At 42.2% G+C, this 72,089-nt stretch overlaps 1 protein-coding gene and 1 long non-coding RNA gene across 4 annotated transcripts in view; both read left to right on the top strand.

Annotated features, from left to right (window-relative positions):
• LOC127907575 (uncharacterized) overlaps positions 1 to 3,270 on the top strand; it is a 93,173-nt gene extending 89,903 nt beyond the window's left edge. Inside the window, exon 3 of the long non-coding RNA XR_008064969.1 lies at positions 3,205 to 3,270. This is a non-coding gene — a long non-coding RNA (uncharacterized LOC127907575). The remainder of the gene's footprint in view (positions 1 to 3,204) is intronic.
• Positions 3,271 to 18,909: 15,639 nt separating this feature from the next.
• Positions 18,910 to 70,065, top strand: LOC118395084 (RNA-binding Raly-like protein). Of its 3 annotated transcripts, none has more exons than XM_052463379.1 (8): positions 18,910 to 19,285; positions 63,085 to 63,163; positions 63,550 to 63,597; positions 63,720 to 63,928; positions 65,838 to 65,951; positions 66,066 to 66,199; positions 66,614 to 66,651; positions 68,923 to 70,065. In XM_052463379.1, the coding sequence occupies exons 1-7, from the start codon at positions 19,030 to 19,032 to the stop codon at positions 66,644 to 66,646; spliced, it is 873 nt and encodes a 290-aa protein (XP_052319339.1). In that variant the 5' UTR covers positions 18,910 to 19,029; the 3' UTR covers positions 66,647 to 66,651; positions 68,923 to 70,065. The 3 variants fall into 3 exon arrangements, with proteins under 3 accessions (XP_052319339.1, XP_052319337.1, XP_052319338.1); XM_052463377.1 differs by having other exon boundaries at positions 66,063 to 66,199; XM_052463378.1 differs by having other exon boundaries at positions 66,063 to 66,199; positions 66,614 to 66,667.
• The last annotated feature ends 2,024 nt before the right edge of the window (positions 70,066 to 72,089 follow it).

Here is a 72,089-nt window from a genome sequence, read left to right as displayed (position 1 = left end):
CAGTCCAGGTTGTTTTACTCCAATGTTTGTAAACAAAATGAATTTAAAACAAACACCGTACAGCCTTAAAACATGGTTAGAACTACAATTGTGATATCATGAGAGTGGTTACATTTCGACCAGACCCATCCCATAGCTTTTTAGTGAAACAGGGACGGGGAGTTATTGTTTCAACTGCTGATTGGCGCTTTAATGATGGTTACTTACCTCAGGGCCCCTAATGACTGTAATGAAGTGTCGCTGGAGAGATTAGCTCTCTCCTACAGTAGCTAGCCCAGTTCAGTGAACAGACAGACAGCTCTGAGACAGCTCTCATCTCCTCCCATTAGAACCACTTATGACAGGACCCCTGGATGGTTGATTAGTCAGCTAATGGACTCACCACTGTAAACCTCAGACTGGAACTGTGACATGCCCAACAGAGTTAGTAGGTTTCGATCTAATGCACTCTACAGGTCACACCTACTCATCATCTGCAATGTTCTATAGAGCAGGGGTCACCAGCCAATCAAGGTTAGGTTCATTACCCTGGTCACAGATTAGTTTGTCTGTTTTTCTGTCTTGCCATTCTTTATATTCTGTGGCTGTGAAAAGCAGGATAACATTGCCGTGTGTGACAGCTGAGGAGAGACTTGGCTGTTGAGAGAAATGGAGTGAAAAGGGAGGATGGGATGGTGAGAATTGTGTGGAAAGATAATGTCTTAGAGAGAGGAGATTAATTGTTGATAGGGTTCTCAGGCAGACTCTTCTTTGAGTGTGTGTGTGTTTGTGCTTGTGTGTGTGAGCTGGACTAGCCCCAGACTCACAGCTCATGTTCTGCCTGCCACTCTAGTGGAATCAGCTGTTGTTACCAACAGTTATCACTGCAGTGCTGTGAAAGGTTGTGAAAGGTGTCTGCTGAGAGACCACATTCCAATCAGAAGTAGGCACAAATAGTTGAGATGCGCTTTATTTGGCTTTCACCGTCCTGTGGAGTAGTCCTAAAGACGCAAGCTCCATGTGAAATCAGACAGACCTCAGGGTGTTTTCACGTCTTGTCCTCTTAAAAAGAACCAATCTCAGTCGTCATTGAAGTGAACTCAGTTCTCTTTGTGTTCACAATGCCCTTGCCTTTGAATGAGGACTCAACTCTTTTGCCAGGTCACTTCACCTATTTTGTGGTCCGAGGCCTCTTTGCATTCACATTGCTATGTTTAGAATGGAACCAAGTTCTTCTTCCAAACATTCACTCAATGAATGCAATGTGGATTTTTACAAAGTGCAGGAATGGCCATACCATCAGATCGTGTTATCGGATAGCTAGATGTCATTTTGGAAGCAAATAGATTTCATTTAGTTAAAAGATGAGACATGGGATAATTCCGGTTTAGCAGGTGAATGGAGAAGAAGCTCGTGGACGAGGCTCCTACGCATTAGTTAATTTTGCCAAATTTGTACTTTGCATTCCACTTTCTTACATATCATATATTTATTTGATTGATGAGTTCGTAAGTTACCTTTTTGATTCAAATGTCACATGACCTGAGTGGCCCGAAGACCTGTAAACTAACGTTTCAAACGCGATGGCAAACGTGAATGGTAATAATGGAGCCGACTCCAGTCCAATTGTTACAGAGCCTCATGCGGTCACACTCATGTCAGAATTCTGCAGATGTGCTGGGTCCGGCCATCGTTCCATCACCCCCAAAGCTGGACAGAGCCCACTGCATGCGGCAAAGACGACAACTCCAAGCCTAGAGTGTTTATCGGTGACAAGGAGCGCATCCTCCAGAGGCTGAGGTCTTTCCTGACAACAGCGAATGTCGCCAAGAAAATAGTTAAATTCCTTGATGTGAAATGCAAGCTTCATGAGAAGAAAGGGAAATTCTCACTCTGCTTCCCTGCTCGTCTGCACATTGAACATGCCGGGGGGAAGCCACATTTCGAGTCCCATGAGGATGCCCAGCACTGGTTCGACAGTCACTTCTGAGCCGTATCCTGGATCGATGACCTAGTATTTTGACAGGTAGCATGCATAGCCTAGCCTTTAAGTCAAAGGTATGTTTGACTTTTACGGCAGGGCATTTTTTAGTCTCTCCTGTTGCTATATTCCTTTTCTACTCTGCAGAAACACTAACATTATTGAACTCTGATAGAAAAATGACTAACACTGTCTTGTGTGGTTACATTTTTGGGAGGTCCTTTTTATTTGGCTAGATGGCTAACGTAGTAATGCATAGCTACAATTACAGGCTTTCGCAGAGCTTCCCTCGGTTATTCTTTCTTTTCGTCTAAATACTTACTGAAGGACTTTCCACCACTTTACGCCATATTGATCATTCATACATGTACGGACACTCAGCCCATTTTCTTTTTTGTTACAGGGTAACATACTGTGGGATACTTATTTGGCCATCCTGAAGACACATTGTATACATATTGCACTGATTGAAGACTCCCTGAGTCAGGGAGAGTTCCGTTACACCGTAATGCGCTGTTTTTGGTTGGCCTACAGTGGTACCAAAAGTTGAGAATTACACAAATATTAATTTCCACAAAGTTTGTAGCTTCGGTGTCTTTAAATATTTTTTGTCAGATGTTACTATGGAATACTGAAGTATAATTACAAGCATTTCATAAGTGTCAAAGGCTTTTATTGACAATTAGATGAAGTTGATTCAGAATCAATATTTGCAGTGTTGACCCTTCTTTTTCAAGACCTCTGCAATCTGCCCTGGCATGTTGTCAATTAACTTTTGGGCCACATCCAGACCGATGGCAGCCCTTTCTTGCATAATCCATGATTGGAGGTTGTCAGAATTTGTGGGTTTTGTTTGTCTTGCAACCCCACACAACCCCGGCGCCGACAGAGATGGCCGCCTCGCTTCGCGTTCCTAGGAAACTATGCAGTTTTTTGTTTTTTTTTATGTGTTATTTCTTACATTAGTACCCCAGGTCATCTTAGGTTTCATTACATACAGTCGAGAAGAACTACTGAATATAAGATCAGCGTCAACTCACCATCAGTACGACCAAGAATATGCAACGACCCCAAAAAACGACTTCGTAAAAGAGGGAAACGTAGCGGTCTTATGGTCAGACTCCGGAGACGGGCACATCGTGCACCACTCCCTAGCATTCTTCTTGCCAATGTCCAGTGTCTTGACAACAAGGTTGATGAAATCCGAGCATGGGTAGCATTCCAGAGGGACATCTGAGACTAAGGTTCTCTGCTTCACGGAAACATGGCTCACTGGAGAGACGCTATCCGGGGCGGTGCAGCCAACGGGTTTCTCCACGCATCTCGCCGACAGAAACAAACATCTTTCTGGTAAGAATAGTGGCGGGGGCGTATGCCTCATGACTAACGAGACATGGTGTGATGAAAGAAACATACAGGAACTCAAATCCTTCTGTTCACCTGATTTAGAATTCCTCACAATCAAATGTAGACCGCATTATCTACCAAGAGAATTCTCTTCGATTATAATCACAGCCGTATATATCCCCCCCCCAAGCAGACACATCGATGGCTCTGAACGAACTTTATTTAACTCTTTGCAAACTGGAAACCATTTATCCGGAGGCTGCATTCATTGTTGCTGGGGATTTTAACAAGGCTAATCTGAAAACAAGACTCCCTAAATTTTAGCAGCATATCGATTGCGCAAACAGGGGTGGAAAAACCTTGGATCATTGTTACTCTAACTTCCGTGACGCATATAAGGCCCTGCCCCGCCCCCCTCGGAAAAGCTGACCACGACTCCATTTTGTTGATCCCTGCCTACAGACAGAAACTTAAACAAGAGGCTCCCACGCTGAGGTCTGTCCAACGCTGGTCCGACCAAGCTGACTCCACACTCCAAGACTGCTTCCATCACGTGGACTGGGACATGTTTCGTATTGTGTCAGATAAAAATATTGCCGAATACGCTGTTTCGGTGTGCGAGTTCATTAGAACGTGCGTTGAAGATGTCGTTCCCATAGCAACGATAAGAAAATTCCCTAACCAGAAACCGTGGATTGATGGCAGCATTCGCGTGAAACTGAAAGCGCGAACCACTGCTTTTAATCAGGGCAAGGTGTCTGGTAACATGACCGAATACAAACAGTGCAGCTTATCCCTCCGCAAGGCTATCAAACAAGCTAAGCGTCAGTACAGAGACAAAGTAGAATCTCAATTCAACGGCTCAGACACAAGAGGCATGTGGCAGGGTCTACAGTCTATCACGGACTACAAGAAGAAACCCAGCCCAGTCACGGACCAGGATGTCTTGCTCCCAGGCAGACTAAATAACTTTTTTGCCCGCTTTGAGGACAATACAGTGCCACTGACACGGCCTGCAACGAAAACATGCGGTCTCTCCTTCACTGCAGCCGAGGTGAACGTGTTAACCCTCGCAAGGCTGCAGGCCCAGACGGCATCTCCAGCCGCGCCCTCAGAGCATGCGCAGACCAACTGGCCGGTGTGTTTACGGACATATTCAATCAATCCCTATACCAGTCTGCTGTTCCCACATGCTTCAAGAATGGGCCACCATTGTTCCTGTTCCCAAGAAAGCTAAGGTAACTGAGCTAAACGACTACCGCCCCGTAGCACTCACTTCCGTCATCATGAAGTGCTTTGAGAGACTAGTCAAGGACCATATCACCTCCACCCTACCTGACACCCTAGACCCACTCCAATTTGCTTACCACCCAAATAGGTCCACAGACGATGCAATCTCAACCACACTGCACACTGCCCTAACCCATCTGGACAAGAGGAATACCTATGTGAGAATGCTGTTCATCGACTACAGCTCGGCATTCAACACCATAGTACCCTCCAAGCTCGTCATCAAGCTCGAGACCCTGGGTCTCGACCCCGCCCTGTGCAACTGGGTACTGGACTTCCTGACGGGCCGCCCCAGGTGGTGAGGGTAGGCAACAACATCTCCTCCCCGCTGATCCTCAACACGGGGCCCCACAAGGGTGCGTTCTGAGCCCTCTCCTGTACTCCCTGTTCACCCACGACTGTGTGGCCACGCACGCCTCCAACTCAATCATCAAGTTTGCGGACGACACAACAGTGGTAGGCTTGATTACCAACAACGACGAGACGGCCTACAGGGAGGAGGTGAGGGCCCTCGGAGTGTGGTGTCAGGAAAATAACCTCACACTCAACGTCAACAAAACTAAGGAGATGATTGTGGACTTCAGGAAGCGCAGCAGAGGGAACACCCCCCCTATCCACATCGATGGAACAGTAGTGGAGAGGGTAGTAAGTTAAGTTCCTCGGCATACACATCACAGACAAACTGAATTGGTCCACTCACACAAGACAGCATCGTGAAGAAGGCGCAGCAGCGCCTCTTCAACTTCAGGAGGCTGAAGAACTTCGGCTTGTCACCAAAAGCACTCACAAACTTCTACAGATGCACAATCGAGAGCATCCTGGCGGGCTGTATCACCGCCTGGTACGGCAACTGCTCCGCCCACAACCGTAAGGCTCTCCAGAGGGTAGTGAGGTCTGCACAACGCATCACTCGGGGCAAACTACCTGCCCTCCAGGACACCTACACCACCCGATGTTACAGGAAGGCCATAAAGATCATCAAGGACATCAACCACCGAGCCACTGCCTGTTCACCCCGCTATCATCCAGAAGGCGAGGTCAGTACAGGTGCATCAAAGCTGGGACCGAGAGACTGAAAAACAGCTTCTATCCCAAGGCCATCAGACTGTTAAACAGCCACCACTAACATTGAGTGGCTGCTGCCAACACACTGACATTGACACTGACCCAACTCCAGCCACTTTAATAATGGGAATTGATGGGAAATTATGTAAATATATCACTAGCCACTTTAAACAATGCTACCTTATATAATGTTACTTACCCTACATTATTCATCTCATATGCATACGTATATACTGTACTCTATATCATCGACTGCATCCTTATATAATACATGTATCACTAGCCACTTTAACTATGCCACTTTGTCTACATACTCATCTCATATGTATATACTGTACTCGATACCATCTACTGTATGCTGCCCTGTACCATCACTCATTCATATATCCTTATGTACATATTCTTTATCCCCTTACACTGTGTATAAGACAGTAGTTTTGGAATTGTTAGTTAGATTACTTGTTGGTTATTACTGCATTGTCGGAACTAGAAGCACAAGCATTTCGCTACACTCGCATTAACACCTGCTAACCATGTGTATGTGACAAATAAAATTTGATTTGATTTGATTTGACAAATATCAGGATGCTTTACTGTTGGCATGACACAGGACTGATGGTAGCACTCACCTCGTCTTCTCCGGACATTCTTTTTTCTGGATGCCCCAAACAATCGGAAAGGAGATTCATCAGAGAAAATGACTTTACCCCAGTCATCAGCAGTCCAATCCCTGTACCTTTTGCAGAATATCAGTCTGTCCATGATGTTTTTCCTGGAGAGAAGTGGCTTCTTTGCTGTCCTTCTTGACACCAGGCCATCCTCCAAAAGTCTTTGCCTCACTGTGCGTGCAGATGCACTCACACCTGCCTGCTGCCATTCCTGAGCAAGCTCTGTACTGGTGGTGCCCCGATCCCGCAGCTGAATCAACTTTAGGAGACGGTCCTGGCGCTTGCTGGACTTTCTTGGGTGCCTTGAAGCCTTCTTCATAACAATTGAACCACTCTCCTTGAAGTTCTTGATGATCCGACTCTTTTCTCTGTGTATATCAATGATGTTGCTCTTGCTGCGGGCGATTCCCTGGTCCACCTCTACGCAGACGACACCATTCTATATACTTTCGGCCCGTCATTGGACATTGTGCTATCTAACCTCCAAACGAGCTTCAATGCCATACAACACTCCCTTCGTGGCCTCCAACTGCTCTTAAACGCTAGTAAAACCAAATGCATGCTTTTCAACCGATCGCTGCCTGCACCCGCATGCCCGACTAGCATCACCACCCTGGATGGTTCCGACCTTGAATATGTGGACATCTATAAGTACCTAGGTGTCTGGCTCGACTGCAAACTCTCCTTCCAGACTCATATCAAACATCTCCAATCGAAAATCAAATCAAGAGTCGGCTTTCTATTCCGCAACAAAGCCTCCTTCACTCACGCCGCCAAGCTTACCCTAGTAAAACTGACTATCCTACCGATCCTCGACTTCGGCGATGTCATCTACAAAATGGCTTCCAACACTCTACTCAGCAAACTGGATGCAGTCTATCACAGTGCCATCCGTTTTGTCACTAAAGCACCTTATACCACCCACCACTGCGACTTGTATGCTCTAGTCGGCTGGCCCTCGCTACATATTCGTCGCCAGACCCACTGGCTCCAGGTCATCTACAAATCCATGCTTGGTAAAGCTCCGCCTTATCTCAGTTCACTGGTCACGATGGCAACACCCATCCGTAGCACGCGCTCCAGCAGGTGTATCTCTCTGATCATCCCTAAAGCCAACACCTAATTTGGCCGCCTTTCATTCCAGTACTCTGCTGCCTGTGACTGGAACGAATTGCAAAAATCGCTGAAGTTGGAGACTTTTATCTCCCTCACCAACTTCAAACATCAGCTATCTGAGCAGCTAACCGATCGCTGCTGCTGTACATAGTCTATTGGTAAATAGCCCACCCATTTTCACCTACCTCATTCCCATACTGTTTTTATACTGCTTTTATTTATTTACTTTTCTGCTATTTTGCACACCAATATCTCTACCAGTACATGACGATCTGATCATTTATCACTCCAGTGCTAATCTGCAAAATTGTAATTATTCGCCTACCTCATGCCTTTTGCACACATTGTATATAGACTCCCCCCTTTTTTCTACTGTGTTATTGACTTGTTAATTGTTTACTCCAGGTGTAACTCTGTGTTGTTGTCTGTTCATACTGCTATGCTTTATCTTGGCCAGGTCGCAGTTGCAAATGAGAACTTGTTCTCAACTAGCCTACCTATAAAAGGTGAAATATATATATTTTTTTTAAATAAAAAAATCAATGGTTGATTTAGACACAATCTTACTGGCAGCAATATCCTTGCCTGTGAAGCCCTTTTTGTGCAAAGTGTTTGACAGAGGAAGAAGAATGATTCCAAGCACCACCCTCCTTTTGAAGCTTGAAGTCTGTTATTCGAACTCAATCAGCATGACAGAGTGATCTCCAGCCTTGTCCTCGTCAACACTCACACCTGTGTTAACGAGAGAATCACTGACATGTCAGCTGGTCCTTCTGTGGCAGGGCTGAAATGCAGTGAAAATGTTTTTGTGGATTCAGTTCATTTGCATGGCAAAGAGGGACATTGCAATTAATTGCAATTCATCTGATCACTCTTCATTACATTCTGGAGTATATGCAAATTGCCACCATACAAACTGAGGCAGCAGACTTTGTGAAAATTAATATTTGTGTCATTCTCAAAACCTTTGGGCACGACTGTACTTTACCGTTTTGTGAATTGTAAGGGTTTTCCTGTGGTGAAGGAGAAGCAGACCAAAATGCAGCGTGGTGGTTATTCATGTTCTTTAATAAAGGAAGTAGACATGAAATAACTAACAAAACAATAAATGTACGAAAACCAAAATCAGTCCTATCTGGTGCAAACACAGAGACAGGAACAACCCAGGCTACCTAAATATGGTTCCCAATCAGAGACAATGACTAACACCTGCCTCTGATTGAGAACCATATCAGGCCAGACATAGAAACAGACAAACAAGACATCCAACATAGAATGCCCACTCAGATCACACCCTGACCAACCAAAACATAGGGTGTGACATGAATGCCTTTTCAAATGTATTTCACGACTGGTGCTATGGAGCCTCTCTGCATTAGGATAGGAAGGTTTTCTGTTTATATGCACCGAAGCTGCATAAACTTCAACCTGCTGTCTCCATTCGCTGGGGAAGGAGACTTTGGGTTTGGGTGGGAGAGGGAGTGACCTTTTTCGGTCCTATTTTTGTATTAATTTGTATTTTTTGCTTTGCTTTTTTCATCAGTGTTCTCTGTTGTCTTTGCAAATGCTTGGTCAGTTTTCACAGCTTTTTCATTTCAATATTTTAGATGGCTAACAACGCTAAAAATGTTTTATCTTGGAATACTAAGGCAATGAACAATCCTGTCAAGAGGTCTAGGGTCTTCTCTCATTTGAAAAAGCTAAAAACAGATGTGGTATTTTTACAAGAGACCCATTTACGCATTAAAGATCATTCAAGGCTACAAAATTCCAGGTTTAGTCAGGTTTTCCATTCAGACTAACTCCAAAGCCAGAGGGGTTGCAATTTTGGTTAGTAAAATAATACATTTCTCTACTACTAATGTTATTTCAGACAGTAATGGGAGATATTTAATCATAACTGGCACCATTTGGCACACACCTGTAGTATTGGTCAATGTATATGCTCCCAATTTTGATGATGTTGAATTTGATGTGGTACTTACTATGAACATGGCGACATGGCAAGTCATCTGCTCGCACACCAATTAGAACGCAGTGCTGCTACCCGTCTGATTCCCCAAATTAAAGATTCCACTCATAGCTTGATTTCTGACCCTACGGGGATCAATGACACCTTCAAATCTTGAAGTCGGAAGTTTACATACACCTTAACCAAATACATTTAAACTCAGTTTTTCACAATTCCTGACATTTTATACCAGTAAAAATTCCCTGTCTTAGGTCAATTAGGATCACCACTTTATTTTTAGAATGTGACATGTTCGAATAATAGGAGAGAGAATGATTTATTTAAGCTTTTATTTCTTTCATCACATTCCCAGTGTGTCATAAGTTTACATACACTGAATTAGCATTAGGTAGCATTGCCTTTAAATTGTCTGACTTGGGTCAAATGTTTTGGGTAGCCTTCCACAAGCTTCCACAATAAGTCTGGTGAATTTTGTCCCATTCCTCCTAACAGAGCTGGTGTAACTGAGTCAGGTTTGTAGGCCTCCTTGCTCGCACACACTTTTTCAGTTATGCCCACAAATGTTCTATGGGATTGAGGTCAGGGCTTTGTGATGGCCACTCCATTACCTTGACTTTGTTGTCCTTAAGCCATTTTGCCACAACTTTGGAAGTATGCTTGGGGTCATTGTCCATTTTGAACCAAGCTTTTAACTTCCTGACTGATGTCTTGGGGTGTTGCTTCAATATATCCACATTATTTCATCCCTCATGACGCCATCTATTTTGTGAAGTGCACCAGTTCCTCTTGCAGCAAAGCACCCCCACAACATGATGCTGCCACCCCCACAACATGATGCTGCCACCCCCATGCTTCACGGTTGGGATGTTTTGTTTCTTCAGACAGGAGGAAATTTCTCCTAAATGTACGATCTTTGTCCCCATGTGCAGTTGCAAACTGGCTTTTTTATGGCGGTTTTGGAGCAGTGGCTTCTTCCTTGCTGAGCAGACATTCAGGTTATGTTGATATAGGACTTGTTTTACTGTGGATATAGATACTTTTCTACCTGTTTCCTCCAGCATCTTCACAAGGTCATTTGCTGTGGTTCTGGGATTGATTTGCACTTTTCGCACAAAAGTACGTTCATCTCTAGGAGTCTCTTTCCTGAGTGGTATGACAGCCATGGTGTTTATACTTGCATACTATTGTTTGTAGAGTTTGGACATTTCGCCCAAGGATGAACCAGACTTGTGGAGCTCTAAAATTGTTTTTCTGAGGTCTTGGCTGATTTCTTTTGATTTTCCCATGATGTCAAGCAACGAGGCACTGAGTTTGAAGGTAGGCCTTGAAATACATCCACAGGTACACCTTCAATTGACTCAAATTATGTCAATTAGACTATCAGAAGCTTCTAAAGCCATGACAATTTTCTGGTATTTTCCAAGATGTTTAAAGGCATAGTCAACTTAGTGTGTGTAAACTTCTGACCCACTGGAATTGTGATACAGTGAATTATAAGTGAAATAATCTGTCTGTAAACAATTGTTGGAAGAATTATTGCACAAAGTAGATGTCCTAACCGACTTGCCAAAACTATAGTTTGTTAACATGAAACTTGTGGAGTGGTTGAAAAACGAGTTTTAATGACTCCTACCTAAGTGAATGTAAACCTCCGACTTCAACTGTACGTCTGAATTTCCATCAGATACTGGCAATATGACTAAATTTCTGGGTGAACTGGAGGCTCTCACAGTTGATTCTGATAATGCAGATGACCTTGATTCTCCTCTCAGCCTTGAAGAAGTTATTCAGTCTATCAAGTCAATGCAGAGCAGTAAGGCTCCAGGGCCTGGTGGGTTTCCAACTTTAAGAAATTATATACCAAGTTGGCCCCTTTACTTGTATCTATGTATAATGAATCAGTTGAACGTGGCTCGTTGCCATCTACCCTAACACAGGCTTCAATGGCTTTTCTCCTTGAGAAGGGGAAAGACCCCACTTCATGTTCTTCATTTAGGCCCCTAAGCCTCCTTATTGTGGATGTAAAGGTGCTGGCGAAGGTGATAGCGATGCGCCTGGAAGTTGTCTTACCAGGACTCACAGGAACAAACCGGCTTTGTAAAGGACAGATATTCATTTTTTTTAACATTCGTATTCTGTTCAACATTTTTTATTCTAAACAATTCTGCAACTACCCTGAGGTGGTAATCAAATCAAATCAAATTTATTTGTCACATTCACATGGTTAGCAAATGTTAATGCGACTGTAGTGAAAGGCTTGTGCTTCTAGTTCCGACAATGCAGTAATAACCAACAAGTAATCTAGCTAACAATTCCAAAACGAGTTCCTTATACACACAAGTGTAAAGGGATAAAGAATATGTACATAAAGATATATGAATGAGTGATGGTACAGAACGGCATAGGCAAGAAGGAGTAGATGATATAGAGTACAGTATATACAGTGGGGCAACAAAGTAGTTAGTAAGCCACCAATTGTGCAAGTTCTCCCACTTAAAAAGATAAGAGAGGCCTATAATTTTCATCATAGGTACACTTAAACTATGACAGACGAAATGAGGAGAAAAAAAAATCCCAAAAATCACATTGTAGGATTTTTTATGAATTTATTTGCAAATTATGGTGGAAAATAAGTATTTGGTCACGTACAAAAAAGCAAGATTTCTGGCTCTCACAGACCTGTAACTTCTTCTTTAAGAGGCTCCTCTGTCCTCCACTCGTTACAGTCACAATCCAAACTTCACTATGGCCAAGACCAAAGAGCTGTCAAAGGACACCAGAAACAAAATTGTAGACATGCACCAGGCTGGGAAGACTGAATCTGCAATAGTTAAGCTGCTTGGTTTGAAGAAATCAACTGTGGGAGCAATTATTAGGAAATGGAAGACATACAAGACCACTGATAATCTCCCTCGATCTGGTGCTCCACGCAAGATCTCACCCCGTGGGGTCAAAATGATCACAAGAACGGTGAGCAAAAATCCCAGAATCACATGGGGGGACCTAGTGAATGACCTGCAGAGAGCTGGGACCAAAGTAACAAAGCCTACCATCAGTAACACACTACGCCGCCAGTGCCAGACGTGTCCCTCTGCTTAAGCCAGTACATGTCCAGGCCCATCTGAAGTTTGCTAGAGAGCATTTGAATGATCCAGAAGAGGATTGGGAGAATGTCATATGGTCAGATGAAACCAAAATATAACTTTTTGGTAAAAACTCAACTCGTCGTGTTTGGAGGACAAAGAATGCTGAGTTGCATCCAAAGAACACCATACCTACTGTGAAGCATGGGCGTGGAAACATCATGCTTTGGGGCTGTTTTTCTGCAAAGGGACCAGGATGACTGATCCGTGTAAAGGAAAGAATTAATGGGGCCATGTATCGTGAGATTTTGAGTGAAAACCTCCTTCCATCAGCAAGGGCATTGAAGATTAAACGTGGCTGGGTCTTTCAGAATGACAATGATCCCAAACCTACCGCCCGGGCAACGAAGGAGTGGCTTCGTAAGAAGCATTTCAAGGTCCTGGAGTGGCCTAGCCAGTCTCCAGATCTCAACCCCATAGAAAATCTTTGGAAGGATTTGAAAGTCTGTGTTGCCCAAAAACAGCCCCAAAACATCACTGCTCTAGAGGAGATCTGCATGGAGGAATGGGCCAAAATACCAGCAACAGTGTGTGAAAACCTTGTGAAGACTTACAGAAAACGTTTGATCTCTGTCATTTCCAACAAAGGGTATATAACAAAGTATTGAGATAAACTTTTGTTATTGACCAAATACTTATTTTCCACCATAATTTGCAAATAAATTCATAAAAAATCCTACAATGTGATTTTCTGGATTTCTTTTCTCATTTTGTCTGTCATAGTTGAAGTGTACCTATGGTGAAAATTCCAGGCCTCTCTTATCTTTTTAAGTGGGAGAACTTGCACAATTGGTGGATGACTAAATACATTTTTGCCCCACTGTACATATGAGATGAGTAATGTAGGGTATGAAACATTATATTAAGTAGCTTTGTTTAAAGTGGCTAGTGATATATTTTTTCAGCAATTTCCATCAATTTCCATTATTAAAGTGGCTGGAGTTGAGTCAGTGTGTTGGCAGCAGCCACTCAATGTTAGTGGTGGCTGTTTAACAGTCTGGTGGCCTTGAGATAGAAGCTGTTTTTCAGTCTCTCGGTTCCTGCTTTGATGCACCTGTACTGACCTCGCCTTCTGGATGATAGTGGGGTGAACAGGCAGTGGCTCGGGTGGTTGATGTCCTTGATGATCTTTATGGCCTTCCTGTGACATCGGGTGGTGTAGGTATCCTGGAGGGCAGGTAGTTTACCCCCGGTGATGCGTTGTGCAGACCTCACTACCCTCTGGAGAGCCTTACGGTTGTGGCCGGAGCAGTTACCGTACCAGGCGGTGATACAGCCCGACAGGATGCTCTCCATTGTGCATCTGTAGAAGTTTGTGATTGCTTTTGGTGACAAGCCAAATTTCTTCAGCCTCCTGAGGTTGAGGAGGCGCTGCTGCGCCTTCTTCACGACGCTGCCTGTGTGGGTGGACCAATTCAGTTTGTCCGTGATGTGTACGCCGAGGAACTTAAAACTTACTTCCCTCTCAACTACTGTCCCGTCAATGTGGATAGGGGGGTGCTCCCTCTGCTGCTTCCTGAAGTCCACAATCATCTCCTCTGTTTTGTTGACGTTGAGTGTGAGGTTATTTTCCACACTTCGAGGGCCCTCGCCTCCTGCCTGTAGGCCGTCTCGTCGTTGTTGGTAATCAAGCCCACCACTGTACTGTCGTCGGCAAACTTGATGATTGAGTTGGAGGCGTGCATGGCCACGCAGTCGTGGGTGAACAGGGAGCACAGGAGAGGGCTCAGAACACACCCTTGTGGGGCCCCAGTGTTGAGGTTCAGCGGGGTGGAGATGTTGTTACCTACCCTTACCACCTGGGGGCGGCCCGTCAGGAAGTCCAGTACCCAGTTGCACAGGGCGGGGTCGAGACCCAGGGTCTCGAGCTTAATGACGATTTGGAGGGTACTATGGTGTTGAATGCTGAGCTGTAGTCGATGAACAGCATTCTCACGTAGGTATTCCTCTTGGCTTTTTTGTCAACCCCTCAGACTCGGTGGCTGTCATCACTGCCAATGTTTTCAGCATCCCCTTACGTCCAGCACACAGAGGTGAGAGGGTACGCACGCAGCATGCCCACCAGCCCTGGACAACTAACACCTCGGTATTATTCAATGAGAAAATGAGCCATTGACCATTACTGCATCTCATCTTGTCTCAAGAAATAACAAACTAGTGGACACTGTAAGGTTTACATGTACAGAATGATCATAAACCGTAATCATGTAAGATCACCAAAAAAAACTAAATGACTATATCCCCATTGCGTAGTGTGGCCAGAGCGATAGAGATTGAACTCTACGAGACCCCCACGGGGTGGTAGTTCTTTGGCAACCTGATGGATGCAGGCAAATGGAGAAGAGAGTTTTGGCACAGGTAGCTCATCAGTAACTCCACAGGGCGAGGTCGAGACCCAGGGTCTCGAGCTTGATGACGAGTTTGGAGGGTACTATGGTGTTAAATGCTGAGCTGTAGTCGATGAACAGTATTCTCACATAGGTATTCCTCTTGTCCAGATGGGTTAGGGCAGCGTGCAGTGTGGTTGCAATTGCGTCGTCTGTGGACCTATTTGGGCGGTAAGCAAATTGGAGTGGGTCTAGGGTTTCAGGTAGGGTGGAGGTGATTATGGTCCTTGACTAGTCTCTCAAAGCACTTCATGATGACGGAAGTGGGTGCTACGGGGCGGTAGTCATTTAGCTCAGTTACCTTAGCTTTCTTGGGACCAGGGACAATGGTGGCACTCTAAGGATTGATTGAATATGTCCGTAAACACACCGACCAGCTGGTCTGCGAATGCCCTGAGGACGCGGCCGGGGATGCCGCCTGGGCCTGCAGCCTTGCGAGGGTTAACACGTTTAAATGTTTTACTCGGCTGCAGTGAAGGAGAGTCCACAGGTTTTGGTAGCGGGCCGTGTCAGTGGCACTGTATTGTCCTCAAAGCGGGCAAAAAAGTTATTCAGTCTGTCTGGGTGCAGGACATCCTAGTATGCGACGGGGCTGGTTTTCTTTTTGTAATCCGTGATTGACTGTAGACCCTGCCACATACCTCTTGTGTCTGAGCCGTTGAATTGCGACTCTACTTTGTCTCTATACTGACGCATAGATTGTTTGATTGCCTTACGGAGGGAATAGCTACACTGTTTGTATTCGGTCATGTTTCTGGTCACCTTGCCCTGGTTAAAAGCAGTCGTTCGCGATTTCAGTTTCATGCGAATGCTGCCATCAATCCACGGTTTCTGGTTTGGGAATGACATGCTATGGGTATGATGACATCGTCAATGCACTTTCTAATGAACTCGCTCACCGAATCAGCGTATTCGTCAATATTGTTGTTGGACGTAATGCGGAACATATCCCAATCCATGTGATCGAAGCAGTCTTGAAGCGTGGATTCAGATTGGTCGGACCAGCGTTGAACAAAACTGTTTGTATTCGGTCATGTATCCGGTCACCTTGCCCTGATTGAAAGCAGTGGTTCACGCTTTCAGTTTTGCGCCAATCCAATTGGTCAGACAAGCGTTGAACAGACCTGAGCGCGGGTGTTTCCTGTTTTAGTTTCTGTCTATAGGCAGGGAGCAACAAAATGGAGCCGTGGTCAGCTTTTCCGAAAGGAGGGCGGGGGAGGGCCTTATATGCGTTGCGGAAGTTAGAATAACAATGATCTAGGGTTTTACCAGCCCTGGTTGCGCAATCAATATGCTGATACAATTTAGGGAGGCTTGTTTTCAGATTAGCCTTGTTAAAATCCCCAGCTACAATGAATGCAGCCTCAGGATATGTGGTTTCCAGTTTGCATAGAGTCAAATAAAGTTCATTCAGGGCCATCGATGTGTCTGCTTGGGGGTGAATATATACTGCTGTGATTATAATTGAAGAGAATTCCGTTGGTAGATAATGCGGTCGACATTTGATTGTGAGGAATTCTAAGTCAGGTGAACAGAAGGACTTGACTTCATTATATGCAAATGATTTGTTACTCTATGTAAATAACCCTGTAAAATGTTTACCTTCTATTCTGGAGAACTTTGGCTCCTTCTCCGGTTACAAGATGAATCTCCAGAAAAGTGAGTGCTTCCCAATCGATCCAGCAGCGCTACAGCTCCAGCAGACAGACCTGCCCTTTCAGCTTAGCCACTGTGGTTTCATATACCTCGGAGTGAATGTAACTCGTTCATTACATGCTCTTTTTTCTGCAAACTCTACTCCCCTTCTTGTGCAAATGAAAACTGATTTTCCGAAATGGGGTAAGCTTACCACTATCACTATCACGTACTACCACGTATAATGTTATAAAAATGAACAGTTAACCCAAATTCCTTTATCTATTTCAATCTATGTTTTCACCAAAGTATTCTTAAGCCCGTCAGGCTGTTTCTACCTTTTATTAACTAGGCAAGTGAGTTAAGAACAAATTCTTAATTTCAATGATGACCTAGGAACAGTGGGTTCAGGGGCAGAACAATAGATTTGTACCTTGTCAGCTCGGGGATTTGAACTTTCAACCTTTCATTTACTAGTCCTACACTCTAACCACTAGGCTACCTTGCTGCCTGTTGCCACATATATATGGGGAGGAAAGGTACCCAGAGTCAGTAGATCTTTACTTCTGAGATACAAGTTTAGTGGAGGGCTGGCACTGCCCAATTTTTTATACTATTACTGGGCAGCCAACTTTCAGAAATTGCCATTCTGGTTACATGCTCCAGATACCCCATGGTGCCACCTAGAGGCACATGTTTGTATTAGGGAGGGAGGAAACCGAGATGGGTGGACTGAGGTAGAGCGGAGAGGTAGGGAAGGGACTAGGGGGGTTGGATGGATGTGTTGTATGGAGGGAGGGTGATTGGTTGGGATATAGTAACATCTTTGTACTTACATTGATGTGCATTTTGTAAAACTTAAATAAAAATATATTTAAAATAAGATGAGGCATGGGCCTCCTGAGTGGTGCAGCGGTCTAAGGCACAGCATCATAGTACTAGAGGTGTCACTACAGACCCTGGTATGTTCCCGGGCTGTATCACAGCCGGTTGTGATACATAGGGTGGAGCACAATTGGCCCAGTGTCGTCCGGGTTTGGCCGGGAGGGGCGTTACTTGGCTCATCGCACTCTAACTCCTTGTGGCGGCCGGGCGCCTTCAGGGTGACCTCGGTTGTCAGTTGAACGGAAAGTTGGTGCGGCTGGCTTCCGGGTTAAGCTGGCGGGTGTTATGGACGCATGACTCGACTTTCCCCTCCTGAGCATGTTGGGGAGTTGCAGCGATGAGACTGAAAAGGAAGAATTTTTTTAATTTCATTTTATTTTTAATTGGACAATTATAACCAGAAGATAATATTTATATGTAAATATTATTGGTAAGAGAATAATACTGCAGATTAAATAATGCTGTAATTGAAAATTGTACACTGAATGTAGGATACTACCCCTTCAAGAGCTAGGCTTGATTTTGTGGGAAATGCTATCCAGGTGCCTTAGGACGTCCCTACCCTAAATCCTAACCCCTACCCTAGCTTTAACCTTAACCCGTACATTAACCATTTTAAACTTCAAATGGGGTAACATCAGAGGTGGGAGGTCCCAAAGATCTCGGATAGCAAAGACCTTGATTTATTAATCTAGTTGTGATTCTATCAAAATACGTCATTCTCACCACTATTCCGACCCCAAAAACAGTCTATAAAGCTGTCAGCCTATAGATCACCTATGGCAAACAAATAATCTGAACATCGTGTCAGTACAAAACTCCACACAAATTTTGGAATTTCTTTGCATCCTTGACAATCGCTAATCAATATCCAAGAACAGCACACATGTTTTTCCCACGAACCTGCACATCATCATCTTCTGTCTGAGGGGTTATGTCAGGGGAAACCGTGTTGCAGTAGTCTAGTGTGAGGGTTTATGTCAGGGGAAACCGTGTTGCAGTAGTCTAGTGTGTGGTGCAGGAATAATGACAAGCGCACCTCGGGAGCTTTGTGTTCACATTGCCCCAAAAAAGGGAACCAGACCACCAGCAATTCAAGCGAACCGAACTCAGACCACCTCTGGAGATGGTCTCGGGTCGGTTCCTCTTTTGAGGGGTCTGAGTTCCTTTGGAGTGTTCACACTGCAGAAAAATTAAGAGAACCACACTGAGTTTGCAAAAAATTGTCTGAAAGGGACCAAGTGTGAAAACACCCTCAAATACTTGAAAGTATTGTGTTTGTGAGAGCTTGCTTGGGTGATCTCAGATTTCCAATGTATTCATAATGGCAAATAAACTTGAAATACTTTAACTTGACAGTATCTGGCCCTGACAGTATCTGGGGTCCTGGCAATATCTGACCCTGACATCTTTTTTCTCTCATTTCAGCACGGTGTGATAGGATGACTGGAAATACTCTCTCTTTCTCACACACACACACTCCCCCCCTACACAACCACCCACCCTACACACTCTGACATCTCTTCTCTCCTCCTGGGTCAGTCGGTCAGGGTACAGTAGGATGACTGGTAAGACTCCCACCAGCAACGTGACCAACAAGAATGATCCACGCTCCCTCAACTCCAGAGTCTTCATCGGCAACCTCAACACGGCGGCGGTAACCAAGGCCGACATCGAGGCCCTCTTCGCCAAGTACGGCAGGATCGTGGGTTGCTCCGTCCACAAGGGCTTTGCCTTCGTCCAGTATGGCAGCGAGAGGAACGCGCGAGTGGCTGTAGCAAGGGAGAACGCCAGGGTCATCGCTGGACAGCCCTTGGGTAACTTCTTTTTTTTTGCTCGTCGATGGCAGGCAAGGAATATGTTAGGTCTATATTGTGGTATGAAGATAACTATTGAGTTGTTGTTGATAGCACATCAGTGGTTGTAATGTGCTTCTCTTCAGCTGTTCTACTGTTTCTAGTATTGCACTCACTGTCGAGGCCTGTAGAATTGTTGAATGAATCATTAGTTCCAAAGGACAAGCTATTTCAGAGTGGATCCACTGATGCAGAGTACAAGAGAGGCACATTGCATTCAGTATGAGTGGTGATTTTAGCATGTAAATCTTGGTGGGGCAAAATCCCCACTTTTTTTTATTTATTTTTTTACATGCATGCCAGAAAAGCCCCAACACAACAACACTAAACAGTATATTAATTGCACTATAACAGTGACAAACGGTGCCCACAAACTGTTGGGACAGCTTTATGTAGGCCCTAACAATAGAGTTTTCTTTTCAGGACCATGGAGGGAATCCTTCCCACCGCTAAACCTGGCTTTCAGCGGAGCCTTGTCTGGCAGCGAAACAGTTCATTCTGCCTTAATTAGTGCCTTTTTTAAAAAACATGGGTGACTTGCTTAAACAATTGTGCTTTCTACTGACAATTGATATGTACAAACTATGGCATAAGGGAACGAGGAGCGGATAAAAGGCCATCCGTAATTTTGATTAAGACATTAATGAGCGAGCTAGGACCGACGTCGTCAATATAACTCTCAGAGACTATTTATGTATAAAAAATGTGTTTTTTACATTGCATAAAAGCAGAGATACAGAGCTACAAAATGGTATATCATACACTGCATTTGAGGAACAATGGGAAAGTAATTCTGCTTTGAAAATTCATCAACTTGTAACCTCAATTTTGAGAAAATAACCTTTGAATGTTTTGGTACCAACTGGAGAGCTCTTCTTTGTTTACACACAGTAACTGTGCTGCTGCAACAATTTAATTATGTTTTTTTGCTGACGTTTACTGACACCAGCCATATTCAAGGTGTTGAGCGTTCATCCCATCAGCACTCTGGCACACAGTGCTCTGAAATTGGAGTAAATTACCAGATAGGTAGCTAACCAATCAGGTTCAATGTTAGCTAGCAATGCAAATGGCTCTGAGATACAAATAATAAGATCATACTAGTAACGTTAGCTAGTGAGCCAGCCAGCTAACATTAGCTAGATAAACAATATACTTTAACTTGAAATGAATTCACTTTGTCAAAATTAGAAATGTGTAATATCTGAAAATGTAGCTAGCTAGACTATCTTACCCGTATACATCATAGATGGATGCATCTCCCTGTCACAGATGCCATGGTTGCCCTTAGTTTGAACATATAAATCAGGGGACAGGTGTTTTCTACATCTCCTTAGCTATCATACTCTAATTCCACTGATTTCAAAACTCGGTCCTCCAGAAAGTGGAGAGCAACACATATGCAGTTTTACTACGCAATGCATTTAAAAAACAGCCGCGTTAACACAGGATTGCCGACACATACTGACCAGCTCAAATAGACAGAAGCATGCTATATAGCAGACCAATCCGAACTCATATCTCGGCATGTCCAGCCCACTCATTATCTCAGCCAATAATAGCGGGAAGGTTGCTAGCTTTTTCTGTGGCTAAACCAACTAGGCTTGTAATTTAACAATTGTATTCGTATTTACAAATGGCAAACAGGTTTCTAAGGCACATGAAAGTGCACATGTTTCAGAAGTCCTTTCTGACAAAAAAAATGCATTTTGATAAAAACAAAAACGTTTACATTCAAACGGCTCTCCTGTGAAGTAGTAACCCGCAACATAAGCCTAGTTTCCTGAAACAAGTCACATTTGTTCAGCACATTTGAATTGTTCAGTGACGGGATTCAGAACATGGTCCATTATTATAGTATTCACCCTGTACACCAAGTCAGAACCGTAGGATAAATAAAGGAGGCATATAGGCAGACAATGAAAGCTCTTACAATATTAAATTATTACATTTCTCTAAAACAGGCTATAGGCTACACCACCAAGTCAGAACAGTAGGCTAAGTTACCAAATTATTAGGGTGAGGCACATGGGCTACTAACAGCTTACTCCTCAACATACACTTAGTATTACTTTATTAACTATAATATACATATCTCCCTAATATTACATAATTTATGCAGCAGCATACAATACATTTTTGGACTCACCTTGTTGTGCTGTACTCACTTGAACAGGAAGGTGGAGCAGCGTCCTTCTTGTGGACAAATTTTGCCATGAAACTTTGTCAACAAAGTCGGGCATTATCTGGATTTATGGTGCTTTCAAGACAACTGAGAACTCTGAAAAAAACAAGGTTGAATCATGACGTCAGTTTTCTTCAGGTCAGAGCTCTAGGAAGAGGCCCCAGTTTCCGACTTCGAATTCCGTGTTGGGTGACCGTTCAAAACGTATTTCCCCAGTCGGAGCTTGTTTTTTCTGCGATTTTCCAGTTTCCAGTTGTTTTGAACACGGCAAAAGTCATGCTTGATTGACAGCATGGCCAATGTCTTCAACCTTTTCTGGCCCATGACATGTGAATGTTTATCCTTTTCAGCTTGGAAATAAGACCCTTAAACCTACACTTGGACCACACACGCACTCCACTGAATAGCAGGCTAGTGATTGCTTTGCAAGGCTTGCAGATAGCCACTGATTCCACTCATTGTTGAATTTGCAATTTCCAACTTGTTGTGTAATGTTTATGTCCAATGGTTGATGAGCACCGATACTTTTTAATCAAACATTTATTTTCATATGACAAGGATTTGCCAGTAGATTGTCGACCTGTTTCATAATGATGACTGCTTGTCTAACTTTCTAGCAAAAATGTTGAAAGTATGATGTTGACATGATCAGTCCAATCAAAACTACGGGTAGAACTTGATTTGACGTCATTATAGCTCTGGTCAATGAACTTGAGCCTTCTTGGATGGGCACTTCTAATGTAAATCTATGGCAGCACCCAAGGAGCTTGAATGTTCTCTCCCCATAGATTTTGTGGTGACGTAGTGTCCCCACAAGTGACAGAACACTGAGCCAATCACGGCCCAACTAGAGAACATTACCAACCCCTACGCTCCGTTTTCGGCTGGCTGCCTAACAACCAAAAGGTATTCAGAACCTTTGCTATGAGACTCGAAATTGAGCTCAGGTGCATCTTGTTTTCATTGATAATCCTTGAGATGTTTCTACAACTTGATTAGAGTCCATCTGTGGTAAATTGATTTGCCATTATTTAGAAAGGCACACACCTGTCTACAGTATATAAGGTCCCACATTTGACCTTATATACATGTCAGGTCGAAGGAATTGTCCGTAGATCTCCAAGACAGGATTGTGTCGAGGTACAGATCTGGGGAAGGTTATCAAAAAAAATTCTGCAGCTTTGAAGGTCCCCAAGAATACAGTGGCCTCCATCGTTCTTAAATGGAAGAAGTTTGGAACCACCAAGACTTCCTAGAGCTGGCCGCCCAGCCAAACTGAGCATTCAGGGCAGAAGGGCCTTGATCAGGGAGGTGACCAAGAGCCTAGTGGTCACTCTGAAAGAGCTCTAGAGTTTCTCTGTGGAGATTTGGGAGCTTTCCAGAAGGACAACCATCTCTGCAGTACTCTACCAATCTGGTCTTTATGGTAGAGTGACCAGACGGAAGCCACTCCTCAGTAAAAGGAGTTGCAGGGACTGGAGACTAGTCAGGATCGAGGGAAATATGAACAGAGCAAAGTACAGAGAGATCCTTGATGAAAACCTGCTCCAGAGCGCTCAGGACCTCAGACTGGGGCGAAGGTTCACCTTCCAACAGGACAACGATCCTAAGCATAAAGCCAAGACAACGCAGGAGTGGCTTCGGGACAAATCTCTGATTGTCTTTGAGTGGCCCATTCAGAACCTGGACTTGAACCCGATAAAACATCTGTGCAGAAACCTGAAAATAACTGTGCAGCAACGCTCCCCATCCAACCTGACAGAGCTTCAAAGGATCTGCAGAGAAGAATGGGAGTAACTCCCCAAATACAGGTGTACCGAGCTTTGAGCGTCATAGCCAAGAAGACTCAAGGCTGTAATCACTGCCAAAGGTGCTTCAACAAGGGTTTTTCTTTATTTTACTATTTTCTACATTGTAGAATAATAGTGAAGACATCAAAACCATGAAATAACACATACGGAATCATGTAGTAACTAAAAAAGTCTTAAACAAATCAAAATATATTTTATATTCTTCAAAGTAGCCACCCTTTGCCTTGACAGCTTTGCACACTCTTGGCATTCTCTCAACCAGCTTCATGAGGTAGTCACCTGGAATGCATTTCAATTGGTGAGCCTTGTCAAAGGACCGCCACAGGAAAGGAGGACCCAGAGTTACCTCTGCTGCAGAGGATATGTTCATTAGAGTTACCAGTCTTACATCAACTGTTCAGAGGAGACTGCGTGAATCAGGCCTTCATGGTCGAATTGCTGCATAGAAACCACTACTAAAGGACACCAATAATAAGAAGAGACTTGCTTGGGCCAAGAAACATGAGCAATGGACATTAGACCGGTGGAAATCTGTCCTTTGGTCTGACGAGTTTGAGATTTTTTGGTTCCAACAGCCGTGTCTTTGTGAGATGGATGATCTCTGCATGTGTGGTTCCCCCCGTGAAGCATGGAGGAGGAGGTGTGGATGTGCTTTGCTGTTGACACTGTCTGTGATTTCTTTAGAATTCAAGGGACACTTAACCAGCATGGCTACCACAGCATTCTGCAGCAATACGCCATCCCATCTGGTTTGCGCTTAGTTGGACTATCATTTGTTTTTTTAACAGGACAATGACACAACACACCTCCAGGCTGTGTAAGGGCAATTTGACCAAGAAGGCGAGTAATGAAATGCTGCATCAGATGACCTGGCCTCCACAATCCCCCAACCTCAACCAGAGTGAAGGAAAAGCAACTGCTCAGCATATGTGGGAACTCCTTCAAGACTGTTGGAAAAGCATTCCAGGTGAAACTGGTTGAGAGAATGCCAAGAGTGTGCAAAGATGTCATTACATTTACATTTAAGTCATTTAGCAGACGCTCTTATCCAGAGCGACTTACAAATTGGTGCATTCACCTTATGTCATCAAGGCTACTTTGAATAATCTCAAATATAAAATATATTTAGAATTGTTTAATACCTTTTTGCTTACGACATGATTCCATGTGTGTTATTTCATAGTTTTGATGTCTTCACTATTATTATACGTACAATGTAGAAAATAGTCAAATGAAAGAAAAACTCTTGACTGAGTAGGTGTGTCCAAACTTTTTACTGGTACTGTGTGTGTGTGTGTATATATATATATATATATATACACATATATAAAAAAATACATATATATATTTTTTTTTTTAATTAACAGGTGGGGCTCAAAACAGGCTCTGCCCGACCTGCCCTGAATGACGGGTTGCCACTGAATCATATGGATCTGAAACATTTGCATTTCAAGAATGTCAACGTGCCACCACAGCTAATTATGAATGTGATACGAATTAAAATGTTATACAAATGAACACATTTATCATAAAGGGCCATTAGAGCTATTAGCCCTGGAGTCATTTAAAAGCACAATATGTCATTTCAACAGCCTGACCCCTGCATTGTTTGGTTAGCTGAGGTATGGAGCTGGGGAAATGTATGCAACCACTCTTTTACATATGGTACAGTATATCATTTGAATATAACAACAGGAAATATCCCAGATTGTGTATTTAATACACCTCTGAATGAGGAGAGCACTATGGCTCATCTCTGAATGAGGAGAGCACTATGTCTCATCTCTGAATGAGGAGAGCACTATGTCTCATCTCTGAATGAGGAGAGCACTAACTATGGCCCATCTCTGAATGAGGAGAGCACTATGGCCCATCTCTGAATGAGGAGAGCACTATGTCTCATCTCTGAATGAGGAGAGCACTATGGCCCATCTCTGAATGAGGAGAGCACTATGGCCCATCTCTGAATGAGGAGAGCACTATGTCTCATCTCTGAATGAGGAGAGCACTATGTCTCATCTCTGAATGAGGAGAGCACTATGGCCCATCTCTGAATGAGGAGAGCACTATGGCCCATCTCTGATTGAGGAGAGCACTATGGCCCATCTCTGATTGAGGAGAGCACTATGGCCCATCTCTGAATGAGGAGAGCACTATGGCCCATCTCTGAATGAGGAGAGCACTATGGCCCATCTCTGAATGAGGAGAGCACTATGGCCCATCTCTGAATGAGGAGAGCACTATGGCTCATCTCTGAATGAGGAGAGCACTATGGCCCATCTCTGAATGAGGAGAGCACTATGGCCCATCTCTGAATGAGGAGAGCACTATGGCCCATCTCTGAATGAGGAGAGCACTATGGCTCATCTCTGAATGAGGAGAGCACTATGGCCCATCTCTGAATGAGGAGAGCACTATGGCTCATCTCTGAATGAGGAGAGCACTATGGCTCATCTCTGAATGAGGAGAGCACTATGGCTCATCACTGAACTTTATAACTGGAATCCTTCATGGTGAAACGGTCTGTTTGTGAGATTAAAACAATAAAGAAGCTACTGCAAACAACAAACACAGAGTTTTCCCCTCTGACATCATCGCACTTGTGATAGAAGAGCCCAATATGTACAGATTGTTGTTTTACCATGCTGCAGGACGCTCCTCAGCTCTGCAACTAAAACAATAACCAATATGTACAGATTGTTGTTTTACCATGCTGCAGGACGCTCCTCAGCTCAGCAACTAAAACAATAACCAATATGTACAGATTGTTGTTTTACCATGCTGCAGGACTCTCCTCAGCTCTGCAATTAAACCAATAACCAATATGTACAGATTGTTGTTTTACCATGCTGCAGGACTCTCCTCAGCTCAGCAACTAAAACAATAACCAATATGTACAGATTGTTGTTTTACCATGCTGCAGGACGCTCCTCAGCTCAGCAACTAAAACAATAACCAATATGTACAGATTGTTGTTTTAGAGCACATGATAAAACAATAACCAATATGTACAGATTGTTGTTTTATCATGCTGAATGATAAAACAATATGGCAATATGTACAGATTGTTTTTTAACTGGAATCCTAACCAATATGTAAATTGTCTGTTTTACCATTAAAACGCTCCTCAGCTCTGCAAACAATAACAAATGTACAGAGTTTTTACCATGCTGCAGGACGCTCCTCAGCTCTGCAACTAAAACAATAACCAATATGTACAGATTGTTGTTTTACCATGCTGCAGGACGCTCCTCAGCTCTGCAACTAAAACAATAACCAATATGTACAGATTGTTGTTTTACCATGCTGCAGGACGCTCCTCAGCTCAGCAACTAAAACAATAACCAATATGTACAGATTGTTGTTTTACCATGCTGCAGGACGCTCCTCAGCTCTGCAACTAAAACAATAACCAATATGTACAGATTGTTGTTTTACCATGCTGCAGGACGCTCCTCAGCTCAGCAACTAAAACAATAACCAATATGTACAGATTGTTGTTTTACCACGCTGCATGATAAAACAATAACCAATATGTACAGATTGTTGTTTTACCACGCTGCACGATAAAACAATAACCAATATGTACAGATTGTTGTTTTACCATGCTGCAGGACGCTCCTCAGCTCAGCAACTAAAACAATAACCAATATGTACAGATTGTTGTTTTACCATGCTGCAGGACTCCTCAGCTCTGCAACTAAACCAATAACCAATATGTACAGATTGTTTTATACCATGCACAGGACTCTCCTCAGCTCTCCCCTAAAACAATAACCAATATGTACATCCCAATCCTGTTTTCATGCTGCAGGACGCTCCTCATCTGCTCAGCAACTAAAACAATTACCAATATGACACAGATTGTTGTTTTACCATGCTGCATGATAAAACAATAACCAATATGTACAGATTGTTGTTTTCCGTGGCCTGATAAAACAATAACCAATATGTAATGTTTTACCAACTCTGATAAAACCCCAATATGTACAGATTGTTGTTTTACCATTAGTGTGACTCTCCTCAGCTCTGCAACTAAAACAATAACCAATTTACATATGGTTGTTTTACCAAGCTCCTCAGCTCTGCAACTAAAACAATAACCAATATGTACACATTGTTGTTTTACCATGCTTGATGCTCCTCTGTAAAACAATAACCAATATGTACAGATTGTTGTTTTACCATGCTGCAGGACGCTCCTCAGCTTTGCAACTAAAACAATAACCAATATGTACAGATTGTTGTTTTACCAGCTGCATGATAAAACTAACAATATGTACAGATTGTTGTTTTACCAGCTGCCCGATAAAACAATAACCAATATGTACAGATTGTTGTTTTATCTGCTTCCTGATCCAATACAATATGTACAATTGTTGTTTTACCAGAACAGCTCTGCAACTAAACCAATAACCAATATGTACAGATTGTTGTTCTACCATGCTGACTCTCCTCAGCTCTACTAAAAAATAACCAATATGTACAGATTGTTGTTTTACCATGCTGCAGGACGCTCCTCGGCTCAGCAACTAAAACAATAACCAATATGTACAGATTGTTGTTTTACCATGCTGCATGATAAAACAATAACCAATATGTATGATTGTTGTTTTACCACGCTGCACGATAAAACAATAACCAATATGTACAGATTGTTGTTTTACAGTCATGATGTGCAATATACATTGTTGTTTTACCATGCTGCAGGACGCTCCTCAGCTCTGCAACTAAAACAATAACCAATATGTACAGATTGTTGTTTTACCATGCTGCAGGACTCTCCTCAGCTCTGCAACTAAAACAATAATCAATATGTACAGATTGTTGTTTTACCATGCTGCATGACGCTCCTCAAAACTAAAACAATAACCAATATGTACAGATTGTTGTTTTACCATGCTGCATGATAAAACAATAACCAATATGTTACAGATTGTTTTTCATACGGTGAACGATAAAACAATAACCAATATGTACAGATTGTTGTTTTACCATGCTTTATTTAAAACAATAACCAATATGTACAGATTGTTGTTAAACACAAACGCTACGAAAAACAATAACCAATATGTACAGATTGTTGTTTTACCATGCTGCAGGACTCTCCTCAGCTCTGCAACTAAAACATAACAATATGTACAGATTGTTGTTTTACCATGCTGCAGGACTCCTCAGCTCTGCAACTAAAACAATAACCAATATGTACAGATTGTTGTTTTACCATGCTGCAGGACGTTCCTCAGCTCAGCAACTAAAACAATAAACAATATGTACAGATTGTTGTTTTACCATGCTGCAGACAGCCCTCAGCTCAGCAACTAAAACAATAACCAATATGTACAGATTGTTGTTTTACCACGCTGCATGATAAAACAATAACCAATATGTACAGATTGTTGTTTTACCACGCTACATAAAAAAAACACAAATGTACAGATTGTTGTTTTACCACGCTGCATGATAAAACAATAACCAATATGTACAGATTGTTGTTTTACCATGCTGCAGGACGCTCCTCAGCATGATAAAACAATAACCAATATGTACAGATTGTTGTTTTACCATGCTGCAGGACGCTCCTCAGCTCTGCAACTAAAACAATAACCAATATGTACAGATTGTTGTTTTACCATGCTGCAGGACGCTCCTCAGCTCAGCAACTAAACCAATAACCAATATGTACAGATTGTTGTTTTACCACGCTGCATGATAAAACAATAACCAATATGTACAGATTGTTGTTTTACCACGCTGCATGATAAAACAATAACCAATATGTACAGATTGTTGTTTTACCACGCTGCACGATAAAACAATAACCAATATGTACAGATTGTTGTTTTACCATGCTGCAGGACGCTCCTCAGCTCAGCAACTAAAACAATAACCAATATGTACAGATTGTTGTTTTACCATGCTGCAGGACTCTCCTCAGCTCGGCAATAACAGCAGTGGTGGGGCGGCCAGTGGCGCTGTTTCCCCCTACTGTGGATTCCATCTTTAACCTTTCAGTCACACTGCACCCTCGCACTAACATACCATCTATCTGAAGCCATAGTGTTAAGCAGGATAGAATATCAGCTGCGACCTTCTGGACTCTAGTTCATATTTAATAAGAAAAGAGGACTAGACTGGCTTTCTCATTTTTCATGACGGAAGCAGGGAGTTAATCAATAAGTCATATGGTGAAGATGTATTCTAGACAGAGAGAGAGAAAGAGCATAGAAGTATGTGGTTTAATGCAGGGATGTGACAAAGAAAAACAAATCTTTACAAATTAAACAGACATTTATTTGTGGTTTAAAAAGAAAATAACATTTCATAAAATTCCACTTCAAATCCTACTGCGTGGTATGGCCGACCGGTGGCAGTCAAACAGTAGGGCGGCATCTGGAATCTGCTTTGGGCAGGTGAAATTAAGTCCCTTAGTCAACCGTTCATTTATGTTAGCTCGCATCCCTTCCATTGTTGTGTATTAGCGACTCACAACAACAAAAAATAAAAAAGGTAGCCAGGTGATCACAGTTCTTCTGTTACGGTTTTCTTCCGTCGAAAGAGAGTCGGACCAAAATGCAGCGTGGTTAGTTCGATACATCTTTAATTAGAAAAGACCACAAACAATACAAAAAACAGAATGTGAAAACCTATACAGCCTATCTGGTGATAACTAACACAGCGACAGGAACAATCACCCACAAAACACTCAAAGAATATGGCTGCCTAAATATGGTTCCCAATCAGAGACAACGATAATCACCTGCCTCTGATTAAGAACCACCTCAGGCAACCATAGACTTTCCTAGACAACCCTACTCAGCCACAATCCTAATACCTACTAAAACCCCAATACAAAAACACACCACACAATAAACCCATGTCACACCCTGGCCTGACCAAATAAATAAAGAAAACACAAAATACTAAGACCAAGGTCTGTTCCCTACATCCTGTTTTCCCTCCACCTCTCCCTCCAACAAAACTGTAGACGAGATACATTCTTTACCAAATCACGACAGCTTTAAAACAAATTCTAAATGGACTGGTTGATTAGAGTAGGGAAATATGAGTTCCCAATCACGCGCTGCAGTTAGGAATAATAAATGCATCTCGTCTATTTTAGTTTTTTTTTGTGAAGTGCGCAGCTGTAGTGTGCCATGTAGATTAGGTTACACTCCCCCCCCTCCCTAAACCTAGGCAGGTTCCAGACTGAAATATGCAACAAAAACATTGTTTTGATGTTGTCAAATTGCATATTCATTAGTCTATAGGGGCCTACTTTGTTCCATGTTTAACAAAAGCCTGTCCACCAAGTTTAAGCTCACGAATCAAACACAGAGCAAAAGAAAACACGTGCCAAATATGGATATCTATTGGTTAAAAAAATGGAAGAAGTTATGCTTTGTAATTGCTGTTAACTGTATGTCTCAACTCCCTCAATTATCATTGAATTATCGCTGTGAATCACTGTAATGTTTGTTTATGTGTGAAATAATCCCATACGGGATGGGATGGGTTGCCAAATGGTGATTTGACATAAACATTTAAATGTAATCTATTCATTCATAAAGGGAATGAGACCCTGTTAAAGCGGGAGTAAACAGTGAACAGTGATATGAATGAGAGAGACGCAACTTTCCAACTGTTAACTATGATGGCGTGTGGAGCCTTTACATCCCGCAAATCATTTGAAAGATGCTGCATTAATGTAATCTACTTGAAACAGAGCGCCATCATGTGGTGGCCTCTGAAAGAGGTGCTGGTTTAGATTGTAGGTACATCTGTCCCGGTTAGAGGACAGAAATGACCAGTAGGAGATAGATTTACAGTCCACACTTTATTACCTCACACCAAACAGGAAGAGGAGACCCGTGGTAGTGACAGTGGATTATGGTCAGTGACACACGGTTAGGAAGTCCAGGGCAAGAGGCTTGTCCTTGTAGGAAGGGTCCAGTGGTGAATTGTGTTGAGGTGGTGCAGAGTTCTTCTGACCTTTGGTCTCTCTGGACCTCTATGTCCAACAAAAGAACAGACTGATTTGGGGGGTTTGAGATCCCCACCAGGTACAGCATGTGATTGGCTGACCCCCTAGCGATGGAGTAGCCAAGGACAGAGGTGTGAAACCGGGGGATGGTAGCCTCTGCTGAGTCCTAAAGTTTATCTCTATCTCCCAGGGCCAGAGAGAGGTTCTGTCTCTATCTCCCAGGGCCAGAGAGAGGTTCTGTCTCTATCTCCCAGGGCCAGAGAGAGGTTCTGTCTCTAACTCCCAGGGCCAGAGAGAGGTTCTGTCTCTAACTCCCAGGGCCAGAGAGAGGTTCTGTCTCTATCTCCCAGGGCCAGAGAGAGGTTCTGTCTCTATCTCCCAGGGCCAGAGAGAGGTTCTGTCTCTAAATCCCAGGGCCAGAGAGAGGGGTTTTCTACACTATCCTACTTTCTTCCACCTCTCACATCTGTCTTCTCCTCAAACACACACACACACACACACACACACACACACACACACACACACACACACACACACACACACACACACACACACACACACACACACACACACACACACACACACACACTTGTAGAAGTAGGAAAGGGTTTAAAAAAAGAGCAAAGCTGCAGAATAAATAGCAGATGCAGAGAATGACATTTTCCCAGATTACAAAAGGTGTGTGTGCGTGTTTGTGTGTGTCTGTGTGTTTATGTTCGTGATCATGATACTGCTGTGGATTTGGCCAGCAGGTGAGGAGAGGCTTGAATGCTTGAGTGAATTTAATAGCCATATGAGAGACGGAGCTCAGCCTTTCTATTCATTCACTCAGGTTAATTTCACCAGCCAGGGCTCCATTTCCATCACAATGACTTTAAGTGGCATATGCAAATAATATACACACTCAATCATACTGGGGGAGCTAACAGGAACTGAGGGTATTTTGATCCAGATAAAGATATCTACCGACTCCAGATCATTTGCCCCCTGTGATGCGTTGGTCAGACTGTACCCCCCTCTGGAGAGCCCTGCCATTGTGGGAAGGTGCAGTTGCCGTGGTGATACAGCCCGACAGGATGCTCTCAATTGTGCATCTGTAAAAGTTCCTGGGGGTCTTAGGGACCAAACCGAATATTTCTTCTGCCTCCTGAGGTTGAAGAGACACTGTTGCGCCTTCTTGTGTGGACCACACTGTCCGTGTGGATCATTTCAGATCGTCAGTGATGTGTACGTAAAGGAACTTGACGCTTTCCACCTTCTCTACTGCGGCCCCCGTCGATGTGGATAAGAGCGTGCTCCCTCCTGCTGTTTCCTGAAGTCCACGATCAGCTCCTTCATTTTGTTGGGTACAGACCCAGGGCCCGAGCTTAATGATGAGCTTAGAGAGTACTATGGTGTTGAAGGCTGAGCTATAGTCAATGAACAGCATTCTGATGTAGGTATTCCTCTTGTCCAGATGGGATAGGGCAGTGTGCAGTGCGATTGCATCGTATGTGGATCTATTGGGGCGGTAAGCAAGCAAATTGAAGTGGGTCTAGGGTGTGAGGTAAGGCAGAGGTGATATGATCCTTGACTAGCCTCTCAAAGCACTTCATGATGACAGAAGTGTTACGGTGCGATAGTCATTTAGTTCAGCTATCTTTGCTTTCTTGGGTACAGGAACAATGGTGGATATCTTGAAGTAAGTGGGGACAGCAGACTAGGATAGATAGATTGAATATGTCCGTAAACACTCCAGCCAGCTGGTCTGCACATTTCTGTCTTTAATAAAGCCCTTTTGTGGAGAAAGTGAGTGAAAACATCCGAAGTTCATCAAAGGTAAACGATTTAATTTGATTGCTTTTCTGATTTTCGTGACAAGGCTGCCTGCTGCTAGCTGGACAAAATGCTATGCTAGGCTATCGATAAACTTACACAAATGCTTGTCTAGCTTTGGCTGTAAAGCATATTTTGAAAATCTGAGATGACAGGGTGATTAACAAAAGGCTAAGCTGTGTCTCATTTTATTTCATTTGTGATTTTCATGAATTGGAATATTTTCTATGGATATTTATGTCTGTTGCGTTATGCTAATTAGTGTCTGACGATGATTACGCTCCCGCATGCGGGATGGGGAGTCACTAGAGGTGACGTATGTGACCAAAAATGTTTGATTTGAATGAATGAACATGCACCTGTTGAACTGTCATTAAGACACTAACATCTTTCAGACGGTAGGCAATTAAGGTCACAGTTATTAAAACTTAGGACACTAAAGAGGCCTTTCTACTGACTCTGAAAAACGCCAAAAGAAAGATGCTCAGGGTCCCTCATCAACGTGCCTTAGGCATGCTGCAAGCAGGCATGAGGACTGCAGATGTGGCAATAAATTGCAATGTCCGTACAGACAACGCTAAAGGGAGACAGGACGGACAGCTGATCGTCCTCGCAGTGGCAGACCGCGTGTAACAACACCTGCACAGAATCGATACATCTGAACATCACACCTGCGGGACAGGTACAGGATGGAAACAACTGCCCGAGTTACACCAGGAATGCACAAAACCCTCCATCAGTGCTCAGACTGTCCGCAATAGGCTGAGAGGGCTTGTAGGCCTGTTGTAAGGCAGGTCCTCACCTGGCAACAAAACGCCTATGAGCACAAACCCACCGTCACTGGACCAGACAGGACTGGCAAAAAGTGCTCTTCACTGACAAGTCGCAGTTTTGTCTCACCAGGGGTGATAGTCGGATTCGAGTTTATCATTGAAGGAATGAGCGTTACACCGAGGCCTGTACTCTGGAGCGGGATCGATTTGGAGATGGAGGGTCCATCATGATCTTGCGCGGTGTGTCACAGCATCATTGCACTGAGCTTGTTGTCATTGCAGGCAATCTCAATGCTGTGCGTTACAGGGAAGACATCCTCCTCCCTCATGTGGTACCCTTCCTGCAGGCTCATCCTGATATGACCCTCCAGCATGACAATGCCACAACGCACAGAATGAGCAGTATGGCTGATTTCCTGCAAGACAGGAATGTCAGTGTTCTGGCATGGCCAGCGAAGAGCCTGAATCGCAATCCCATTGAGCATGTCTGGGACCTGTTGGATTGGAGGGTGAGGGTGAGGGCCATTCCCCCCCAGAAATGTCTGGGAACATGCAGGTGTCTTGATGGAAGAGTGGGGTAACATCTCACAGCAATAACTGGCAAATCTGGTGCAGTCCATGAGGAGAAGCACTGGAGTACTTAATGCAGCTGGTGGCCACACCAGATACTGACTGGCACATTATTCCATTTCTGTTAGTCACATGTCTGTGGAACTTGTTCAGTTTATGTCTCAGTTGTTGAATCTTGTTATGTTCATACAAATACAAAGTTTTCTTAAAATAAATGCAGTTCACAGTGAGAGAGGGTGTTTCTTTTTTTGCTGAGTTTATATATATACACACACACTGTATAGAATATATACTTTATTTGTTCGTTTTCAAATTTGAGAACATGGAGACGTTGACATCAATGCAACATCCACAGTTCTTTATCCCCCCACACCAATACACAAAAGAGAAAATAAAATGAATAAAGTAGGTGTTATAATAACAATGGAATCCTATCTGCACACTGTAGCCACTGACATAACTACCTATACTGAAAGAAAAAACAATTAAAATAGCCATTCTCCACAAGCGGCTCAGACACCATCTGGCCCATGACATCATTTCCCAGTCCTGGCCCCAGGACCCGAAGGGGGCCACACATTCCCACCCCCGCTCACTCGACTCCTGTCACAAGTTTGGTAATGAGTTGGACAATTGAATCAAGTGTGCTAGGGCTAGGGAGAAGCCTGGCCCACTGGGCCCCCAGGTGTGTTGTGAAATGTGTTATGAATGAATTGTAATAACTGCCTTCATTTTGCCGGGAACCCCAGGAAGAGTAGCTGCTGCCTTAGCAGGAATGAATGGGGATCCATAATAAACCCCAGGAAGAGTAGCTGCTGCCTTAGCAGGAATGAATGGGGATCCATAATAAACCCCAGGAAGAGTAGCTGCTGCCTTAGCAGGTATTAATGGGGATCCATAATAAACCCCAGGAAGAGTAGCTGCTGCCTTAGCAGATATTAATGGGGATCCATAATAAACCCCAGGAAGAGTAGCTGCTGACTTAGCAGGTATTAATGGGGATCCATAATAAACCCCAGGAAGAGTAGCTGCTGCCTTAGCAGGAATTAATGGGGATCCATAATAAACCCCAGGAAGAGTAGCTGCTGCCTTAGCAGGTATTAATGGGGATCCATAATAAACCCCAGGAAGAGTAGCTGCTGCCTTAGCAGGTATTCATGGGGATCCATAATAAACCCCAGGAAGAGTATCTGCTGCCTTAGCAGGTATTAATGGGGATCCATAATAAACCCCAGGAAGAGTAGCTGCTGCCTTAGCAGGTATTAATGGGGATCCATAATAAACCCCAGGAAGAGTAGCTGCTGCCTTAGCAGGTATTAATGGGGATCCATAATAAACCCCAGGAAGAGTAGCTGCTGCCTTAGCAGGAATGAATGGGGATCCATAATAAACCCCAGGAAGAGTAGCTGCTGCCTTAGCAGGTATTAATGGGGATCCATAATAAACCCCAGGAAGAGTAGCTGCTGCCTTAGCAGGTATTAATGGGGATCCATAATAAACCCCAGGAAGAGTAGCTGCTGCCTTAGCAGGTATTAATGGGGATCCACAATAAACCCCAGGAAGAGTAGCTGCTGACTTAGCAGGTATTAATGGGGATCCACAATAAACCCCAGGAAGAGTAGCTGCTGACTTAGCAGGTATTAATGGGGATCCATAATAAACCCCAGGAAGAGTAGCTGCTGCCTTAGCAGGTATTAATGGGGATCCATAATAAACCCCAGGAAGAGTAGCTGCTGCCTTAGCAGGTATTAATGGGGATCCATAATAAACCCCAGGAAGAGTAGCTGCTGCCTTAGCAGGTATTAATGGGGATCCATAATAAACCCCAGGAAGAGTAGCTGCTGCCTTAGCAGGTATTAATGGGGATCCATAATAAACCCCAGGAAGAGTAGCTGCTGACTTAGCAGGTATTAATGGGGATCCACAATAAACCCCAGGAAGAGTAGCTGCTGACTTAGCAGGTATTAATGGGGATCCATAATAAACCCCAGGAAGAGTAGCTGCTGCCTTGGCAGGAATTAATGGGGATCCATAATAAACCCCAGGAAGAGTAGCTGCTGACTTAGCAGGTATTAATGGGGATCCATAATAAACCCCAGGAAGAGTAGCTGCTGCCTTAGCAGGAACTAATGGGGATCCATAATAAACCCCAGGAAGAGTAGCTGCTGCCTTAGCAGGTATTAATGGGGATCCATAATAAACCCCAGGAAGAGTAGCTGCTGCCTTAGCAGGTATTAATGGGGATCCATAATAAACCCCAGGAAGAGTAGCTGCTGCCTTAGCAGGTATTAATGGGGATCCATAATAAACCCCAGGAAGAGTAGCTGCTGCCTTAGCAGGTATTAATGGGGATCCATAATAAACCCCAGGAAGAGTAGCTGCTGCCTTAGCAGGAATGAATGGGGATCCATAATAAACCCCAGGAAGAGTAGCTGCTGCCTTAGCAGGTATTAATGGGGATCCATAATAAACCCCAGGAAGAGTAGCTGCTGCCTTAGCAGGTATTAATGGGGATCCATAATAAACCCCAGGAAGAGTAGCTGCTGCCTTAGCAGGTATTAATGGGGATCCACAATAAACCCCAGGAAGAGTAGCTGCTGACTTAGCAGGTATTAATGGGGATCCACAATAAACCCCAGGAAGAGTAGCTGCTGACTTAGCAGGTATTAATGGGGATCCATAATAAACCCCAGGAAGAGTAGCTGCTGCCTTAGCAGGTATTAATAAGGATCCATAATAAACCCCAGGAAGAGTAGCTGCTGCCTTAGCAGGTATTAATGGGGATCCATAATAAACCCCAGGAAGAGTAGCTGCTGCCTTAGCAGGTATTAATGGGGATCCATAATAAACCCCAGGAAGAGTAGCTGCTGCCTTAGCAGGTATTAATGGGGATCCATAATAAACCCCAGGAAGAGTAGCTGCTGACTTAGCAGGTATTAATGGGGATCCATAATAAACCCCAGGAAGAGTAGCTGCTGCCTTAGCAGGTATTAATGGGGATCCATAATAAACCCCAGGAAGAGTAGCTGCTGCCTTGGCAGGAATGAATGGGGATCCATAATAAACCCCAGGAAGAGTAGCTGCTGACTTAGCAGGTATTAATGGGGATCCATAATAAACCCCAGGAAGAGTAGCTGCTGACTTAGCAGGTATTAATGGGGATCCATAATAAACCCCAGGAAGAGTAGCTGCTGCCTTGGCAGGAACTAATGGAGATCCGTAATAAACCCCAGGAAGAGTAGCTGCCGCCTTAGCAGGTATTAATGGGGATCCATAATAAACCCCAGGAAGAGTAGCTGCTGCCTTAGCAGGTATTAATGGGGATCCATAATAAACCCCAGGAAGAGTAGCTGCTGCCTTAGCAGGTATTAATGGGGATCCATAATAAACCCCAGGAAGAGTAGCTGCTGCCTTAGCAGGAATTAATGGGGATCCATAATAAACCCCAGGAAGAGTAGCTGCTGCCTTAGCAGGTATTAATGGGGATCCATAATAAACCCCAGGAAGAGTAGCTGCTGCCTTAGCAGGTATTAATGGGGATCCATAATAAACCCCAGGAAGAGTAGCTGCTGACTTAGCAGGTATTAATGGGGATCCATAATAAACCCCAGGAAGAGTAGCTGCTGCCTTAGCAGGTATTAATGGGGATCCATAATAAACCCCAGGAAGAGTAGCTGCTGCCTTGGCAGGAATTAATGGGGATCCATAATAAACCCCAGGAAGAGTAGCTGCTGCCTTAGCAGGTATTAATGGGGATCCATAATAAACCCCAGGAAGAGTAGCTGCTGACTTAGCAGGTATTAATGGGGATCCATAATAAACCCCAGGAAGAGTAGCTGCTGCCTTGGCAGGAACTAATGGGGATCCGTAATAAACCCCAGGAAGAGTAGCTGCTGCCTTAGCAGGTATTAATGGGGATCCATAATAAACCCCAGGAAGAGTAGCTGCTGACTTAGCAGATATTAATGGGGATCCATAATAAACCCCAGGAAGAGTAGCTGCTGCCTTAGCAGGTATTAATGGGGATCCATAATAAACCCCAGGAAGAGTAGCTGCTGCCTTAGCAGGAATTAATGGGGATCCGTAATAAACCCCAGGAAGAGTAGCTGCTGACTTAGCAGGTATTAATGGGGATCCATAATAAACCCCAGGAAGAGTAGCTGCTGCCTTAGCAGGTATTAATGGGGATCCATAATAAACCCCAGGAAGAGTAGCTGCTGACTTAGCAGGTATTAATGGGGATCCACAATAAACCCCAGGAAGAGTAGCTGCTGACTTAGCAGGTATTAATGGGGATCCATAATAAACCCCAGGAAGAGTAGCTGCTGCCTTAGCAGGAATTAATGGGGATCCATAATAAACCCCAGGAAGAGTAGCTGCTGACTTAGCAGGTATTAATGGGGATCCATAATAAACCCCAGGAAGAGTAGCTGCTGCCTTGGCAGGAACTAATGGAGATCCGTAATAAACCCCAGGAAGAGTAGCTGCTGCCTTAGCAGGTATTAATGGGGATCCATAATAAACCCCAGGAAGAGTAGCTGCTGCCTTAGCAGGTATTAATGGGGATCCATAATAAACCCCAGGAAGAGTAGCTGCTGCCTTAGCAGGTATTAATGGGGATCCATAATAAACCCCAGGAAGAGTAGCTGCTGCCTTAGCAGGTATTAATGGGGATCCATAATAAACCCCAGGAAGAGTAACTGCTGCCTTAGCAGGAATAATGGGGATCCATAATAAACCCCAGGAAGAGTAGCTGCTGCCTTAGCAGGTATTAATGGGGATCCATAATAAACCCCAGGAAGAGTAGCTGCTGCCTTAGCAGGTATTAATGGGGATCCATAATAAACCCCAGGAAGAGTAGCTGCTGCCTTAGCAGGTATTAATGGGGATCCATAATAAACCCCAGGAAGAGTAGCTGCTGCCTTAGCAGGTATTAATGGGGATCCATAATAAACCCCAGGAAGAGTAGCTGCTGACTTAGCAGGTATTAATGGGGATCCATAATAAACCCCAGGAAGAGTAGCTGCTGCCTTAGCAGGTATTAATGGGGATCCATAATAAACCCCAGGAAGAGTAGCTGCTGCCTTAGCAGGTATTAATGGGGATCCATAATAAACCCCAGGAAGAGTAGCTGCTGCCTTAGCAGGTATTAATGGGGATCCATAATAAACCCCAGGAAGAGTAGCTGCTGCCTTAGCAGGTATTAATGGGGATCCATAATAAACCCCAGGAAGAGTAGCTGCTGACTTAGCAGGTATTAATGGGGATCCATAATAAACCCCAGGAAGAGTAGCTGCTGCCTTAGCAGGTATTAATGGGGATCCATAATAAACCCCAGGAAGAGTAGCTGCTGCCTTGGCAGGAATTAATGGGGATCCATAATAAACCCCAGGAAGAGTAGCTGCTGACTTAGCAGGTATTAATGGGGATCCATAATAAACCCCAGGAAGAGTAGCTGCTGACTTAGCAGGTATTAATGGGGATCCATAATAAACCCCAGGAAGAGTAGCTGCTGCCTTGGCAGGAACTAATGGAGATCCGTAATAAACCCCAGGAAGAGTAGCTGCCGCCTTAGCAGGTATTAATGGGGATCCATAATAAACCCCAGGAAGAGTAGCTGCTGACTTAGCAGATATTAATGTGGATCCATAATAAACCCCAAGAAGAGTAGCTGCTGCCTTAGCAGGTATTAATGGGGATCCATAATAAACCCCAGGAAGAGTAGCTGCTGCCTTAGCAGGAATTAATGGGGATCCATAATAAACCCCAGGAAGAGTAGCTGCTGCCTTAGCAGGTATTAATGGGGATCCATAATAAACCCCAGGAAGAGTAGCTGCTGCCTTAGCAGGTATTAATGGGGATCCATAATAAGCCCCAGGAAGAGTAGCTGCTGACTTAGCAGGTATTAATGGGGATCCATAATAAACCCCAGGAAGAGTAGCTGCTGCCTTAGCAGGTATTAATGGGGATCCATAATAAACCCCAGGAAGAGTAGCTGCTGCCTTGGCAGGAATGAATGGGGATCCATAATAAACCCCAGGAAGAGTAGCTGCTGACTTAGCAGGTATTAATGGGGATCCATAATAAACCCCAGGAAGAGTAGCTGCTGACTTAGCAGGTATTAATGGGGATCCATAATAAACCCCAGGAAGAGTAGCTGCTGCCTTGGCAGGAACTAATGGAGATCCGTAATAAACCCCAGGAAGAGTAGCTGCTGCCTTAGCAGGTATTAATGGGGATCCATAATAAACCCCAGGAAGAGTAGCTGCTGACTTAGCAGATATTAATGTGGATCCATAATAAACCCCAAGAAGAGTAGCTGCTGCCTTAGCAGGTATTAATGGGGATCCATAATAAACCCCAGGAAGAGTAGCTGCTGCCTTAGCAGGAATTAATGGGGATCCATAATAAACCCCAGGAAGAGTAGCTGCTGACTTAGCAGGTATTAATGGGGATCCATAATAAACCCCAGGAAGAGTAGCTGCTGCCTTGGCAGGAACTAATGGAGATCCGTAATAAACACCAGGAAGAGTAGCTGCTGCCTTGGCAGGAATTAATGGGGATCCATAATAAACCCCAGGAAGAGTAGCTGCTGACTTAGCAGGTATTAATGGGGATCCATAATAAACCCCAGGAAGAGTAGCTGCTGCCTTGGCAGGAATTAATGGGGATCCATAATAAACCCCAGGAAGAGTAGCTGCTGCCTTAGCAGGTATTAATGGGGATCCATAATAAACCCCAGGAAGAGTAGCTGCTGCCTTAGCAGGTATTAATGGGGATCCATAATAAACCCCAGGAAGAGTAGCTGCTGCCTTAGCAGGTATTAATGGGGATCCATAATAAACCCCAGGAAGAGTAGCTGCTGCCTTAGCAGGAATGAATGGGGATCCATAATAAACCCCAGGAAGAGTAGCTGCTGCCTTAGCAGGTATTAATGGGGATCCATAATAAACCCCAGGAAGAGTAGCTGCTGACTTAGCAGGTATTAATGGGGATCCACAATAAACCCCAGGAAGAGTAGCTGCTGACTTAGCAGGTATTAATGGGGATCCATAATAAACCCCAGGAAGAGTAGCTGCTGCCTTGGCAGGAATTAATGGGGATCCATAATAAACCCCAGGAAGAGTAGCTGCTGACTTAGCAGGTATTAATGGGGATCCATAATAAACCCCAGGAAGAGTAGCTGCTGCCTTGGCAGGAACTAATGGAGATCCGTAATAAACCCCAGGAAGAGTAGCTGCTGCCTTAGCAGGTATTAATGGGGATCCATAATAAACCCCAGGAAGAGTAGCTGCTGCCTTAGCAGGTATTAATGGGGATCCATAATAAACCCCAGGAAGAGTAGCTGCTGCCTTAGCAGGTATTAATGGGGATCCATAATAAACCCCAGGAAGAGTAGCTGCTGACTTAGCAGGTATTAATGGGGATCCATAATAAACCCCAGGAAGAGTAGCTGCTGCCTTAGCAGGTATTAATGGGGATCCATAATAAACCCCAGGAAGAGTAGCTGCTGCCTTGGCAGGAATTAATGGGGATCCATAATAAACCCCAGGAAGAGTAGCTGCTGACTTAGCAGGTATTAATGGGGATCCATAATAAACCCCAGGAAGAGTAGCTGCTGACTTAGCAGGTATTAATGGGGATCCATAATAAACCCCAGGAAGAGTAGCTGCTGCCTTGGCAGGAACTAATGGAGATCCGTAATAAACCCCAGGAAGAGTAGCTGCTGCCTTAGCAGGTATTAATGGGGATCCATAATAAACCCCAGGAAGAGTAGCTGCTGACTTAGCAGGTATTAATGTGGATCCATAATAAACCCCAGGAAGAGTAGCTGCTGCCTTAGCAGGTATTAATGGGGATCCATAATAAACCCCAGGAAGAGTAGCTGCTGCCTTAGCAGGAATTAATGGGGATCCATAATAAACCCCAGGAAGAGTAGCTGCTGACTTAGTAGGTATTAATGGGGATCCATAATAAACCCCAGGAAGAGTAGCTGCTGCCTTGGCAGGAACTAATGGAGATCCATAATAAACACCAGGAAGAGTAGCTGCTGCCTTAGCAGGTATTAATGGGGATCCATAATAAACCCCAGGAAGAGTAGCTGCTGACTTAGCAGGTATTAATGGGGATCCATAATAAACCCCAGGAAGAGTAGCTGCTGCCTTGGCAGGAACTAATGGAGATCCGTAATAAACCCCAGGAAGAGTAGCTGCTGCCTTAGCAGGTATTAATGGGGATCCATAATAAACCCCAGGAAGAGTAGCTGCTGCCTTAGCAGGTATTAATGGGGATCCATAATAAACCCCAGGAAGAGTAGCTGCTGCCTTAGCAGGTATTAATGGGGATCCATAATAAACCCCAGGAAGAGTAGCTGCTGACTTAGCAGGTATTAATGGGGATCCATAATAAACCCCAGGAAGAGTAGCTGCTGCCTTAGCAGGTATTAATGGGGATCCATAATAAACCCCAGGAAGAGTAGCTGCTGCCTTGGCAGGAATTAATGGGGATCCATAATAAACCCCAGGAAGAGTAGCTGCTGACTTAGCAGGTATTAATGGGGATCCATAATAAACCCCAGGAAGAGTAGCTGCTGACTTAGCAGGTATTAATGGGGATCCATAATAAACCCCAGGAAGAGTAGCTGCTGCCTTGGCAGGAACTAATGGAGATCCGTAATAAACCCCAGGAAGAGTAGCTGCTGCCTTAGCAGGTATTAATGGGGATCCATAATAAACCCCAGGAAGAGTAGCTGCTGACTTAGCAGGTATTAATGTGGATCCATAATAAACCCCAGGAAGAGTAGCTGCTGCCTTAGCAGGTATTAATGGGGATCCATAATAAACCCCAGGAAGAGTAGCTGCTGCCTTAGCAGGAATTAATGGGGATCCATAATAAACCCCAGGAAGAGTAGCTGCTGACTTAGTAGGTATTAATGGGGATCCATAATAAACCCCAGGAAGAGTAGCTGCTGCCTTGGCAGGAACTAATGGAGATCCGTAATAAACACCAGGAAGAGTAGCTGCTGCCTTGGCAGGTATTAATGGGGATCCATAATAAACCCCGGGAAGAGTAGCTGCTGCCTTAGCAGGTATTAATGGGGATCCATAATAAACACCAGGAAGAGTAGCTGCTGCCTTAGCAGGAACTAATGGGGATCCATAATAAACCCCAGGAAGAGTAGCTGCTGCCTTGGCAGGAATTAATGGGGATCCATAATAAACCCCAGGAAGAGTAGCTGCTGCCTTAGCAGGTATTAATGGGGATCCATAATAAACCCCAGGAAGAGTAGCTGCTGCCTTAGCAGGTATTAATGGGGATCCATAATAAACCCCAGGAAGAGTAGCTGCTGCCTTAGCAGGTATTAATGGGGATCCATAATAAACCCCAGGAAGAGTAGCTGCTGCCTTAGCAGGTATTAATGGGGATCCATAATAAACCCCAGGAAGAGTAGCTGCTGCCTTAGCAGGAACTAATGGGGATCCATAATAAACCCCAGGAAGAGTAGCTGCTGCCTTAGCAGGTATTAATGGGGATCCATAATAAACCCCAGGAAGAGTAGCTGCTGCCTTGGCAGGTATTAATGGGGATCCATAATAAACCCCAGGAAGAGTAGCTGCTGCCTTAGCAGGTATTAATGGGGATCCATAATAAACCCCAGGAAGAGTAGCTGCTGCCTTGGCGGGTATTAATGGGGATCCATAATAAACCCCAGGAAGAGTAGCTGCTGCCTTGGCAGGAACTAATGGAGATCCATAATAAACCCCAGGAAGAGTAGCTGCTGCCTTGGCAGGTATTAATGGGGATCCATAATAAACCCCAGGAAGAGTAGCTGCTGCCTTGGCAGGAACTAATGGAGATCCATAATAAACCCCAGGAAGAGTAGCTGCTGCCTTGGCAGGAACTAATGGAGATCCATAATAAACCCCAGGAAGAGTAGCTGCTGCCTTGGCAGGAACTAATGGAGATCCATAATAAACCCCAGGAAGAGTAGCTGCTGCCTTGGCAGGAACTAATGGAGATCCGTAATAAATACAAATACCAGGAGAATCCGGTCCATACATTGGCTGGCGAAAACAAGGCAACAGTGCTTGGATAACACAATATAAAAAATAGCAAAGATAATGAAATGGGTATGACAGTAACAGTGGATTCCTATTAGCACATCAGCCTCTTACATAGGACATGACTGCCTATACTAAAATGTGAGCACTAAACTATGTAAAAAAGATAGGCTCTCTACATGTTCAATGAAAGGGGACCACGTCAGGCCAAAGTTCTCTGGAGACCCTTGCAAAGTGTATCTTACCATTTCAAGTGGCAGAGATGACATAATCTCTTTAACCCACTGCGTTAGAGAAGGCCTTGCCGACTTCCAATTAAAAAGGAGGATAAGAAGACGAGCTAAAAGTGAAGCAAATGCTACATTTCATGTATGTTATTGGAAAAATAATCATTTGGTTGTGTTTATGAAGGTCTTGGGTAACATTAGAATACCACAAACATTTCAATGAACACAATAGCATTTTCATGAGTTTATATGTTTATTTTATTTTACCTTTATTTAACTTGGCAATTCAGTTCAGAACAAATTCTTATTTTCAATGACGGCCTGTGGAGCTCATGGAACAGTGGTTAGTTTTGGAAAACTTTGATTTTGAAATAAAGCTCTTCTCTTCAATTGTGAGAGTTCATTGGCAATGGTGAGGGTTTGGGAAAAGCTCAGCATCTTCGCTTTCCGATACTATATAGAATGAAAAACACCTTACCTGCATGTGACTGTAGGTGTAGGAGGATTTGAAAAAGTGCCTATCTGTCAAAAAATGATGTCCTCTTAAAACTGCTTATGACACATTCTGTTTGTGATGTCAACATTGTTACAACATATGTTTGTTATATATACTTATTTAGGAAAAGTCAATGACAGAGGGGGGGCATGAATTTTAAAATGGCAGAGATATTTGAATTCTAAATGCATATTTAGTCAAAACAACCTCATGTCCAGTGTTTAAAGAAAACCTACTATTTGAACCCTGGTCTGATTGGAGTATGAGGTAAGATGGTCTTTGGCTTTAGTCATTTATTTCTAAAAACCCAGTGGTTTTCTGCTTGCCTTGTGCCATTCTGACAGGAGAGGAGAGCTCTCTAATGGTGCTTGAGCGCCTTGTTGTGTCTGTTATTAAAACTACAGTACAGGATTGTGCATTGATTCTTGTGTGTTGTTTGGGTGTAGGTTAGTATGCATTTCAAGTGTATTTTCCTGATTGAGGTTTGCATATGTATGTTTTTAACAAACACAAGTCCGGAGACGTATGCAGGTTTGGCAGTAATTTATAGCATTTTGTTATCTTGGACCGGACTAGAGAAAATATCATAATTCTATACATATTCTTTCAACCCTTGCATATGTATCCATGAAAATGTTACTTAAATAGTTCTCTGCATCCGTATGAACAAGTTGATAGTTCTTATTCTGAATAATATACATTTTCTTGAATTGTAATTTAAATAAGTTGTTCAAAATCATTAGGGTAGCCTAGTGGTTAGAACGTTGGACTAGTATCTGGAAGGTTGCAAGTTCAAACCCCCGAGCCGACAAGGTACAAATCTGTCGTTCTGCCCCTGAACAGGCAGTTAAACCACTGTTCCTAGGCTGTTATTGAAAATAAGAATTTGTTCTTAACTGACTTGCCTGGTTAAATAAAGGTAAAAAAAATTACAAAATAATGTCGTATCTATATCTACGTGTCAGTCCACTCTGACATGGTGATGGATTTTGTAATATTACTGATTTTAGCAGTAGTACTACAGTTATACTAGCCTGGTCCCAGATATGTTTGTGCTGTCTTGTCTTATACAGCACAAACAGGTCTGAAACCAGGCTACAGTTACTATCTATTTACGTGAGTGGACTGCACTTTCCTAATTTGAAAACTAGGTGGTGGTAGCGGAGTAGTTATGGAGGCTACTACAGCACTTGTCTCAGTTGTGTAGCACATCTTATTAAGATTCAACAGCTTCACGTTATCTTTCCTGAGAACACATCGTGATATCAGATATTTGTACTTTATAGCGGGAATCCTTCATTGGTGGAACTACCACGCCCGTTTGCGATATCACAACAACAAATACTTTTCTGCAAACAACTAACAGTTTTTTTCCCCCTAGGACATCACTGCCCTCACGATGGAACAGCAGAATATATACTGCAAATTATTTTATGATGCGCCTCACCCCCACCGTGTCAACAAAACAATAGCAACGGCCATGGGGCAGAAGCTATTTCCCCCATTGCGGACCATCTTTAACTGTAACTAAACTGAATCTCATGTTGTGAATATAGTGGTTTCCCCAGTCTTCTTGTATTAGTATTATAATTCAACTGATAATATGTATAGATATCCTCTCTTAAAAGATGCACCATGCATTAATCAATTCTGATAGTTAGCCTAATTTCAGTTTTTGTGACTAAACAAGCAAGTGTAGTGTATAATATTCATTCTAGCATCTAAACCATTGTGAAACATATTTTCCATAACAAAAATATTGTATTTTCAGCTGGTGTACAAAACCAAAAGTAAAAGATGCAAAAACAAAACTTAAAAACGGGAAGCATAGTTGTCACACATATAGAACAGATCTTACGCTTCTTAGACTTGCTTTGCATGATAATTACAGATCTATAAGTCACATTTCTATGGGAATTTGTTAGGTCTGCCAAAATTTTTTTACATATTGCAGCTTTAAAATGTATAGAGAAAGATTAGAAATATCTCGGTCTAGGGGGGATTTTTTTTGTTTGTTCAATGATACATGAATGCCAGGACAGTCTAACTGAAAAGTTATACTACTTCAAGAGAATACAAATTGACTGGTGCAAAGTCAGTGGGCTATTGAAAGAGACAAGTTAGCAATGATGAGCCTCTTTTCTTGTGTGGAATAAAAAGGTCAGACGATAAAGATGTCATCCAGGAGAGACAGAGGCCTCTACTTTCAGCAGGCTTCATTGTCCTTCCTGTGTGGTGGTGAAATGAGCACGGATTTGAATCATTTTTCAACATTTGACAGTCATTCAAAAGATGGTCTCAATACACTGGGTACAATGAGTCTCCGAAGATGTGGTTTGGGTATAGCCGAATTCAAGAGGTCTAATCTTGGTCTGAAACTGGGTCTTGAGGGCTTTAGACAACTACAGACATGTGACCTTCTATTGAAGACCTTTGTTGGATGGTGTGGCCACTCCTACATGGAACTGAATGTTAAGAAAACCAAGGATATGGCTATTGGAGCTCACTGACACCAATGAGGACTCTTATCAATGGTGAGCCAGTGGAGACCATTGATCAGTACAAATATTTTGGCACTTTCCTTGACAGCAAACTAAGTTGAGGCCAATGTGAATGCTATGTGTGCAAAGGGAAATTGGTGCTTGTTCTTCCTGAGGAATCTCTGCAGTCTCAGAGTGGATAAGACTATTTTCTACAGATCATTCATTGAGTCCAAAAGTATGTGGACACACATTGCTGCAGGGACTAAGTGAGGTCGGGCACTGATTTTGGGCGATCAAGCCTGGCTCAAGGTTGGCGTTTGAATTCATCCCAAATGTGTTTGAAGGGGTTGAGGTCATGGGCTCTGTGCAAGCCAGTCAAGTTCTTCCACACCGAACTCAACAAACCATTTCTGTATGGACCTCGCTGTGTGCACTGGGGCATTGTGATCCTGAAACAGGAAAGGGCCTTCCCCAAACTGTTGCCACAAAGTTGGAAACACAGAATCATCTATAATGTCATTGTATGCTGTAGCGTTAAGATTCCCTTCACTGGAACTAAGGGGCCAAGCCCGGACAATGAAAAACAACCCCAGACAATTATTATTTCTCCACCAAACTTTACAGTGGGCACTATGCATTCGGGCAGGTAGCATTCTCCTGCCATCTGCCAAACCCAGATTTGTCCATTGGACTGCCAGATGATGAAGCATGATTAGTCACTCCAGAGAACGTGTTTCCACTGCTCCAGATTCCAATGGTGGCTAGCATTACACCACTGCAGCCGATGTTTGGCATTGCGCATGGTGATATTAGACTTGTGCGTGGCCATGGAAACCCATTTCATGACGCTCCCGACCAACGTTTATTGTGGTGACGTTGCTTACAGAGGCAGTTTGTAACCATAATTTGCAAATAAATTAATAAAAAATCCTACAATGTGATTTTCTGGATTTTTTTCTTCTCATTTTGTCTGTCATAGTTGAAGTGTACCTATGATGAAAATTAGAGGCCTCTCTCATCTTTTTAAGTGGGAGAACTTGCACAATTGGTGGCTGACTAAATACTTTTTTGCCCCACTGTACCAGTCCTATTTATGATATTATTTACAAGATTATACTGGTTAAAAAAAATAATCTTAAAAAAGAATGTTTTTTAACAATTCGTATATTTGAGTCTAACCATAATATTTGTTCCGTCTTTTCTGGTGGATTAAACAGAAATAGCAACAAACTTTCCATGGCTTGTCCTTAAAAAAGCAATATTTTGGAGATTATTTCATTTTCAAATAACCGAAAGTAAGAGGTTGTAATCTGAATAAAGGGGAAAAGGCCATTCTTACTAATCTGCTAGAGAACTGGTTCAGTTTTAAGAATAACTTGTGTAGGACTGAAGCCTTTAGTAAGATATCTAATGCTTTAATATTTAAATCATTGCTGCCTTCCACATTTATATTCATTATATAAATAGGCCCGTTTAATTTAGTCTCGCTTGCCATTCCAAATACAATGGAAAAATGCTCATATCATTTAAAAATAGGTAAACTGGGATATGACTAAATAGTTAAATCAGGGTGATTTTCCCACAAATAGGCAGGTATTTTCCTTTCCATGCAAGATCTTATCTATCTTTGCTAACTTGCTATTAAATTGTATTGTAGTAGGGATTCTAATTCTAAAATGATCTAGATCCTCTATGAGGCTGTGGAGGGATTCTAATTCTAAAATGATCTAGATCCTCTATGAGGCTGTGGAGGGATCCTAATTGTAGATTTAAAAGAAAACATTAAATCACCACCTTTGTTTTTATGCCCTGGATTTCTAGCCACTTGATATTATTGTTATCTGATTTTAATAGATAACATTTCAATAGCCATAATAAATAGATATGCCGATAGTGAACAACCTTGTTTTATTCCTCGACAGTTTAACACTTTCAAATCAAATCAAAGTTTATTTGTCACGTGCGCCAAACACAACAGGTGTAGACCTTTACAGTGAAATGCTTACTTACAGGCTCTAACCAACAGTGGAATTTCTAAAAGGTATTAGGTGAACAATAGGTAAGTAAAGAAATAAAAACAAGAGTAAAAAGACAGTGAAAAATAACAGTATAGAGGTTATATACAGCAGCAAGGCTATATACAGTAGAGAGGCTATATATAGTAGCAAGGGTATATACAGTAGAGAGGTTATATACAGACAGTAGCAAGGCTATATACAGTAGAGAGGCTATATACAGTAGAGAGGTTATATACAGTAGAGAGGTTATATACAGTAGCAAGGCTATATACAGTAGAGAGGTTATATACAGTAGAGAGGTTATATACAGTAGAGAGGTTATATACAGTAGCAAAGCTATATACAGTAGCAAGGCTATATACAGTAGCAAAGCTATATACAGTAGCAAGGCTGTATATAGTAGCAAGGGTATATACAGTAGCAAGGCTATATACAGTAGCAAGGCTATATACAGTAGCGAGGATATATACAGTAGCAAGGCTTTAAACAGTAGCGAGGCTATATACAGTAGCGAGGCTATAAGAGTAGCGAGGCTATATACAGGCACCGGTTAGTTGGGCTGAGAAGTAGCCATTATTTACTATTTTCCACATTGTATAAGAGATTCTCCAAAATGTAAATATTATATATAAATTCCAGTCATACTTTATCAAAAGCCTTTTCATAACCAGCTATGAACTTAAGGCCTGGTTTCCCAGATTTGTCATAGTGTTCTATTGTTTCCAGTACTTATCTTATATAATCTCCAATGTATCGTCCATGTAAAACAGCAGTCTTATCGGGATGAATAATATACGACAATACCTTTTTAATTCTGTGTGCTATGCATTTTGCATTACAACACTGAATTGGAAGAGGCCTCCAATTTTTTTTAAATGGACTGGGTCTTTATATTTACCACTTGGGTTCTGTTTCAGTAATAATCAAATCAGAACTTCTTGTCGAGTATCTGATAATCTACCATTTGTACAGGAGTGGTTAAAACATGCTAATAACGGTCCCCTGAGTACATCACAAAAGGTTTGGTGTACCTCAACTGGTAGGCCATCCAGTTCTCCCAGTCTTTAGGCTTTAATTGCATCAGGAAGTTCCAGGATTGCATCAGGAAGTTCCAGGATTGCATCAGGAAGTTCCAGGATTGCATCAGGAAGTTCCAGGATTGCATCAGGAAGTTCCAGGATTGCATCAGGAAGTTCCAGGATTGCATCAGGAAGTTCCAGGAAGTTCCTCCTCGTCTTCACATGAGTCTTTCTGTACAGCTGTTCCTTTTACATTATTCATAGAAAACAAAGCCTTTCAATTCGCTTTGATTCGTGGAGATGGAGACTGAAATGAAAACATATGCTTAAAGTACTTTGCTTCCTCTTTCAAAATATAACTTGGTTGACTCCGTCATTTGTAACAAGAGTTTCAGTAAATTATTTTTGGTAGAATTTCTGCCATATGTTGAAGATTACAAAATATTTTTGTGCATTTTTCCCCATATTACATTATGTATATTGATTTTCATGCGTCCCTTGATTAATCCACTCAGACTGTATGTGTGTGTGAGTGTGTGATGCTGTAGTCCCCCCAGATCGGCTGTGCCATGGTACAGTCCAGGGAGGCACTGTGAGTCCTGCCTAGTACTGTCGGCAGTCCAGTTTTGGAACCCCGACTAGAATAGAGCATCTCTACTTGCATGAAACCGTTTCCAGTTCGTCATGGCAATGTATAATAAGGGCAGACGCCGCAATCAAAGATGTGAGTAGTTATTCATGTTTCAATGTAAAGATGTGAGTAGTTATTCATGTTTCTATATAAAGGTGTGAGTAGTTATTCATGTTTCTATGTAAAGATGTGAGTAGTTATTCATGTTTCTATGTAAAGGTGTGAGTAGTTATTCATGTTTCAATGTAAAGGTGTGAGTAGTTATTCATGTTTCTATGTAAAGGTGTGAGTAGTTATTCATGTTTCTATGTAAAGATGTGAGTAGTTATTCATGTTTCTATGTAAAGATGTGAGTAGTTATTCATGTTTCTATGTAAAGATGTGAGTAGTTAGTCATGTTTCTATGTAAAGATGTGAGTAGTTATTCATGATTCTATATAAAGATGTGAGTAGTTATTCATGTTTCTATGTAAAGGTGTGAATAGTTATTCATGTTTCTATGTAAAGATGTGAGTAGTTATTCATGTTTCTATATAAAGATGTGAGTAGTTATTCATGTTTCTATGTAAAGGTGTGAGTAGTTATTCATGTTTCTATGTAAAGGTGTGAATAGTTATTCATGTTTCTATGTAAAGGTGTGAATAGTTATTCATGTTTCTATGTAAAGATGTGAGTAGTTAGTCATGTTTCTATATAAAGATGTGAGTAGTTAGTCATGATTCTATGTAAAGATGTGAGTAGTTAGTCATGTTTCTATGTAAAGATGTGAGTAGTTAGTCATGTTTCTATGTAAAGATGTGAGTAGTTAGTCATGTTTCTATATAAAGATGTGAGTAGTTAGTCATGTTTCTATATAAAGATGTGAGTAGTTAGTCATGTTTCTATATAAAGATGTGAGTAGTTAGTCATGTTTCTATGTAAAGGTGTGAGTAGTTATTCATGTTTCTATGTAAAGATGTGAGTAGTTAGTCATGTTTCTATATAAAGGTGTGAGTAGTTAGTCATGTTTCTATGTAAAGATGTGAGTAGTTATTCATGTTTCTATATAAAGATGTGAGTAGTTAGTCATGTTTCTATATAAAGATGTGAGTAGTTAGTCATGTTTCTATGTAAAGATGTGAGTAGTTAGTCATGTTTCTATAGATAAAGATGTGAGTAGTTAGTCATGTTTCTATATAAAGATGTGAGTAGTTATTCATGTTTCTATGTAAAGATGTGAGTAGTTAGTCATGTTTCTATGTAAAGATGTGAGTAGTTAGTCATGTTTCTATGTAAAGATGTGAGTAGTTAGTCATGTTTCTATGTAAAGATGTGAGTAGTTAGTCATGTTTCTATGTAAAGATGTGAGTAGTTAGTCATGATTCTATATAAAGGTGTGAGTAGTTATTCATGTTTCTATGTAAAGATGTGAGTAGTTATTCATGTTTCTATGTAAAGATGTGAGTAGTTATTCATGTTTCTATGTAAAGATGTGAGTAGTTAGTCATGTTTCTATATAAAGGTGTGAGTAGTTAGTCATGTTTCTATATAAAGGTGTGAGTAGTTAGTCGTGTTTCTATGTAAAGATGTGAGTAGTTAGTCATGTTTCTATATAAAGATGTGAGTAGTTAGTCATGTTTCTATATAAAGGTGTGAGTAGTTATTCATGTTTCTATGTAAAGATGTGAGTAGTTATTCATGTTTCTATATAAAGATGTGAGTAGTTAGTCATGTTTCTATGTAAAGATGTGAGTAGTTATTCATGTTTCTATAAAAAGATGTGAGTAGTTAGTCATGTTTCTATATAAAGATGTGAGTAGTTAGTCATGATTCTATATATAAAGATGTGAGTAGTTATTCATGTTTCTATATAAAGGTGTGAGTAGTTAGTCATGTTTCTATATAAAGATGTGAGTAGTTAGTCATGATTCTATGTAAAGATGTGAGTAGTTAGTCATGTTTCTATATAAAGATGTGAGTAGTTAGTCATGTTTCTATATAAAGGTGTGAGTAGTTATTCATGTTTCTATATAAAGATGTGAGTAGTTAGTCATGTTTCTATGTAAAGATGTGAGTAGTTAGTCATGTTTCTATATAAAGGTGTGAGTAGTTAGTCATGTTTCTATGTAAAGATGTGAGTAGTTAGTCATGTTTCTATATAAAGATGTGAGTAGTTAGTCATGATTCTATATAAAGGTGTGAGTAGTTATTCATGTTTCTATATAAAGGTGTGAGTAGTTATTCATGTTTCTATGTAAAGATGTGAGTAGTTAGTCATGTTTCTATATAAAGATGTGAGTAGTTATTCATGTTTCTATATAAAGATGTGAGTAGTTATTCATGTTTCTATGTAAAGATGTGAGTAGTTATTCATGTTTCTATGTAAAGGTGAGTAGTTAGTCATGTTTCTATGTAAAGATGTGAGTAGTTAGTCATGATTCTATGTAAAGATGTGAGTAGTTAGTCATGTTTCTATATAAAGATGTGAGTAGTTATTCATGTTTCTATGTAAAGATGTGAGTAGTTATTCATGTTTCAATGTAAAGATGTGAGTAGTTAGTCATGTTTCTATGTAAAGATGTGAGTAGTTATTCATGTTTCTATATAAAGATGTGAGTAGTTATTCATGTTTCTATGTAAAGGTGTGAGTAGTTAGTCATGTTTCTATGTAAAGGTGTGAGTAGTTATTCATGTTTCTATGTAAAGGTGTGAGTAGTTAGTCATGTTTCTATATAAAGATGTGAGTAGTTAGTCATGTTTCTATATAAAGATGTGAGTAGTTAGTCATGTTTCTATATAAAGGTGTGAGTAGTTATTCATGTTTCTATGTAAAGATGTGAGTAGTTAGTCATGTTTCTATATAAAGATGTGAGTAGTTATTCATGTTTCTATATAAAGATGTGAGTAGTTAGTCATGTTTCTATGTAAAGATGTGAGTAGTTATTCATGTTTCTATATAAAGATGTGAGTAGTTAGTCATGTTTCTATGTAAAGATGTGAGTAGTTATTCATGTTTCTATATAAAGATGTGAGTAGTTAGTCATGTTTCTATGTAAAGATGTGAGTAGTTATTCATGTTTCTAGTTAGTCATGTTTCTATGTAAAGATGTGAGTAGTTATTCATGTTTCTATGTAAAGATGTGAGTAGTTATTCATGTTTCTATGTAAAGATGTGAGTAGTTATTCATGTTTCTATGTAAAGGTGTGAGTAGTTAGTCATGTTTCTATATAAAGATGTGAGTAGTTAGTCATGTTTCTATATAAAGGTATAGTTAATGTTTCTATGTAAAGGTGTGAGTAGTTAGTCATGTTTCTATGTAAAGATGTGAGTAGTTAGTCATGATTCTATATAAAGATGTGAGTAGTTAGTCATGTTTCTATGTAAAGATGTGAGTAGTTAGTCATGTTTCTATGTAAAGATGTTAGTTAGTCATGTTTCTATGTAAAGATGTGAGTAGTTATTCATGTTTCTATGTAAAGATGTGAGTAGTTATTCATGTTTCTATGTAAAGATGTGAGTAGTTAGTCATGTTTCTATGTAAAGATGTGAGTAGTTAGTCATGATGTAAAGGTGTGAGTAGTTATTCATGTTTCTATATAAAGGTGTGAGTAGTTATTCATGTTTCTATGTAAAGATGTGAGTAGTTAGTCATGTTTCTATGTAAAGATGTGAGTAGTTAGTCATGTTTCTATGTAAAGATGTGAGTAGTTATTCATGTTTCAATGTAAAGATGTGAGTAGTTATTCATGTTTCTATGTAAAGATGTGAGTAGTTATTCATGTTTCTATGTAAAGATGTGAGTAGTTATTCATGTTTCTATGTAAAGATGTGAGTAGTTATTCATGTTTCTATGTAAAGATGTGAGTAGTTAGTCATGTTTCTATGTAAAGATGTGAGTAGTTATTCATGTTTCTATGTAAAGATGTGAGTAGTTAGTCATGTTTCTATGTAAAGATGTGAGTAGTTATTCATGTTTCTATGTAAAGATGTGAGTAGTTATTCATGTTTCTATGTAAAGATGTGAGTAGTTATTCATGTTTCTATGTAAAGATGTGAGTAGTTATTCATGTTTCTATGTAAAGATGTGAGTAGTTATTCATGTTTCTATGTAAAGATGTGAGTAGTTATTCATGTTTCAATGTAAAGATGTGAGTAGTTATTCATGTTTCTATGTAAAGATGTGAGTAGTTATTCATGTTTCTATGTAAAGATGTGAGTAGTTATTCATGTTTCAATGTAAAGATGTGAGTAGTTATTCATGTTTCTATGTAAAGATGTGAGTAGTTATTCATGTTTCTATATAAAGATGTGAGTAGTTAGTCATGTTTCTATGTAAAGATGTGAGTAGTTATTCATGTTTCTATATAAAGATGTGAGTAGTTAGTCATGTTTCTATGTAAAGATGTGAGTAGTTATTCATGTTTCTATGTAAAGGTGTGAGTAGTTAGTCATATTTCTATATAAAGATGTATTAATTACATCATTATTGTATTTACAGTATTACATTATGTACAGTAGAATTTGCACAATTTGTGCTTCTCACATTCAGCTTCTATATATATATATATTTTTTTTTTTTTTTTACCAACCAACCAACCCTACAGCAAATCACTATGAAGATGTGTGTGTTGTGTATGAGGATGAGACAGATGTGTGTGTTGTGTATGAGGATGAGATAGATGTGTGTGTTGTGTATGAGGATGAGACAGATGTGTGTGTTGTGTATGAGGATGAGATAGATGTGTGTGTTGTGTATGAGGATGAGATAGATGTGTGTGTTGTGTATGAGGATGAGACAGATGTGTGTGTTGTGTATGAGGATGAGATAGATGTGTGTGTTGTGTATGAGGATGAGATAGATGTGTGTGTTGTGTATGAGGATGAGAAAGATGCAACAGGTGGAAGAAGAGGAGTGGAATACATTAAAACCCAGACTTCTCTCTCTCTCTCATAAACCTTCACCATATTACTTATTGATTAGCTCCCTGCTTCCTCCATGAGAAAGTCCTCAGAAAAATACGTGAAAGGCGAGTATGAAATGGATGGACCTCCTCTAAGTGGACAGACAGAGTATTGCCCCAGTCACTAAGTTACATCATGCCCCAGTCACTAAGTTACATCATGCCCCAGTCACTAAGTTACATCATGCCCCAGTCACTCGGTTACATCATGCCCCAGTCACTCAGTTACATCATGCCCCAGTCACTCGGTTACATCATGCCCCAGTCACTAAGTTACATCATGCCCCAGTCACTCGGTTACATCATGCCCCAGTCACTCAGTTACATCATGCCCCAGTCACTAAGTTACATCATGCCCCAGTCACTCGGTTACATCATGCCCCAGTCACTCAGTTACATCATGCCCCAGTCACTAAGTTACATCATGCCCCAGTCACTCAGTTACATCATGCCCCAGTCACTCAGTTACATCATGCCCCAGTCACTCAGTTACATCATGCCCCAGTCACTCGGTTACATCATGCCCCAGTCACTCGGTTACATCATGCCCCAGTCACTCGGTTACATCATGCCCCAGTCACTCGGTTACATCATGCCCCAGTCACTCGGTTACATCATGCCCCAGTCACTAAGTTATATCATGCCCCAGTCACTCGGTTACATCATGTCCCAGTCGCTCGGTTACATCATGCCCCAGTCACTAAGTTATATCATGCCCCAGTCACTCGGTTACATCATGCCCCAGTCACTCGGTTACATCATGCCCCAGTCACTAAGTTACATCATGCCCCAGTCACTCAGTTACATCATGCCCCAGTCACTCAGTTACATCATGCCCCAGTCACTCAGTTACATCATGCCCCAGTCACTCGGTTACATCATGCCCCAGTCACTCGGTTACATCATGCCCCAGTCACTAAGTTACATCATGCCCCAGGCACTCGGTTACATCATGCCCCAGTCACTAAGTTACATCATGCCCCAGTCACTAAGTTACATCATGCCCCAGTCACTCGGTTACATCATGCCCCAGTCACTCGGTTACATCATGCCCCAGTCACTAAGTTACATCATGCCCCAGTCACTCGGTTACATCATGCCCCAGTCACTAAGTTACATCATGCCCCAGTCACTCAGTTACATCATGCCCCAGTCACTAAGTTACATCATGCCCCAGTCACTCAGTTACATCATGCCCCAGTCACTCGGTTACATCATGCCCCAGTCACTAAGTTACATCATGCCCCAGTCACTCGTTTACATCATGCCCAGTCACTCGGTTACATCATGCCCCAGTCACTCGGTTACATCATGCCCCAGTCACTCGGTTACATCATGCCCCAGTCACTAGGTTACATCATGCCCCAGTCACTCAGTTACATCATGCCCCAGTCACTCAGTTACATCATGCCCCAGTCACTCGGTTACATCATGCCCCAGTCACTCAGTTACATCATGCCCCAGTCACTAAGTTACATCATGCCCCAGTCACTCGGTTACATCATGCCCCAGTCACTCGGTTACATCATGCCCCAGTCACTCGGTTACATCATGCCCCAGTCACTCGGTTACATCATGCCCCAGTCACTCGGTTACATCATGCCCCAGTCACTAAGTTACATCATTAAACTAAACCTCAGGCAGTTGATTCCACAAGAGAACTGAAGTGGAGACAACAGCAAGTCAACAGTAATAGCAAATGAGATAACAAGGATTGTGTATGTACGTATGACAGGGGTTCCCAAACCTTTCTGACCCGCGATCCCATTTTGATATCCATGTAAAGAAAATGATGTAATCAACAGCCAATGTTTCCTTTTTAAAATTGAGGCTATGACAGTCTGTTACAAATCAGTCTGACAGTATTTCCATCTGAAGGAAGTAGGCATCAGGAAGGTGTTGGGAAGTTCAGAAGATCATCAGGCAATAATGAGTCGCGACCCCTAGGAGTGTTTTGGAATGTCATCATATGCCTTAGATAATGCCCTGGAAGCCTAATTGCAGTTATAGTATATAGAGAGTTCTATTGAGTTGAGTATTTTTGAAGTTGAGTGTTTTTTGGAGTTGAAATGCCATAATATGCTTTAAAATGCCAAGGTAGTGGGCAGTCTGAGGCAGGGCTACAATCTGTATAGCGCTGTCGACAATGCAGCTTTAAAAGGCAATATTCCTGCGTTCGCGAAGACTGCATTCATGGTAAACGATGGATATGTCAGCTCAATCGGAGATGACCTTTTAACGGTGCATCGTTGAAAAAGGGGAATCGGATTGCAGTTACAGTGTTGACTATAGAGTCATATTGTGCAAAGCCAGAGAGGCCTTTTGACCTGGTATCTATAGGTCACTAAATCCATAGAGGAGCATTAATTTAGTATGGATACTAGGAAAAGAAGCCTTAGTTTGAAGTCAAAATTATTTTATCTATTCAATCCAAGGCATGTTATCGACAAACGCATAGCATTTGACCTTTAAAGGTGATTTACACTTCAGCCCACACGCACAGCGTTTATTGGGAATGCGATCTCCGCAAACATCGGGTAAAATGTGCATTGTTGGCTATCTAGTACAATGCTCTGCAACGCGCCTTGGATTAAATCACAGCCTGTCTTGGCTCAGCATCAGGGGGGCTATACACTCTTAGAAAAAAAGTGCTTTCTAGAAACTAAAATGGATCTTCGCGGTCCCCATTGGAGAACCTTGTTGGTTCCAGGTAGAACCTTTTCCACAAGGGTTCTACATGGAACCCCAAATGGTTCTACCTGGAACTAAAAAAGGTTTGTACCTGGAACCAAAAAGTGTTCTCGTACTGTTGAAAAACCCTTTTTTTCTAAGAGTGTAGGGGAGGCTCTTTCTGGCAGGTATGATGTGCCAAACCTCTGTGCCAAGTTTGTCTGTGGAAAACAAGTTTGCTCATCCCCATTAGCTATATGGAGAATAGACTGGTAGGGAGCGCAGATGGATACACTTGTAGAATATCAAATAGTACTTAAAAAAAACAAAAAACATTTTTAAACATGCATTCTTGATCACACAAAAAAAGCTAAATTGTTCCAGTCTCCTGCGTGATAAAGCCATATACTGAACCATAGATATCAGCCATGCCCTTAAAGAAAGATAAGATAACTCATACCTGGCTCTCCCAGACATCCAGACCTTAAAAGCACAGTTATTATCTGATGGTATCTGTTACCAACGACATGAGAGGTCTCTTACACATTCAAATTCAAGGCACATCGAAACTCTCAAAAAACTCTATCATGAACACAATCTGCTGTTCACTCACGCAACTATACTTTATTGTACGTAGCTAGTCCAATAGAGTTACCATACTGTAGTTTCCTAAAAGGGAGGCATAGACCAAGTGACTGTGAGAGCTCTCAGCAGCAGCTTTGATGGTCTCTAAAACACAGGCTGTTCCCTCCATCAAGTCCTGTGGACAGGGATAAGAATGGTTTGAAGAGAGTACAAGCAGATGTAGCAATGCTAATGCTGTACATTCTGCTAAATGGGGATGGTTTTGGCACTTCAGATGTCCTTTGATATCCTTTTAGCCAAAATAGAACATTGTAAAAGGTCAGAGTTCAAATTGTATTTATATGCATGTTGCTAAGTCGTGGTCAATGCTTAGCAACACATTATTCGTGTGTGTACCTTGTCTTGCGCACACACACACACACAACACACCCACATGTACTCTCTCTCTCACACACACACACACACACACTCTGTCTCTCACCATATGCACACACTCTCTTACACAACCCCAAAGCACACAGTTATATGATTAGTATAATGACTGACATCAATCACAGTACTGTGTGTTCCCTGGATGAACGGCACAGTGTTCACTTAGAGTCCCACTCTTATCATTAGTGACCTCAGCAGGATTCCAGGGGAGAACGTACTCTGTTGAGTGCCACTCTATCATTAGTGACCTCAGCAGGAGTCCAGCGGAGAGTGTCTTTTATGGAATGGATGAGTTGTTCATCAAGACCCTCACAGAGTATGAATGTAAGAAAGGCACTGTGTGATTTACTGTAGCTGTCTCTGTGATGTAGCTGTATGTATGTTTTTTCTGTGTCTGCGTGCTTGTGCCTGTCTGTCCTATTACCTTGAGAGACCCTCAGTGCTCATAGGATTGAGCCGACAGACAAACGCTTCAACACTGATATCATCTCACTCCCTGACCAGTGTCCCGCTACTCTGAATGGGACAGGGATGAGGTGTGAGTCAGTGCTGTCAATGTGTGTGCAGATGTTTCCTTATCTGTTGTACTACTCTGTATTTATTCAGGGAAAACCCATTGAGACCAGGGTGTCATTCCCAAGGGTGTCCTGATCACAACAATACGATAACCAATGTACAACAAAACGGCAATCGATACAAAACAGTTACATTCCTCAGCTGCTAGGTCTTCAATCAGCACCCTGAACTGCCAGAGAGGCACCAGAACATCCCAATTGTAATGAGTTCTGCAAATTGTGCCAGCAGTGAGGCGCATTAAAACTTAACTGCGGATTTACCTAATTCAGCGGAGACCCGAGGAAGTTAACTAACCCTGTGAACTGGTTTGGTAACACGTCTTTATACTTCAAAAATGAAGCTAGGTAAGTCGGGTTGTGTAGTAGAGCTTTGTAAACAAAAAGGGAGAAATCAAGAGATCTACGGGACTTTAATGAGGACCAGCCAACCTTTTGATAGAGGACGCAGTGAGGAGTATTAAAACTGTCACCTGTGATAAAGCGAAGGGCGCTACGGTAGACGGCTTAGGTTTAGGAGAAATGGCTGCTGCATTCTGGTAAATTGAGTCGCCATAGTCAAGAACTGGCAGGCAAGTTGACTGTACAATCTGCTTGCTGCTGTTTCGGGAGAGGCAAGATCTATTTCTAAAAAAGAAGCCCGCTTTACATTTTTGCTTTTTAACTAGTTCATCTGTGTTTTTTAAACATTAAATCCTTGTCAATCCAAAACCCCAGATATTTCTAGAAGAAAAAAAAAACTTGCCCAAATGAATAGCCCCGTTGGAAAATATAAATGGACTGTTTGAAAATGTGAATCACTTTTTTTTCCCGTATGCCAGTTTGGGAATACCTGTCCTCGGCCAATGACTTCTCCAAAAGATAACTGGAGTCAGGAGTCAGCTAACCTGGAGTCCAATCAATGAGATTGGAGATGTTGTTTAGAGCTGCCCTGCCCTATAAAAAAACACTCACAATTGGAGTTTGCTATTCACAAGAAGCATTACTTGATGTGAACCATGGCTCGAAACAAAAGAGATCTCAGAAGAACTAAGATTAATTGCATAGAGCTGGAAATGGTTACAAAAGTAACTCTAAAAGCCTTGACGTTCATCAGTCCGTGGTAAGACAAATTGTATATAAATGGAGAAAGTTCAGCACTGTTGCTACTCTCCCTAGGAGTGGCCGTCCTGCAAAGATGACTGCAAGAGTACAGCACAGAATGTTCAATGAGGTGAAGAAGAATCCTAGAGTGTCAGCTAAATCTCTGGAACATGCTAACAACTATGTTGACGAGGCCACTAAACCAAAATGGTGTTCATGGGAGGACACCATGGAAGAATCCACTGCTGTCCAAAAAAAAACATTACAGCACGCCTGAAGTTTGCAAAAGAGCACTTGGGTGTTCCACAGCGCTACTGGCTAAATATTCGGTGAACAGATTACAGTTGAGTTGTTTGGAAGGAACATTTAAAAAAGGCACAAGCACACCAACATCAAAACCTCATCCCAACTGTAAAGTATGTGTGCACTGTGAATGTTTACATGGTGTGTTCAATAAAGACATGAAAACATATACATTGTTTGTGTGTTATTAGTTTAAGCAGACTGGGTTTGTCTATTGTTGTGACGTCGATGAAGATCAGATACAATTGTATGACCAATTTATGCAGAAATCCAAGTAATTCCAAAGGGTTCACATACGTTTTCTTGCCACTGTATATTGCCACTGCATAAGTGCTGCTCTCCACTTTCTGGAGGACCGAGTTTTCAAATCAGTGGAATTAGAGTATGATAGCTAAGGAGATGGAGAAAACACCTGTCCCCGGATTACATCTTCAAACTAAGGTCAACCATGGCATCCATGACAGGGAGAAGCGTCCATTCCACGTATACAGAAAAGATAGTCTAGCTCTTGCTACATTTTCAGATATTACACGTTTCTAATTTTGACAAAGTCTTTTTCATTTCAAGTTAAAGTGTACTGTTCGCTAGCTCGTTATTCATATCTCAGAGCCATTTGCTTTGCTAGTTATAGCTGGTTTGTTAGCTAACATTGAATCTAGTTGGTTAGCTACCTGCAGATTCATGCAGGGTAGAAACATCATAAATTGTGATTATGGTTTATTGTTTAGCTAGCTAGCTACAGGTCTTAGACTTGACACCATCAAAAATCACACATTGTGTCTGTCCTGTCTGACCACTTCCAATAAGCCTGATTTCAGTAAACCTTTGAATGAGTGTTTAACAGGGTGAAAGACCTTGGAAAGATCTATAAATAGGGCAGCACAATAATTTTTTTATCATCTAAGCAATTTAACACATCTAAAACAAGCGCAGCTGCTGAAACGGTGTTATGTCCAGGTATAAAACCAGACTGGTGCACATTAAGAGTAGAGTGAGAAGTTAAAGTTATTGGCTGCCAGTTGCCCATGGATTCTAAAAGTATGTGTAGTCTGTGTGAAGCGTTCAGACAGGGATCCTGAAGCTGCTGTGCTTGTCTTCCAGACATCAACATGGCAGGAGAACCAAGACCCTACAGGCCACAGGTGGTGGGCTCCAAGAGGCCCCTCTCCTCTCTCTACAGGTCAGAGTCATAGCATGACCATAGAAATAGATTGTCATTCTGTGAGCAGGACAACCATAGAAACACTTTGTACTACTCTATAATTAGAGTTGGCTAAAGGAGCGTTTCTCAAACCCTTTTTTTTGTGCCAGAGAGTGACAAGCTATGCCCACTTCCTTCTTGGAAGACCACTTTCATTAAAACCACTTACATTAATAAACCACTTACACTAAAAACCCACTTACATTTATAAAACCACTTACACTAAAACCCACTTACATTAATACTAGCCCTTGAGTAGGGACAACATCAGTGTCAACCATACCAGGGACTGATCAACATCCCTTTTATTGTTTTGGTAATGTATCAGTGGCTTATTGTATGTACATCTCTATTTCTGTCTTTAGTGGCTATGAGTTTGACTACGACTATTACAGAGAGGATTTCTACAGCAGGTATGGAAATCATTCTGCTCTGTTCTATTCTAGTATTTGTTTTGGTAAACAATGTACTCCGCTTGACCTATTTAACTACTTCTTAAAACCTTTGCCCCTCTCACCTTTCCTCGTCTCCCTAGATTATTTGATTATCATGGACGCATGGTGGAGCCCCCCATCCGATCGCCGATACCGGCCAAACGCTCTCGTGTCGTGGTCCCGTCCCTGCGGCGAATCAAATCTTCCTTGCCGGTCAGGACCTACTCTGACTCCTTTTCTTCTTCCAGACCTCTTCCTCCGTCCTCGCCTCTACCTCTCACTTCTGGGTCTTCAGCTGCAGGATCTATGTGTATGTCTAATACTCTAGTCACTCTTTCTCCCTCTATCCTCTCCTCTCTCTGTACTACTCTTTCTCCCTCTATCCTCCCCTCTCTCTGTCCTACTCTTTCTCTCTCTATCCTCCCCTCTCTCTGTCCTACTCTTTCTCTATCCTCTCCTCTCTCTGTCCTACTCTTTCTCCCTCTATCCTCCCCTCTCTCTGTCCTACTCTTTCTCTCTCTATCCTCCCCTCTCTCTGTCCTACTCTTTCTCTCTCTATCCTCTCCTCTCTCTGTCCTACTCTTTCTCCCTCTATCCTCCCCTCTCTCTGTCCTACTCTTTCTCTCTCTATCCTCCCCTCTCTCTGTCCTACTCTTTCTCTATCCTCTCCTCTCTCTGTCCTACTCTTTCTCCCTCTATCCTCCCCTCTCTCTGTCCTACTCTTTCTCTCTCTATCCTCCCCTCTCTCTGTCCTACTCTTTCTCTCTCTATCCTCTCCTCTCTCTGTCCTACTCTTTCTCCCTCTATCCTCCCCTCTCTCTGTCCTACTCTTTCTCTCTATAGCCTCCCCTCTCTCTGTCCTACTCTTTCTCTCTCTATCCTCCCCTCTCTCTGTCCTACTCTTTCTCTCTCTATCCTCCCCTCTCTCTGTCCTACTCTTTCTCTCTCTGTCCTACTCTTTCTCCCTCTATCCTCTCCTCTCTCTGTCCTACTCTCTCTCTCTCTATCCTCTCCTCTCTCTGTCCTACTCTTTCTCCCTCTATCCTCCCCTCCTCTCTGTCCTACTCCTCTCTCTCTCTATCCTCTCCCTATCCTCTCTGTCCTACTCTTCCTCTCTCTCTTTCCTCCCCTCTCTCTGTCCTACTCTTTCTCTCTCTATCCTCTCCTCCCTCTATCCTCTCTGTCCTACTCTTTCTCTCTCTATCCTCTCCTCCCTCTATCCTCCCCTCTCTCTATCCTCTCCTCTCTCTATCCTCCCCTCTCTCTATCCTCCCCTCTCTCTATCCTACTTTTCTCCCTCTATCCTCTCCTCTCTCTATCCTACTCTTTCTCTCTCTATCCTCTCCTCTCTCTGTCCTACTCTTTCTCTCTCTATCCTCCCCTCTCTCTGTCCTACTCTTTCTCTCTCTATCCTCTCCTCTCTCTATCCTACTCTTTCTCTCTCTATCCTCTCCTCTCTCTATCCTACTCTTTCTCCCTCTATCCTCCCCTCTCTCTGTCCTACTCTTTCTCCCTCTATCCTCTCCTCCCTCTATCCTACTCTTTCTCCCTATATCCTCTCCTCCCTCTATCCTACTCTTTCTCCCTCTATCCTCTCCTCCCTCTATCCTACTCTTTCTCCCCTATCCTCTCCTCCCTCTATCCTACTCTTTCTCCTCCTCTATCCTCTCCTCCCTCTATCCTACTCTTTCTCCCTCTATCCTCTCCTCCCTCTATCCTACTCTTTCTCTCTCTATCCTCTCCTCCCTCTATCCTACTCTTTCTCCCTCTATCCTCTCCTCCCTCTATCCTACTCTTTCTCCCTCTCTCTATCCTCTCCTCCCTCTATCCTACTCTTTCTCTCTCTATCCTCTCCTCTCTCTGTCCTACTCTTTCTCTCGCTGTCCTACCTCTATCCTCCCCCTGTCCTACTCTTTCTCCCTCTATCCTCCCCTCTCTCTATCCTATCTCTGTATTTGACTCCTCTGTCCTCTCTGTCTTCGGATCCTCTGTCCTCCGCTCTCCTTTCATTGTCCTCCCCTCTCCCTCCGTTCTCACCCCTATCTCTGTCCTCCCCTCTCCTTCCATTTTCACCCCTATCTCTGTCCTCCCCTCTCTCCCCCTTCTGCACTGCTCTGTCTGTCTCCTACTCTTTGACATAACTGTTTTGGTGAAGTCATAGTTAAGAAGCATATTCTTTTCAAGAAACATCATTTGTCTCCGTTTTTGTATATTCCCAGTAAAGACCGACCAGTTGGTAACCATCAAACAGGAGCTGTCCCAGATCAAGACCAAGATCGACTCTCTACTGGGGCGTCTGGAGAGAATTGAGAGACAGCATCGCACAGAGGCAGGTAAGAGTGTTCAGACTGTGTGTGTCCTGTTGTGTGTGTCAGACTAACCTTTAACCTGACCTCATCTTCTCTCTATCTCTCACCCCCCCCCCCCTTCCCCCCTTCCCCCAGCAGCCCAGAGGAAACAGGGAGGAGAGTATAAGTGTCTCCGTGCCAAGACAGCGGACCTCTCCGGAGACTTGGAGGCGGGAGAGATGACAGATGAAGCCAACGAGGATGTCTTTGACGATGAAGGCACTAACGATATGGTGAGGAGGCCAAGGGTTATTTGAGGTATTTTATTAGGATCCCCATTAGCTGTTGCAAAAGCAGCAGCTAATCTTCCTGGGGGTCCACACAAAACATAATACAGAACGACAGAATACAGAACATCATTAGACAAGAACAGCTCAAGGACAGAACGACATAAAACAATTTTTTAAATGTCAAGTTAGAGGTTAGTCTGTCATCGTACATCTGAAGTCTTAATGGGGTCAAATGACACTCTATTCCCTATGTATAGTGCACTACTTTTGCCCAGAGCCCTATGTGGATGATACCTAAGCAGCATTATGAGTAAGCCACTGTGTGTTGTTAAACAATATACAATGGGTGAGTCTAATCCTGAATGCTGAATGGTTAAAACAGTATCACTGCTGACTGTGTTGTTTTCTTCTTTTCAGATAGAAAATCACTTATCAGACATTGACAATTGAGAGAGGTCAGTTATTACTCAGGTGACATGTTTGCTTCAATTTAAACGTGTTAATTAGAAGTGTTTATTATAAGTGTCAGTGTAAGGGGCCAGTGGGTGTAGGCTTTTGTTCCAGCCAAGCGGTAGCGACGGGCATTCCAGATCTTTTGGCTCCGCTCACCCAAAATGAGCCGTCTATTTGGATGAAAAAAAAAACAACATGAAAAATAGCACATTTCATAGCAAAAAAAATGCAACATTGCAAAAATTGAGCGTGGACCAGAATGAGGCTTTTTCCCTGACGACATATTGTTCCTGCCGTGGTTCAGGAATCACCATCTCCAGGGAATGTTTTTACAACTTACCTACAGATAATCATTGTCTTCGTCCTCATAAAGCAATAGTAGGATCGTTCCACCAATTCAGTGCCTTTTGAGAAGAGTAAACTTTGTGTAAATTTAAATACATGTACATTTCACAAAACATGTTTACATTATGTCATAAAGACACATGTTCAACTTAATAAAAAAATGTTTCCAGCTCAAGAGGTTAAATAAAAATGTTTACTACAGGGTTGAGGATTTCATTTTAAAATCAGCCATATATCCCTGTCTGACTGGGGAATGGAAGCTTAGTGTGAAACAGGGAGGGGCAATTGAATGCAAGCTAAAAATAATAATAACACACATTGTTATGTTTTTGTTGTTGCCTGTCTACAGTATCTATGGTATCTATGGTTAACGTGACCCACTCAGACCCACAAAACACCAGAAAAATGGCCAAAAAGAGTAGAACAAGCTCACCTTCTTTTCCAATATGATGTCTATTTCTTAAGAAAAAAATATTGAAAAAGGAATAGTTTCACTATATTAAAATGAGAGTTCAGTTCATGTAACAGGTGTGACTTTACAATGAGGAACATATGTAAATGAATCACATGAAGTAAAAAATAATCATCCTCAGAAATGATTCACAATGGCTTCACAATGATAGTGAAAACGTGACACGAACAACCCATCCCTACCAAGCAGTAAGACACCTGATAGCAATGATCAGCAAATCATAGTCTTCTATCAAGACTTTTAAAATCAGGTTTGTTATGACTTGGTTGGCCACAAAAGCCTTCACCGACACAGGCTCACTGCGGATAAGAATGGCCACAACTCATTTGACTTAATATGATTAGTCCATAGAATGCAGGGAGTAGCATGGCCCCAGATCTGTTTGTGTTGTCTTGCCAACTCCTATGGTCTGTCTTGCAAGAGCACAAATAGATCTGGTACCAGGCTAGGAAAACAGATCTGGTACCAGGCTAGGAAAACAGATCTGGTACCAGGCTAGGAAAACAGATCTGGTACCAGGCTCAGAAACCAGATCAGATCTGTACTAGGAAAACAGATCTGGTACCAGGCTAGGAAAACAGATCTGGTACCAGGCTCGGAAAACAGATCTGGTACCAGGCTCGGAAAACAGATCTGGTACCAGGCTCGGAAAACAGATCTGGTACCAGGCTCGGAAAACAGATCTGGTACCAGGCTCGGAAAACAGATCTGGTACCAGGCTAGGAAAACAGATCTGGTACCAGGCTAGGAAAACAGATCTGGTACCAGGCTAGGAAAACAGATTTGGTACCAGGCTAGAAAACAGATCTGGTACCAGGCTAGGAAAACAGATCTGGTACCAGGCTAGGAAAACAGATCTGGTACCAGGCTAGGAAAACAGATCTGGTACCAGGCTAGGAAAACAGATCTGGTACCAGGCTTGGAAAACAGATCTGGTACCAGGCTTGGAAAACAGATCTGGTACCAGGCTTGGAAAACAGATCTGGTACCAGGCTAGGAATTTGCTCCATAGGAAATTGCTGTGTTTTACTTGTCTTTATTTCAAGTTGAGAAGAACCCAAATAGGAAATCATTATCTTCTAGTTTAATTCACAGTTTTTCTAAATTGCCTGTCATTTTTGGTATCTATAGCAGTACAATGGCTGTTTTTCAGCAGTTATCTCTGATGTCTGTTGAGCATGTCAAAAAGACAACCTCTCTCCCTCCAATTTTCCCTCTGCTGGGTCACATTGAAATGCCCCCTGATTTGTCTAATATTTTTGGGGGCAGAGATCAGAGATTTTTTAAATATAATATTGGGGGAAACTCCCATTCTAAGGTTCTCCTTGATTAGGATGAGGATGTTAACGATGACAATAATAATTAATATTGTTTTTGGCTTTTACTGATCATGACAATACGGTTCACAATTAAAATAATTCATCTTATTGTGTGTTGTTATGCTTCTTGTTTGCAGGGAGGTAAAAATGAAGCCTCATTGGTGGTTTGAAGAATCAATAGACAACATCAGGACCTGAATGACCAGTCAATGACCTGATCAATGGAAAAAAGGAAAAGACTCTCAGAGAGAAAGACTCATGGACCAGTGTGCTTGTTTGCCCATCAAGACACAACACTGTGTGCGTATTGATGCGGTACTACAATGTTGTACTTTAATTTCATACAATACATGTACCAGACTACTGTATTTTATTCTAGTCATCTAAGAAATGAGTTCATGCAGGGTGTGAAAAAAAGAGTTGCTCTCATTGAGTGTGGCTTACATGCACACAATAATGTGATTGTGGATAGTCAGATTAATATAATAGTTCAATTAAAACATTTACATGCTTTGCAAGAGGAACGATTTCTCTAATAATCCTGTTTACATGGACACGTGAAAATCAGGCTACCGAAAATCGGCAAATCAAAATAAATGTTCTAGTAAGAATATTTGATTCTGAGTTTGGACATTTAAAGTTTATATTTGAGAACTACTTCTACTGCGCATACATTCAGTAGTTCCTCAACTCACTTCACCTGTGCTTAATAGGGAGGCTCGCTTGGCTGGTTCTAGAAAATGTGCATATCAAATACACCGCAGGAACGCCGTTTAAGGTGCTTACGTGTTCTAATAAATCTAAAGATTGCTCAGAAAAACCAGGTGTTTTTAATTGGCATATGCTTACTTTTATTTTGACCTTACACCGATTAAGATAAGCAGAGTAAGGTGGTTACATGACTATTGTATAATCTGTCTACTGTCATAAATCCGTTTGATATCGAATTATTAGTGTGCATGTAAACATACTCATTGTTCTCAGACTAATAGTTCTGGTTTCAAGGTATTATCGTCTAAAACGTGAATGGCAAAATTCAGAAGAAATGTTTTGTTGGAATTGTGACTTTGCATTTTAATTTATTTGTTGAAACTGGTTTATGGCCACCTATGAAATGGGTTTGGGGACAAGACAAAAAGGTTTTAGAAATTAGTCTCGCAGGGAGCAGTTTTCAGATGTTTTTTGAAAATGGTAGACCACAAAATTCTGCCATTTTCTTAATATTGGCACTAAAATGTGTGTTATTTAATAAACTACAGTACCAGTCAAAAGTTGACACTTACTCATTCCAGGGTTTTTCTTTATTTTTTTTACTATTTTCTACAATGTCGAAAAACTATGAAATAACAAAAATGGACTCATGTAGTAACCAAAAAAAGTGTTAAACAAATCAAAATATATTTTATATTCTTCAAAGTAGCCACCCATGTCTTGATGACAGACTTCCACACTATTGGCATTCTCTCAACCCATGTTCATGTACAATGAGCACCGATATGTTTTATCTATAATTTCTCTTCAAATGACAAGGATTTGCCAGTACATTGTTGACTTTACTCACGATGACGACTGCTAGCTAAGATTTTGAAAGTATGATGTTGCCATGATCAGTCCACACATAGCTTCCTACGGTAGATAGAAAGTGATTTGATGTCATTTTATCTGTGGCCAATGACCATGAAACTTCTTGGATGGGCACTTCTAATGTAAATCAATGGGATTGAATTTGAGAGCTCTACCCTTAGATTTGTCCGAGACGTAGTGTCCCCATGAGTGACAGAACACTGAGTCCAATTACAGCACAACTAGAGAACATTACCACCACCACAGAAAGCACTGAGCTAGACTGAAACACCTGCATTTTGGAGCTGCCTTACTCAAGAAAGCAAAAAAGAGACCATGTTTGTATGGAGTTTTTATTAACTCAATGTTTTTTTAAATACAAATTTTACATTGTTTGCAAACTAATATGTGACACGTATCAATGCCAAAATAACATGCAATACAGGCCCCCCTAATTTTTTATAGCAAAAAACAAAAAACAAGCAAAAAACAATTTTATTTGTCACATGCCTCGAATATAACAGGTTTAGACCTTACAGGGAAATGCTTACCTAGAAAACCTTAACCAACAATGCTTTGAGAAGTTAAGAAGAAAAACGTGTTAAGTAAAAAATAATAAGTAAAAAAAAATGAAAATAAGAGTAACAGATAATTAAACAGCAGCAGTAAAATAACAATAGCGAGGCTATATACAGGGGGTACCGGTTAGTCGAGGTAATATGTACATGTAAATAGAGTTAAAGTGACCATGCATAGATAATAAACAGAGAGTAGCAGCAGCGTAAGGAGGGATCTGGGTAGCCCTTTGATTAGCTAGTCAGGAGTCTTATGGCTTGGGGGTAGAAGCCGCTTGGACCTAGACTTGGCGCTCCGGTACCGCTTGTCGTGCGGTAGCAGAGAGAACAGACTATGACTAGGGTGGCTGGGGTCTTTGACAATTATTAGGGCCTTCCTCTGACACAGCCTGGTATAGATGTCCTAGATGGCAGGAAGCTTGGCCCCAGTGATGTACTGGGCCGTACATCCTTGCGGTCGGAGGCCGAGCAGTTGCCATACCACGCAGTGATGCAACTCTCAATGGTGCAGCTGTAGAACCTTGAGGATCTGAGGACCCATGCCAAATCTTTTCAGTCTCCTGAGGGGGAATAGGATTTGTGGTGCTCTCTTCACGACTGTCTTAGTGTGTTTGGACCATGATAGTTTGTTGGTGATGTGGACACCAAGGACCTTGAAGTTCTCAACCTGCACCACTGCAGCCCCGTCGATGAGAATGGGGGCGAGCTCGGTCCTCCTTTTCCTGTAGTCCACAGTCATCTCCATTGGTAGGATATACGTGATCATAGCTCATCTATTTTATTATACACTGCTCAAAAAAATAAAGGGAACACTTAAACAACACAATGTAACTCCAAGTCAATCACATTTCTGTGAAATCAAACTGTCCACTTAGGAAGCAACACTGATTGACAATAAATTTCACATGCTGTTGTGCAAATGGAATAGACAACAGGTGGAAATATTAGGCAATTAGCAAGACACCCCCAATAAAGGAGTGGTTCTGCAGGTGGGGACCACAGACCATTTCTCAGTTCCTATGCTTCCTGGCTGATGTTTTGGTCACTTTTGAATGCTGGCGGTGCTTTCACACTAGTGGTAGCATGAGACGGAGTCTACAACCCACACAAGTGGCTCAGGTAATGCAGCTCATCCAGGATGGTACATCAATGCGAGCTGTGGCAAG

Source organism: Oncorhynchus keta, chromosome 15 (genome assembly GCF_023373465.1).
Source record: "Oncorhynchus keta strain PuntledgeMale-10-30-2019 chromosome 15, Oket_V2, whole genome shotgun sequence".
Classification (NCBI taxonomy): domain Eukaryota; kingdom Metazoa; phylum Chordata; class Actinopteri; order Salmoniformes; family Salmonidae; genus Oncorhynchus; species Oncorhynchus keta.
This window is presented reverse-complemented; position numbering and strand designations above follow the sequence as displayed.

Coding starts and splice junctions, on each gene's coding strand:
- LOC118395084 (XM_052463377.1), top strand. CDS start 19,030: ATGACTGGTAAGACTCCCACCAGCAACGTGACCAACAAGAATGATCCA. Junction 63,929..65,837: donor TTCAGCTGCAGGATCTATGT/GTATGTCTAATA, acceptor GTATATTCCCAG/TAAAGACCGACCAGTTGGTA. Junction 65,952..66,062: donor ACAGCATCGCACAGAGGCAG/GTAAGAGTGTTC, acceptor CCCTTCCCCCAG/CAGCCCAGAGGAAACAGGGA.